We start from the raw sequence: 72,089 nt of genomic DNA, 5'->3' as shown, positions 1-72,089 counted from the left end.
GCCGGGGACTGTTTGATATCAGAATTTTTTTTTCGCTTCAGATTAGACATTATTTATTTTCTTAAATTCTGACTATAATTTCTTGGTGATTTTCAGGTACCTTCTGTTGTGCATGCATAGCATTCGATCTCGGGAATTATTACCACTTGATTTAGAGATCGAACGCACGCTTAGTATGATCCGAAAAGCCAAGAAATCTATCAATCTTGAATTAGAGTCAGAATCTAAATCTGAAGTAGAGATGGAGGACAACCGTACTGTTAGGGATCTAATTAGGCCGCCAGTTGAAGGATATGGATCTAGCGTAGTTCGCCTAGCTGTTGAGGCGAACAATTTTGAGCTGAAACCCTCTACTATTCAGTTAATCCAACTTAAAGCAAGATTTGGGGTTACATCCGTGGAAGACCCCTACGCTCATTTGGAGTGTTTTCTGTCGATCTGCGACACGTTCACATCTGATGTAGTGCGACTGATAGTCGTGTTTTTTTTGCATTTGTTAATGTTATTTTGTTAGTAGTTTGCATGCATTTATTTGTTTTAGTTCATGTTTTATCTTAGTTTGTTGTTTGCATGCATTTAGCTTCATAACATACTCCCGGGTATAATGTGTAGGAGGTATCAAATTTTAAGAAGAAAAGCAAAATTTTGGAAAAGTTTCATGCGCTCGATCCCACGTACTCATAGGATCGAGCGCGACTTCAGAAGATTCAAGGCAACAGGCAAGCTATTTTTCATGTGCTCGATCGTACAAACTCACGCGATCTAGCGCGGCCGAGGAAATTGAAAACAGTGGGATTGAAATTTTCATGCGCTCGATCGGACGTACTCACGCGATCGAGCGCACTAGTCTGTTCGGAAAATATTTTGTAATTTTAGAAACTTTGTTATTTTGGATTCTAGTTTTTATTAGGCTTTTAATTACGTTTTTAGTGGAGATTATCAGACTTGGACACTCTCTAAGGCGGCTAGGTTTTTGCTCTTAAAATTTTCTCTGAAGTTTTCTTCTTTTCTTTTGAATTTTTCTTGAGTTTGTGATGAATCGGTGTAGCTAAACTTTTATTCTTGGTTGAGGGAGACGAAACCTTGATATAATTTATTCATGAGATTTGATTTTCAGTGTTTAATCTTTATTAAGTATCAATAGTTGATCTGTTTTATTTTATGCTTGTGTGCGAGATTTTAGGACTGGCCTTCTTAGAATTTTGTTATACAAACTATAGCTAAATTAGAATTCAAATCCGTAATTGTTTGAATCAACTAATTTGCGAAGCAACTACCTTTGATATTTTCTGCTGTTGAATTTATTAAATCGTAGGGTCAACTTTTGACTAGGATAAATACAACCGCTGGTGTTTGTGTTGTCTAGATTTGTCAGTTTTACTTGTTTGAATGCTACCTTAGATTTAAATCTAGATCGCTGGAATCCGGACTAATTTATTGGTAAGGGTTAATCTAGAATGCTGGTTTCTAATTAACTAAAATTAAGGTGAAACAGGAATTTTATTTTCAATGATGAATATTTGATAGGATTAATTATTTTTAGGGAATCGATGATTGAATGAATGAATATCAAGGGTGTAGTCGACCGATACCAAGTCTCGTCTCTTATTGATTTCTCCAATTTAATTTTCAATCTTGCATGCTAGTGATATTATTAATTTTTAATTGGTTAAATTTTCAGTAGTTAATCCAAAACTCAAAAACCCTTTAGTTTGTTTAGAACACATTAAATTTACCTTTCCTGGTGGGAAGGATCCCTACTCACACTACTACATTTTTTGTGGTTATCTAATTGAGTTGGGTAATTTGGGCGTGATGCGACTAAGCGCTACCAAATTTTGGCGCCGTTGCCGGGGACGGTGTTTAAATTATTGTGTTCTATTTCTTTTTGTTTTGCTTTGTTTAATCTCACTCTCTTCTCTTTTCTTTGTTTCTTGTACTTTCTTGTTCATGCTTTCATGTGATTTTGCTGAAGAAAACTTTCTCTATGACCCGAAGATTGAAAGAACTTTGCACATGCGAAGGAGAGAACTTCGTAGGCAACAACAAGAGGAAGCTTCTCGAGCTGCTTTTCCAGAAGAAGAGATGGCTGCTAATGCGAACCTGAGTCTTAGAAAATTGGGCACTCCTGATCCCATTCAACAACCTTTATGCATTACTTTTCCTACACTAAAAAATAATGCTACTTTTGAGCTTAAGTCTGGATTGATTCACTTATTACCTGCTTTTCATGGTCTTGCTGGTGAGGACCCGAATAAAAACTTAATGGAATTCCACGTGGTTTGCACGAGTATGAAACCCCATGGAGTGACAGAGGAGCAAATTCAGCTGAGAGCCTTTCCTTTCTCTTTGAAGAGTGCTACTAAGGATTGGCTATACTACTTGATCTCTGGTTCTATCACAACTTGGACGGAGATGAAAAGAATCTTTCTGGAAAAGTATTTCCCAGCCTCTGGAGCTGCGAACATCCGGAAGGAAATCTATGGAATCAAGCAATACTCAGGATAATCACTGCATGAATATTGGGAGCGGTTCAAGAAGCTTTGTGCTAGCTGTCCGCAACACCAGATAAGTGAAAATCAGTTAATTCAATTATGCTATGAAGGTTTGTTGTCTCATGACAGGAGTATGCTAGATGCGGCAAGTGGAGGTGTTTTTAAGGATAAAACTCCGGTACAATCAAGGAACTTAATTGAGAATATGTGTAAGGCCCGGGATTAATTAATATTAATCCAAATTTATTTAATTTTAAACCGAGTATATTTAATTTGAGAATATTTAGATTTTTGATTTAAATTCTAATATTTTTAAATTATTTAAGATTGAAATTGAATTAAAATAAGGGCCGAGGACCAAATCGCAAATATTGAAGAATTGAGGGACTAAAGTGCAATTTTGATTGAAAGTTATCTGATTTTAATTCTATTATCAGCATGATACGTGTACATGCCTTAGAAATTTCAGAAGTTTTGAAGCAGAGAGCCGTTCTTCTTCATTTTCCTTTGAAATGTTGAGATTCAATTTGCCGTAACTTTTGAACCGGTTATCCGATTTCGATTCCGTAAATTGTTCTGGAATCCTTACGACGAGGGCTTCGATCTCGTGTAAGTTTTATGATGTATTATTTGGATTTCAAAATCAGTATGGAGCGGATATAATCCATGTTGTTGAAGATTTATGCTTTGAACCAAGCCTTGACAGCAAAAACTCTTCTGCAGAATTTCTGGAATTTGGAGGCCGCTCGATCCGCAGAAGTTGACGGATCGAGCGAGCCCTGTAATTTGCGGACAGAACTTTTGAGTTTTTGGCTCGCTCGATCCGCAGAAGTTGACGGATCGAGCGAGGCCAAATTGTGTTCCATCCGAGAGCTGAGCAATTGTGCTCGCTCGATCGGGTGTTTTTCACCGATCGAGCGAGACACTGATTTTTAAAAAAAATATAAAAAATTTTGCTTTACTTTGCTCTTGGTTTCTTAATTGATGTTTAATGAATGTTAATTGTTCATTAATTGCCCTAAGATGAGATTAGCAACCCGAGGTCCCCACAACAGGTGGTATCAGAGCATAAGTTTCTCGGACTGAGAATAGATGAGCGGGGTAGATCGAGTCTTCTATTCTGATTTATTTATTGCTTTCATAATTGTATGGTATATGATTGAGTGAGTACAGATATTAAATTGTCACATGATGCTGTGATAATTTGCGAAGAATATGCTATACAATGGTTTGAATTACATGTTATCTGGTTATTTGATTGAAGTAATGTGGACTGCAACAGACTTGTTGTAATTGAGATTGAACTGTACACTAATCTGTTTGATTATCAGATATGCCTCCCCGACCAGCACCGAGAGTTAGACAGACGCTGGCTACGAATCAGCCTGAACAGACAAATGCTGCTCAGGTCCCAGTGACAGTGTCTGAACATGGACAGGGTAGTACTTCTACTGATGAGTTTAGTGATGCTAATCAGATGGAGAAACTTCTGAAACGATTCCAGTCATTCCAACCACCGAAGTTGCAAGGAACTGAGAATGCTGTGGAATGTGAAAATTGGCTGGAAGATATTGAGCAGTTATACGAGTCTATTGACTATTCAGATGATCGTCGTGTGAGACTGATTATTCATCAAACTGCATGGCCTTGCCAAGAGTTGGTGGATAGCGACGAAGAAAGCATTGGAAAATCAAGGTACTGTTATTACATGGTCTGTATTTTGAACTGCTTTCTATCAGCGTTTCTTTCCTGTGTCTTATCGTAAGGACAAAGGAGCAGAGTTTGCAAGTCTGCAACAGGGGCAGTTAAATATCGAAGAATATGTTTCCAAATTCACCAGTTTGTTGAATTTTACTCCACATATTGCTGTTAGTGATGAAGCTCAAGCCGATCAATTCATCAATGGCTTGAACCCTGATGTGTTTACACTTGTGAATTTGGGAAGACCGAATACCTTTGCTGATGCTCTGAATCGAGCAAAGGGTGCAGAAGCAGGGATACTAAAACAACGAGGAGCACAGTTTGTGCCACAGCCAGTGAGACAGTCCCAAGAACAGTCACAGATTCCACCGCCACCTCGATTTGAAGCTGGAGGTAGTATTAGTGGAAAGAAAAGTTTCTTCAAGGGCAAGAGAAAACAATTCAAGAGATCTGGTGGTAGTATCTCTTCAAGTTCAGGTAGCTCCCGACAGTCTAGAGCTGGACAGAGGTCTGATGTGTATTGCACCAAGTGTGGTGGTCGCCATACCAATGAACAATGCCGAGGTGTACTTGGAAGCTGCCACATTTGCAACAAGATGGGACATTTTGCACGAGTGTGTCCACAACGAGGATCTGAGGGTGCACAGTGTGCGGGATCATCGAGACCGGTAGGTCAATCTACATCTTTTGTTCACTCTTTTCAACCACAGCCTGCAGCACCGAGTAGAGGAGGAGGAGGAGGTAAGTCAGTGAATCAACCTCCGAGGCAACAAGCACGAGTGTTTGCATTGACAGAAGATCAAGAACAAGCAGCACCAGATGATGTGATTGCAGGTAACTGTTTTCTTTCTGGTTATCCTGCCTATGTCTTATTTGATACTGGTGCATTGCATACATTCATCTCTGAGCAATTTGTTACGTTGTATTCATTGCCTGTTGAGTCATTAACTACTGTAGTGTCTATATCTTCACCGTTGGGAAAAGGTATAGTATCAGTGAAGTCTGTTAGAAACTGTGTACTACAGTACGAAGGTAATGAAGTTGAGCTTGACTGTATCGTTCTTGGTTTATCTGATTTTGATTGCATAATTGGTATCGATATGCTAACCAAGTACAGAGCAACAGTGGACTGTTTTCAGAAGATTGTGAAGTTCAGACCTGATATGACTGATGAATGGAAATTTTATGGTAAGGGTGCTAGATCTAAAATTCTTTTGATATCTGTTATTGTTATGACTGATTTGTTACAGAAGGGAGCAGAGGGATTTTTGATCTATGCAGTTGATATGCTGAAGTCTAGTCCGAAATTGACAGATATACCGGTGGTGAGTGAGTTTGCAGATGTATTCCCTGATGAGATTCCAGGATTGACACCGTACAGAGAAGTAGATTTCGGTATTGAATTAATGCCAGGTACACAACCGATATCGAAAGCACCTTACCGAATGGCACCGATTGAATTAAAAGAATTGAAAGACCAACTCGAAGATTTGTTGGCCAAAGGATATATCAGACCGAGTGTATCCCCATGGGGTGCTCCGGTATTATTTGCTAGAAAGAAGGACGGATCGATGAGGCTATGTATTGACTACCAGCAATTGAACAAAGCAACGGTAAAGAATCGCTATCCTTTACCTCGTATTGATGATTTATTTGATCAATTGCAGGGTTCGTCGGTATATTCGAAGATTGATCTCCGATCCGGATATCATCAGTTGAGAGTTAGAGACGAGGATTCCTAAGACTGCATTTAGAACCAGGTATGGCCATTATGAATTCATAGTCATGCCTTTTGGTCTAACGAATGCACCGACAGTTTTTATGGGATTGATGAATAGAGTATTTCAAAGATATTTAGATGATTTTGTGATTATCTTTATCGATGATATTTTGATATACTCTAAGAATCTGTGTGAACATGCTGATCATCTCCGAACTGTATTGAGAATATTAAGAGAAGAGAAATTGTATGCCAAGTTATCCAAATGTGAGTTTTGGTTGCAGCGAGTTGTTTTTCTTGGTCATGTAATTTCAGGAGATGGCATTTCAGTGGATCCGAGTAAGGTTGAAGCTGTGATTAGTTGGCAGAGACCGACATCTGTGCCAGAAATTCGAAGTTTTATGGGCTTGGCAGGTTATTACCGTCGTTTCATTCGAGATTTTTCATCGATAGCGAAGCCTATTACACAGCTTACACAGAAGAATGCACCATTTATTTGGTCTGAAGCATGTGAAAGAAGTTTCGTTGAACTCAAGAAGAGATTGACGACAGCGCCGATTTTAATAATCCCTATAGGTACTGGTGATTTTGTTGTTTATTGTGATGCTTCTCACCAGGGTTTGGGATGTATTTTAATGCAAAAAGGACAAGTTGTCGCTTATGCTTCTCGACAACTTAAACCACATGAAGTCAGGTATCCGATTCATGATCTTGAATTGGCTGCAATCGTCTTTGCATTGAAAATCTGGAGACATTATTTATATGGCGAGAAATTTGAAATCTTTTCTGATCACAAAAGTCTGAAGTATCTGTTCTCACAATCTGAATTGAATATGAGACAACGACGATGGCTTGATTTGTTGAAGGATTTTGATTGTGAAATCAAATACTATCCGGGAAAATCTAATGCAGCAGCGGATGCCCTAAGTAGAAAGGTATGTGCTTTATCCTTTTCTACGATAGGTGTATCTAATTTGATTGAAGATTGTTGTATTTTGGGGTATGTATTTGAGATATATAAAAGGCCGATGAGAGTGTATGCAATCAGTGCTGAGCCAGAGTTATTGATTCGTATCAAAGAAGCACAGAAAGCTGATCAGAATATACAGAAATCGATTGAAATGATCTGATCAGGACATCAGTCTGAGTACAAGGTTAGTGACGATGATATCTTTTATGTGAATGACCGAATAGTTGTTCCCAATATTGCAGACTTGAGACAGAATATTTTGAAAGAAGCCCATTGCAGTCGCTTCAGTGTTCATCCTGGAGGCAGAAAGATGTATAACGACTTGAAGAATCAATACTGGTGGAAATAAATGAAGTCTGACGTGACTGAATTTGTATCCAAATGTTTGAATTGCCAACAGGTGAAGGCTGAAAGGAAGAAACCAGGTGGCTTATTACAGAGTTTATCGATTCTTGAATGGAAATGGGACCACATTTCCATGGACTTTGTAACGAAGTTGCCATGATCATCTCCAGGATGCGATGCTGTTTGGGTGATCATCGACAGATTGATGAAATCTGCGTGCTTTATTCCTTATCGAATGACTTATCGTCATGATCAAATGGCGGATCTCTATATTCGAGAAGTGGTAAGACTACACGGTGTGCCAAAGTCGATAGTATCTGACCGAGATCCGAGGTTTACTTCACACTTTTGGCATAGCCTACAGGAAGCTCTAGGTACGCGCTTACATTTGAGTACTGCTTATCATCCTCAAACTGACGGTCAATCTGAACGCACTATTCAGACGCTTGAGGATATGCTCAGAGCTGTAGTACTTGATTTTGGCGTTACATGGCAAAATTCTATACCACTCATGGAATGTTTTTATAAAAACAGTTATTAGACGAGTATAGAGATGGCACCATTTGAAGCATTATAAGGGAAGAAGTGTCGATCGCCTTTATATTGGGATGATGTTTCTGAGGTACCTGAGTTAGGGCCAGATATGATCAGACAGATGACTGAGAAAGTGAAATTGATATAGCAGAGAATGAGAACAGCGCAGCATAGAAAGACGAGATATGCAAATGTACGACGACGGCCGTTATCTTTTGATCAGGGAGATAGAGTGTTTCTGAAGATTTCACCGTTCAGGGGCACAGTTCGATTTGGCAAAAAAGGAAAATTATCTCCGAGGTATATTGGGCCGTATGAGATTCTCGAGAAGATAGGCAATCTTTCTTATCGACTCGCTCTTCCTATGTCTTTATCTGGAATACATGACGTCTTTCATGTATCGATGTTGAGGAAGTACATATCTGATGCATCTCATGTGATTCGATCTGATGAAGCTGAGTTGGATGATACTCTTTGCTATTTCGAACGACCTATTCAGATTCTTGATAGGAAGACGAAGCAACTCCGAACGAAGACCATTCCATTGGTGAAGATTCAATGGAGTAGACACGGAGTTGAAGAAGCAACGTGGAAAGTCGAAGAAGATATGAAGCAACGATTTCCTTATCTATTCCACTGATGTGAGTTCTTATTCAGTTTTTGGTTATTCTTTATTCTTATGAGCATGCAGTCTGCATATCTATACTGTTTATGAATTCGAGGACGAACTCATGTCTTAGTGGGGGAGAAATGTAAGGCACGGGATTAATTAATATTAATCCGAATTTATTTAATTTTAAACCGAGTATATTAAATTTGAGAATATTTAGAGTTTCGGTTTAAATTCTAATATTCTTAAATTATTTAGGATTGAAATTGAATTAAAATAAGGGCCGAGGACCAAATCGCAAATATTGAAGAATTGAGGGACTAAAGTGCAATTTTGATTGAAAGTTATCTGATGTTAATTTTATTATCAGCATGATACGTGTACATGCCTTAGAAATTTCAGAAGTTTTGAAGCAGAGAGCCGTTCTTCTTCATTTTCCTTTGAAACGTTGAGATTCAATTTGCCGTAACTTTTGAACCGGTAATCCGATTTTGATTCTGTAAATTGTTCTGGAATCCTTACGATGAGGGCTTCGATCTCGTGTAAGTTTTATGGTGTTTTATATGGGTTTCAGAATCAGTTATTGAGCAGAGATCAGATTTTATGTGTTTGTTATGTTCTTAACATTCTATCGATTTTATATGCGCTACCGGATCGAAGTTGGATGATTGAATGGATTGGTTTTGACTTTTAGCATGTATATCGATGAGTATAGCTGCTGATATGATGTTATGTTACTGAGTTTTATAAGATATATGCTGATATATGAATTTGAGTCACAAGTTTCGAAGTCGGGATTACGTTGGTTACCGATTTTGAATCGCTACGTCGTTTAATCGAGTTTTGGAACTGTTTTGATAGCCAATATTTGAGTTGAATTTGTTGTTGAGATGTTTTGAATGTTATAGTATTTTTCTTATTCAGTTTCAGTTGAGTTTGAAGGCTAAACGACACAAGACGCCGACTTGAACTAACGAAGAAAGAGTTGAGGTTTGAAATGCGATTGATTGATGAATTCTTGATGGTTTTGACTCGTTTCTGAAATGATAGATTGATATGGAGTTTGATATATGTATTTTGATTATATCTTACAGATTTGAAGAGTTCAGAACCTCGATAAACGAAGGTATAATGATGACATCGCGAAGTAGGGACTTTGAAACTCAAGAACGACTAATCTTGAGTTGGCCCGCAAAAACCACATACTTGTTTATGTTTTTGATTTGATTGTGATGTTGTCGATCCATCTCAGGTAGTGGATCTTTATATTAGAGTTGATATGATGCTATATTGAATCGATTCTATGCCAATGTTGCGGTTAACCTTATTTGCGAGTCGTTTACGAACTCGTTAGATGGATATCCATGTCAAGATCGTTTACGAATCTTGATGGCACGAAGTTATATGAATCAATTCTTATTCGAAGCGTTAATTTACTCTATTTGTTGAGTCGAGTTTTAAATAGAGTCGATATGATTTATTTAACGCCTTTTATATGTTGGTTATACTGAGAAGGTTTTCTCACCGGAGTTTATCCGGCTGTTGTCTTGTTTTGTATGTGTGCATGACAACAGATAGGGCAAGAGCAAGTCATCGACGTCATTGACAGCTGGGAGAGAGTTTAGCACGTGAGGACCCGGGTTGTAGATGATATCTTGAACTTTAGAAGCACTAAACTTTAGTTATGTTGGTTTTGGATTACATGTATGACACTTGAGATAATTTGTGTTGTTTATCGATCTTTAGCGACTTGTTTGATGTAATAAATGCATGTATTGATGTTCAAGATTTCAATTATGTATGTATGCATATTTCCAGATTTTATAGCATGTGTAGAGTCCATGTTGTTGAAGATTTATGCTTTGAACCAAGCCTTGACAGCAAAAACTCTTCTGCAGAATTTCTGGAATTTGGAGGCCGCTCGATCCGCAGAAGTTGACGAATCGAGCGAGCCCTGTAATTTGCGGACAGAACTTTTGATTTTTTGGCTCGCTCGATCCGCATAAGTTGACGGATCGAGTGAGGCCAAATTGTGTTCCATCCGAGAGCTGAGCAATTGTGCTCGCTCGATCGGGTGTTTTTCACCGATCGAGCGAGACACTGATTTTTAAAAAAAAAATTAATTTTTTCTTTACTTTGCTCTTGGTTTCTTAATTGATGTTTAATGAATGTTAATTGTTCATTAATTTCCCTAAGATGAGATTAGCAACCCGAGGTCCCCACAATATGGCTGCCAATTCTCAACAATTTGGCACCATCAAGAATGAGCATGTACTGAAAAAGAACAACGAGGTAAATGTCTCTTTCCTTGAACAACAATTAATTGAATTGACGACTCTTGTGTGTCAGATGGCTGTAGGGAATGGACAAACTGCAAAGGCATGTGGGATTTGTGATGCAGTGGGACATGCTACTGATATGTGTCCCACACTTCAAGAACAATCGGTTGAACAAGTCAATGCTACTGGAGGATTTCCTGGACCACCACAACGGAAATATGATCCCTATTCCAACACAGACAATCCTGGTTGGAAGGATAATCCAAATCTGAGATATGGTAACCCTCAAGCAAATCAATCGGGGCCTCAAGAACCACCGCACAATCAAACTTTTAGGCCACCGTATCCTTAACAGCAGAAGCGTCCTCAGATTCCCAATCCGAGTGAGTTTCTTGAAAATATTGTTAAGGAGCTTGCTACTAATACTGTAAATTTCCAACAGGAAACCAGAGCAAGTATTCAAAACTTGAATACCCAGATGGGACAACTTGCCACCGCCATCAATAATTTGGAAGCATATCATTCTAACGCTTTGCCATCACAAAAAATTCCAAACCCAAGAGAGAACGCAAGTGCCCTCACTCTACGGAATGGGAAGGAGTTGAAGATCAAGGAGAAAGAAGTGGATACTTCGGCCAAGGAGAAACCACAAGAAGAGCCGAAATTGACTGACGGAGAAGCATCCAAAGAAGAAGCGCCAAGAGGTAAGTTTCCTCCACTTTCTGAATATAAGCCTGTTGCCCCTTTTCCCTTAGCACTTAAGGAGTCTAGAAAATATGAAGGGATAAAGGATCTTTATGAGACTTTTCATAGTTGTGAGGTGAATATTCCGTTGCTAGATGTTATTAAGCAGGTACCTCGATACGCGAAGTTCTTGAAGGAACTGTGCACAGCAAAGAGGAAATAGACATTGAAGGGCTGTCAAAAAGTGGAGCTTGGTGAGAACGTATCTGCTGTGATCCAACGAAAATTGCCCGCGAAATGCAAGGATCCAGGTATGTTTTCTATCCCATGCACCATAGGGAATGTTAGACTTGAGAAGGCCATGTTAGATCTAGGAACATCAATTAATGTTATGCCATATTCTATCTATGCATCCTTGAAACTTGGTCCATTGAACAAAATGGGAATTGTTATTCAATTAGCTGATAGGTCTAATGCATACCCTAGGGGAATAGTAGACGATGTGTTAGTGCAAGTGAATTACTTAGTATTTTCTGCAGATTTTTATGTGCTTGACATGGAAAATGGTGAACATAATAGTCCTATTTTGTTAGGCAGACCATTCTTGAAAACTTCCATGACTAAAATTGATGTTCACAGTGGCACACTCACTATGGAATTTGATGGCGAGGTTGTGAAATTTAATATTTATGCCATGAAATTTCCTGACAGTGATGATTGCGTATTTTCAATTGATATTGTGGATTACTTGGCCCAAGATTATTGTGAGTATGCAGGAAAAGATGATCTAGAGGTGGCTCTCGTTGCACCCATTCAGCAGGATGATGGAATTGAAGTCAGTGAAGAAGTGAAAGAGATTGAGCGAATTCTGAACAATGCTTCTGAGCTACCTCAGTTAGGTAATGTCTCTTATTTATCTTTACCAATCTCTAATACTCGGCGCATTCCATCTGTTTTGCAGGAACCATAAAGACACTTCCAAAACATCTCAAGTATGTTTTCCTTGGAGAAGGAGAAACATTACTAGTCATCATCTCCAATAGTTTGGAAGACGAACAAGAGGAACAATTAGTCAAGGTACTACACGAGCACAAAACTGCTATCGGATGGACCATAGCAGACATCAAGGGAATTAGCCCTTCTACATGCATGCACAGAATTTTAATGGAGAAAGGTGTGAATCCCTCACGTCAGCCGCAGAGAAAGTTGAACCCACCGATGATGGAGGTGGTGATGGCTGAAATTCTGAAACTACTTGAAGTTGGAGTCATCTACCCGATTTTTGACAGTCAGTGGGTCAGTCCGGTCCAAGTGGTGCCCAATAAAACTGGAATTACTGTGGTGAAGAATAAGGATGACGAGATGGTTCCCACCCATATTCAAAATGGGTGGAGGGTTTGTATAGATTATAGGAAGTTATATGCGGGAACCCGAAAGGATCACTTTCCTTTACCATTTATTGATCAAATGATTGAACGTTTAGCATGTCATCCTTACTATTGTTTTCTTGATGGATATTTTGGTTATTTTCAGATTGATATTGCACTAGAGGATCAGGAAAAGACGACATTCACTTGCCCATTTGGCACCTTTGCATATCGACGCATGCCTTTTGGACTTTGCAATGCACCGGCCACTTTCCAATGGTGTATGGTTAGTATCTTTTCCGACTTCATTGAGCATATCTTAGAAGATTTTATTGATGATTTCACTGTCTATGGTGATTCATTTGAAAAGTGTCTGTCTAATCTTGCTCTTGTCCTCAAGAGGTGTGTCGAAACCAACTTAGTCTTAAATTTTTAAAAATGTCACTTTATGAATGGGCAAGGTGTTGTGTTAGGTCATGTTGTTTCATCTAAGGGAATAAAAGTAGACAAAGCTAAAATTGATATTATTCAGTCTCTCCCTTATCCCACATGTGTGCGGAAAGTGCGTTATTTTCTTGGCCATGCAGGTTTCTACAGGAGATACATTCAGGACTTCGCCAAGATCGCATCCCCCATGTGCAAATTGTTGCAAAAAGATGTCCCGTTTGAGTTTGATGAACCATGCAAAACATCTTTTGACAAACTCAAGGACTCATTGACATCCGCCCCAATAATCCAGCCACCGGATTGGAGCCAACCATTCGAGATCATGTGTGATGCCAGCGACTATGCAGTTGGCGCTGTTTTAGGCCAAAGAGTTGGGAAAGCATTGCATGCTATATACTACGCTTCGCGTATCCTTAACGATGCCCAACGGAACTACTCCACCACTGAAAAAGAGCTTTTAGCTGTAGTTTTTGCATTAGAAAAATTTCGCTCCTATTTACTTGGTGCTAAAGTCATTGTTTATTCTGATCATGCATCTCTTCGTTTTCTGATGGCGAAGAAGGAGGCAAAACCAAGGCTGATAATATGGATACTACTTTTGAGAGAATTCGATGTGGAAATCAAAGACAAAAGAGGGACAGAAAATTGAGTCGCTGACCACTTGAGCCGCCTAGTTCATATCGATGAGGAACTGAGCTTGCGTGAAGAATTTCTTGATGAACAACTGTTTTCAGCAAGCACCGAATTACCCTGGTACGCAAAGTTTTCAATTATTTAGTTACTAAAGGGTTTCCTTCTGAATTTTCTAAGGCACAAAAGGACAAGGTGAGAAGCGATGCAAAGTATTATGTGTGGGATGATCCATACTTGTGGAAACGCTGCGCTGATCAAGTCATACGACGATGTGTACGGGCAAGCGAGGTAATCTCTATTCTCACGTTTTGTTATTCTTATGCATGTGGTTCCCACTTTGGAGCAAAAAGGACCGCAAGAAAGGTGTTGGTCAACCGATTTTTCTGGACATCCTTATTTTGAGACGCTTACATTTTTTTAAGTCGTGCACTCAGTTCCAGAAGACATGTAATATCTCCCGGCGTAATGAGATGCCTCAACAACCCATTTTAGTTTGTGAAATATTTGATGTGTGGGTGTTCGACTTCATGGGACCTTTTCCAAGTTCATATGGATTTATTTATATATTGCTTGATGTGGACTATGTCTCGAAATGGGTGGAAGCAAAGGCCACCCGTACTGACGATTCTAAAGTTGTTGCATATTTCATCAAGCACAACTTTTTCCCTAGGTTTGCGATTCCAAGAGCCATCATCAGTGATAGAGGAACACACTTCTGCAATCGAACTGTGGCTAGTTTACTTAAAAAGTACCATGTGATGCACAGGATCTCTATTGCATACCATCCACAATCCAACGGTCAAGCTGAAGTATCGAACAGAGAGATCAAGTCCATCCTAGAAAAGACCGTGAATCCAACAAGAAAGGACTGGATTTTGTGTTTGGATGATGCCTTGTGGGCGTATAGAACCGCGTTCAAGACGCCGATTGGAATGTCTCCATATCGGCTAATTTTTGAAAAACCATGTCATCTACCTGTGGAATTGGAGCATAAAGCCTATTGGGCTATTAAAAACTTTAACATGCAGATGGATGAGAGCGACGAGCACTGGAAGCTACAGTTGCAAGAATTGGAAGAAATCCGCAATGATGCTTATTCCAGCTCTAAGATTTACAAGGACAAGACAAAGGCCTTCCACGACAAGATGATTTTTAGAAGAGAATTCAAAGTCGGACAAAAAGTTCTGCTCTATCATTCACAACTTCTACTATTTCCAGGTAAGTTGCGTTCACGTTGTAATGGTCCGTTTGTTGTTACTAATGTCTTTCCCCATGGTGCAGTCGAAATTCAAAGTTTGGACACATCCAAAACATTCAAGGTGAATGGTCACCGACTTAAACATTACTATGAAGGAGTCCAAGCAAACATCAGAGGGGATGAGCATGATATCATTCTAGATGCTCCGCCAATTGTCGACTAAATCGGGGCATGCAGTCGAGCTATAGACAGACTGTAAATTTAGCACTGACTGGAAGGCAACCCAGTGTTTCTTTCCCTTTAGCTTTTGCTTGATTTTATTTATTGGTTTATTTTGCTTTTTTTTTTAGAAAATTTTTGAAAAAAAAAAAAAAGATTTTCACTGAAGGCGTGGTGCGCTCGATCCTGCGAACTCGTAGGATCGAGCGCACCATTTTACCCCAACTCTCTGCCCCGAATTTTTTATTGGGCGCGCTCGATCCTGCGTACTCACGCGATCGAGCGAGCGTTTTTCACCCGTTCTCTGCCCCTGATTTTAAGTAGCGCGCTCGATCCTGCGTACTCAAGCGATTGAGCTGTGCGCGTTATTTACTCTCGTTTCTTGTCTTTCCCCCCTCATTATTCCTTTGTTCTCTACTCGGCTCCCTCCATCCCTAAAACCCCCAAAATTTTGTTTCGTTCAAATCTCACCTATTGTTCTTCATATCTTGCAGGCACCATCCTACATCTTGAAACAATCACTCCTTCTCGCATCTCTACTTCTCAATCACCATATTTTTCTAAGGAACACCGGAAATCTGAGTGCACACCACGTGTTCGACAAATTGCCCCTGTCAAGTTTTCTTGAAATTCTTGCGACATTATGGGCCCAAAACGCAATAGAGAGATCGAAGAATCTTCTCGCCAAGGAACAAGGGATGCACCCGCTTCAATCAACCTTGCCGGTCGATTCGTAAACCAAACGGCTCGGGATAGGTATGATCACGCTAAAACCCATCGCTCCTCTATTACTGAGAGGGGTTTTGATATAGAGGCTTACGACAGCGATGTGGCTACCCAAATCTTGAACCTTGGGTGGGGAAAATTTTTTCAACAACCCTCTCCGGACATTGTCCCTATTGTTAGGGAGTTCTACGCTAATGCCGCGGAGCGCACGGATAGTAAGGCCTTCGTTCAAGGAATTTTGGTTTCTTATGCGCCCAAAGATCTGAATAGTCTATTGGAGATTCCCGACATTGATGATAGCCTATACCAGAGCATCGCCCTCAACCTGGATTTGCACGAGGTCCTTCAGCAACTATGCATGGTAGGGGCTGCCTGGCGGGATCCTGCTACATTCAAATGTTTTAAGGAGAAATACCTATTGATGGATCCGACCACTTGGTACATTTTCGTCGCCCACCGTCTGATGCCCATCTCATACACGAGTGAAGTCAATTTTGAGCGTGCCGTGCTACTCTACGCTCTCGATCTTAATCTGTCGGTAAATGCGGGAAGAGTGATTCACGCACAGATGAGGCATTCCATCACTACCAGGACATCGGGTCTTTTCTTCCTGATGATCATCACGCAGCTATGCTTGTGCGCCGGTGTGCAACATCGACCCGATGAGGAATTGTTGCCACCAATGCGCCCCATTGACAGAGCAACTATCGATGTCAAACGCACATATCAGAGAAGCAAATTCATGGTGGACGATCAATTTATGCCGGTCCATGATCCAGTACCGCCTTCGCGGCTCCCCCGCCAAACAACTACTTTCACTATTAGGGAATTGGCCCACCATGCCCAGTATCAAAATGCCTTCAATGCTGCTACGTCCTCCAATTTTCAAGTCCTGGAATATATTTGTCGTGGAGTTTCTAAGAGACTCGGGATCAACCCTACCACGCTTCCACCAGCCGTCCCATTCCCACCACCTTTCGAGTTTCAATTCCTTGATCCTGTTCTTCCCCCCGAGCATGAAGAGGAGGACGATGCCGACCGCTAAACCAGGGGAGTCTTGTTTTATTTTCTTTGCATTTCATTCTGTTTGCATTTTGTTCTTTGGTTTGTTGGTTGTTTGGTTAGTTTAGTTCTTGAGAATTGAGGAGAATTCTTAGTTTAAGTGTGGGGGGTGTATCATGCATTTCATTTGGTGTATCATGCATTTCATTTGTTTTTGTTGCGTTGTTGCATTTAGTTCATGCTCGTGTCATATCATTGTGTTGCATTCGTATTGAATTGAGAAAGATATGGTAGCCTGACCAATGATGAAGAATTCTTTTTGTTGTTTAGTAACTGAATCACATGCCATTCTAACCAAAAATTTTGAACTGATGGAACCAAATAGACGGTTGAACTCTTATACACTCGATGAATCATGCTTGAATCCAAAATTTGAAACATACAAACATGGATAGGATTGAGGCATTGTTGGATTATTTGGTCCGAATTTATTCTTGAATTATCCTTAGATGCCCTGTTGAACTTTCACGTATATATGAGCACATGAGGTACATACTTCTGAATTTGGTGCAAAATCATCATTTACTGTTGATGATTTCTCTTTTCTGCACTGATTAAAATTTGTATGAGTTGACGGTGAATTGAGATATGTCTAGAACAAGATTGGACACCCCTCGTGGCGAAATATGGGTAAACTGTAACTTAGGAATGATATAGGCAATTTTTTCTGGATATCTTTTGAGCTTTTCAAGACAACCACTGAATTATTTATCCCTAGTAACTTGTTTGAGCTTAATTGAAAAACAAGTGGCACGCGTGTAAACGTGTGGTAAACCCCCATTCGGCATTGTTTCAAGGTCCTGCAACTACTACCTATAGCCTAAACACTATTTCCTACCTTTAAGGGAGTAAGTTGAATGTCAAAATTACTTTAATGCTCCTACTTTGTTTTGAGAATATGGAATGGTGTGGTGATAGACATTTGAAAACAAAATATTGTAGTGCATAAGGGAATGAAATTAAAAAATGATGATGAGAAATAAAGTGGTGAAGAGAAAAAGAGAAAAAAAAATTAGTTGGTGAAAAGCAATAAAAAGTTTGAAATATCAATGAAGTGCAAAGAGGTTGAATTCCGAATAAAAAGGAGTGGATTTTAGAAAAGAGCATAATTTACTCCCTCTTTGAATATGTTTCCTTCATTTGTAGCCATAAGCCAAGCCTAACATTATAAGCTGATTAAGACCTATTGACTGAGTCACAGTCGCCCAATATACTAGTGAAGAGGGGTTGCGAGAATTTTGCCTATGGACTGTCGATTGACACTGTTGATAAGTATGAATTTTTGATCGAAACACGCACACACTAGAATTCTTTGTATTTGACCAATTATGAGTGTGTTAATTTGATTATCTATTCATTTTGATCCTGTGAATCCTTGAGAAGTTCTTATGATCTATGAATGTGTGAATTGAATTTGGAAGAGAGTGTTTTGAATTTGAGTTGCGGAGTTTATAAGTTTGTGCGGTGAAATTAGTCCGTGTTTTAAAATTTTCAAAAGAACATTCGTGAGTTAGATTTGGTGGGATGTGAAAATTTTGAAAATTGCTGAGGCCGGTGATCCGTAGTATTTCTTTATTCTTGTTTGTCCTATTTCATTCTGTTTTGCATGACTTGCTCGAGGGCGAGCAAGGATTAAGTGTGGGGGTATTTGATAGTCGTGTTTTGTTTGCATTTTTTAATGTTATTTTGTTAGTAGTTTGCATGCATTTAATTGTTTTAGTTCATGTTTTATCTTAGTTTTGTTGTTTGCATGAATTCAGCTTTATAACATACTCCTGGGTTTAATGTGTAGGAGGTATCAAATTTGAAGAAGAAAAGCAGAATTTTGGCAAAGTTTCATGCGCTCGATCCCACGTACTCATAGGATCGAACGCGACTTCTGAAGATTCAAGGAAGCAGGCAAGCTATTTTTCATGCGCTCGATCCCACGTACTCATAGGATCGAACACGACTTCTGAAGATTCAAGGCAGCAGGCAAGCTATTTTTCATGCGCTCGATCGGACAAACTCACGCGATCGAGCGCGGCCGAGGAAATTGAAAACATTGGGATTGAAATTTTCATGCGCTCGATCGGACATACTCCCGCGATCGAGCGCGCTAGTCTGTTTGAGAAATATTTTGTAATTTTGGAAACTTTGTTATTTTAGACTCTAGTTTTTATTAGGCTTTAATTCCGTTTTTAGAGGAGATTATCAGACTTGGACACTCTCTAAGGTGGCTAGGTTTTTGCTCTTACAATTTTCTCTGAAGTTTTCTTCTTTTGCTTTGAAATTTTCTTGAGTTTGTGATGAATCGTTGTAGCTAAACTTTTATTCTTGGTTGAGGGAGACAAAACCTTGATATAATTTATTCATGAGATTTGATTTTCAGTGTTTAATCTTTATTAAGTATCAATAGTTGATTTGTTTTATTTTATGCTTGTGTGCGAGATTTTAGGACTGGACATCTTAGAATTTTGTTATACAAACTATAGCTAAATTAGAATTCAAATCCGTAATTGTTTGAATCAACTAATTTGCGAAGCAACTACGTTTGATATTTTCTGCTGTTGAATTTATTATATCGTAGGGTCAACTTTTGACTAGGCTAAATACAACCGCTGGTGTTTGTGTTGTCTAGATTTGTCAGTTTTACTTGTTTGAATGCTACCTTAGATTTAAATCTAGATCGCTGAAATTCGGATTAATTTATTGGTAAGGGTTAATCTTGAATGCTGATTTCTAATTAACTAAAATTAAAGTGAAACAGGAATTTAATTTTCAATGATGAATATTTGATAGGATTAATTATTTTTAGGGAATCGATGATTGAATGAATGAATATCAAGGGTGTAGTCGACCGATACCAAGTCTCGTCTCTTATTGATTTCTCCAATTTAATTTTTAATCTTGCATGCTAGTGATATTATTAATTTTTAATTGCTTAAATTTTCAGTAGTTAATCCAAAACTCAAAACCCCTTTAGTTTGTTTAGAACACATTAAATTTACCTGTCCTCATGGGAACGATCCCTACTCACACTACTACATTTTTTGTGGTTATCTAATTGAGTTGGGTAATTTGGGTGTGACGCGACTAAGCGCTATCAGCGACTGCGGTTATTCACATTCTCTCTTCAAGGCGAAACTGTTGAGTGGCTAGATGATTTGCCTACTGGTTCAATCACTACATGGGACCAACTTGTTCTGACTTTTCTGAACAAGTATTTTCCTCTCACGAAGATGGCAAAACTATTTTCTGACATCATCTCATTCAGGCAGAAGGAAGCTGAATCTCTACATGCGGCTTGGACCCGATTCAAAAAGATGTTGAGGATGTGTCCTCAACATAATCTTACTCAGAGCCAGCAGACTCAGACCTTCTACAATGGGACGGATCAATCTGTTCGATCTATATTGGATGCTACTGCTAACAGAAGCCTATTCAGGAAGACACTAGCAGAAACATGGGAAATCATTGGAAATATGGCTGAAAGAAACATTGGTTGGTCAGATGTTAAGAATGAGAAAAAGGCTGGAGTACTAGAAGTCGATGCACTGACAGCACTGAGTGCAAAAATCGATGCTCTTACTCATCAGATGACAGTTATGCATACAACTTCAGCCAATTAAGTGCAAGCTCAACAGCCCGAGGAACAACAAGTATTTGAGGTTGATGCGGCGAATTTTATGGGAAACCAAAGGAGACAGCAATACTTACAATCCTGGCTGGAAGAACCATCCAAACTTCTCATGGAAAGCTGCAGATCCTACAGCCAACACATCAAATCCAGTCGAGAAGAAGCCCTCATTTGAAGAAATCATGATGAAATATGTAGGTGGTACTGAGACCCGTCTACAGAATCAGGAGGCAATGTTGGAGAAGTTAGAAACACAGATGAGTCAGATAGCGACACAGTTGTCAACTAGGCCAGCAGGTTTGTTGCCTAGTAATACTGAGATGAATCCAAAGGATTTCAATGCTATTCTGGCGGTAACTAGATCACAAGTAGAGACTGCAGAAAAGGATACTGAGGATGAGGAAGCAAGTGAGTCACTCAAGGAACAAGGGCTAGAGGAAGCAACCAAGCAGGCAGACTCGACGCCTATGGGCAAGAAAGGTAAGTCTTCTAACTCCATTATTAATGATCATATTGATTTGAGTAAACTCCCCTTCCCCCAAAGAGCAAAGCAACTGCAATTGGATAATCAATTTGCAAAATTTCTTGAGATTTTCAAAAATCTTCATATCAATATTCCATTTGCAGATGCTTTAGCTCAAATGCCCAGTTATGCAAAATTTTTGAAAGAGATTTTGTCTAACAAAAGAAAACTAGTGGATTTTGAAACTGTGAAGTTATCGGATGAATGTTCTGCCATTTTACAAAATAAACTCCCTCCGAAACTTAAGGATCCCGGTAGCTTTTCAATTCCATGCACCATTGGAAATTCATTTTTTAACAAGGCTCTATGTGACTTAGCTGCAAGCATTAGTCTTATGTCTTATTCATGTTTTGAAAAGCTAGGAATTGGTGAGGTTAAGCCAACCACTATCTCCCTGTAATTAGCTGATAGATCTATAAAATATCCAAGGGGGATTGTGGAAGATGTGTTGGTTAAGGTAGACAAGTTTATATTTCCAGTGGACTTCCTTGTGCTTGATATGGAAGAGGATCGTGAGATACCTCTTATTTTGGATAGACCGTTTTTAGCCACTGGAAAAGCGTTGATTGATGTACATAAGGGAGAGTTAATTTTGCATATGAATGATGAGAAAGTGATATTTAATGTTTTTCATGGACTTCGATATCCTGCAGACAATTCTGATTGTTTCAGAATTGATATTACTGATGATTTGGTTGAGTGCTCCTTGTAGGAATAGTTGTCTGTGGAACCTTTAGAAATATGTTTGACGGGAACAACTGATGAGGAGCATGTCAGCAAGGAAGTTCATGAAGTGGCACGCTATCTGGATTGGAGTCTGCCTTTTGACAGACTCATAAATACTAAGATAGAGGAGCTTGACCATACTCCAAAACCACTGAAGCCATCCATCGAAGAGCCCCCCACTCTTGAACTTAAACCACTCCCTACTCACTTGAAATATTTATATTTATTAAAGAATGACAAACTGCCAGTAATCTGTTCATCTTATTTGACAGGTTGTGAGGAGGAAAAACTATTGCGGGTGATTAGAGAACATATAAGAGCCATAGGATGGAGCTTGGCCGATATAAAGGGGATTATTCCAACCATGTGCATGCACAAAATACTGATGGAAGCGGAGCACAATGCATCTACTCAACCACAGAGGAGACTCAACCCGGCTATGCAAGTGGTAGTGAAAAAGAAGGTGATAAAACTCCTGGATGTAGGTATTATCTATCCTATATCTGATAGTGAATGGGTGAGTCCAATTCAAGTAGTGCCTAAAAAGGGAGGGATGAGTGTTATTGAAAACGCAAATAATTAATTGATTCCTACTAGAACTATTACGGGGTGGCGGGTTTGTATTGATTATAGGAAATTGAATGATGTTACCCGTAAGGATCACTTCCCCCTTCCCTTTATTGATCAGATGGTTGAGAGAATTGCAGGGCATGCATTTTATTGTTTTTTTTATGGTTATTCCGGATATATGCAAATTTCTATAGCACCTGAGGACCAACATAAAACCACTTTTACTTGTCCTTATGGTACTTTTGCATATAAACCGATGACGTTTGGTCTGTGTAATGCCCCTGCCACTTTTCAGTGGTATATGATGGCTATTTTTCATGATATGGTTGAAAAGTTTATTGAAGTGTTTATGGATGATTTTTCTGTGGTTGGATCATCGTTTGATGCAAGCTTATTTAATTTGAAAAAAGTGTTGCAAAGATGTGAAGAGAATAATCTTGTGTTGAATTGGGAAAAATGTCAGTTCATGGTGAGAGAGGGCATTGTTTTAGGACATAAGATGTCTGAGGTAGGTATGGAGGTGGACCGGAAAAAATTGGAAGTGATTGAGAAGCTTCCACCTCCCACGAATTTGAAAGGAATTCGGAGTTTTCTTGGGCATGCGGGTTTTTTTATAGGAGATTTATTAAATATTTTTCTTCTATAGCTAAAACCCTCACTAATTTGCTGATAAAAGAGGTGCCTTTTAATTTTCCTGCTAAGTGCTTGCAGGCCTTTTAGATTTTGAAGCAGAAATTAACAACTGCACCAGTGATAGTAGCGTCTGACTGGAATCTGCCGTTTGAGTTGATGTGTGATGCTAGTGACACTACGTTGGGAGTCGTGCTTGGACAAAAAGGGAAAAAGTTCTTCATGTGATTTACTACGCCAGTATAACCTTGTCAGTAGCCCAACTGAATTATGCTACTACTGAAAAAAAAAAACTTCTTGCAGTAGGGTTTACCTTGGATAAATTCAGGTCTTATTTGGTGGGAAGCAAAGTCATCGTTCACACAGATCATTCGACGTTGAAGTATTTGATGAGCAAGAAGGATGCTAAACCCAGGTTAATTCGATGGGTTTTATTGTTGCAAGAATTTGATCTAAAAATTGTTGACAGGAAGGACTCGGAGAATCAAGTTGCGGACCACCTTTCTCGTTTGGAAAATCAAGGAGCTTAAACGCAAGTAATTCATGATGATTTTCCAGACAAATAGCTGTTTGAGGTATCGAATTTACCATGGTATGCAGATATTTTTTACTACCTTTCAAGTAAGTTTCTTCCCTCGCATTTAACTTATCAACAGAAAAAGAAATTTTTCTCTGAGTTGAAATATTTTTTGTGGGAAGATCCTTTTTTGTTTAAGATCTGTGCAGATGGTATTATTCGTAGGTGTATTCCAGCGGAAAAGGTAAGTTCTATACTCTCCCAATGTCACACAGGTCCGACTGGAGGTCACTTCGGCGCGGGTCATACCGCTGCGAAAGTACTTCAGTCGGGATTTTATTGGCCTTCGTTGTTTAAGGATGCATATACCTATGTGATTACGTGTGATGCTTGTCAGAAGGTTGGTGATATTTCTAGGAGACATGAGATGCCCCTAAATAATATTCTTGTTTGTGAGTTTTTTGATGTATGGGGTATTGATTTCATGGGACCGTTTCCTGTGTCTGAAGGGAATAAATATATCTTGGTTACGGTCGATTATGTGTCTAAGTGGGTTGAAGCACTTGCATGCAGGACAAATGACTCTAGGGTGGTTGTGAAATTTTTGAAAAAATTCATATTTGCTAAATATGATACCCCTAGAGCCATAATTAGTGATGGAGGAACCCACTTTTGTAATACTCAGTTTGATACACTTTTGACTAAATATGGGGTCACTCACAAGGTGGCGACACCTTATCATCCCCAAACTAGTGGAAAAGTTGAGATTTCAAACAGAGAGTTGAAGAGAATCTTAGAAAAAAATGTGAATTCAAACAGAAAAGAGTGATCAAATAAATTGGATGATGCATTATGGGTTTATCGTACTGCTTTTAAAACACCTATAAGAACGTCTCCCTTTAGGTTTTTATATGGAAAAGCGTGTCATCTTCCTGTTGAACTTGAGCACAAAGCACTATGGGCTACTAAATTTTTGGATTTTAATGTGCTGGCCACAGGTGAAGAACGTTTATTGCAATTGAATGAGCTTGAGGAGCTTAGGTTGGATGCCTATGAGAATGCCAGGATTTACAAAGAAAAAACCAAGAAATGGCATGATCAACGAATCGTCTCACGTGAGTTCGAGGTAGGCCAAACTGTTTTATTATATAACTCACGTTTGAAGCTCATGCCAGGAAAGCTACGTTCGAGATGGTCAGGACCGTTTACTATCAAGCAAGTGATGCCATATGGTACTGTAGAAATTTATAGTCCTGCAACAGGGGCATTCAAAGTCAACGGGCAGAGGATAAAAGTCTATCGAGGTGGTGTTGTGGATCCAACACAGGCCACTGTCGAATTGCATAACCCGACAAATTAATAAAAGGGAGGAACACTTGAGCTATAGACTATAAATTTAGCGCTGGGTGGGAGGCAACCCAGTATTTATTTTTAAATTTTACTTTGTTTTTTTATTATTTTTTATTTTGGTTTCGTTTTTTTATTTCTTTGTTTTAATGTTTTTTTTTTCTTTCTTTTCTCTTCTTTTGCAGAGCCAGAAAGCCGCTGTTATATTGAACCGCGCACGCGCGAGCCTTCTTTCTTGCACGTGCGTAGTTCAAAAGTCCAGAAGGCCATAGAATTGGCCGCGCGCGAGACCCTTTCTCGCGCGTGCGCAGCATAACTATCCAGAAGCCGAATAATTCCGTCTCTCGCGTGCGCGAGACTCCTCCTCGCGTGCGCGCGAGAGAGTCTGATGGAAAAATAAACGGGATTCCTCTCTTTTTCCCCATTCCCCTCTTCCTTTTCTCTCTTTTCTCCCATAAACCCTAAATCCCCAATTCCCTACTCTCCAAACTCTCACTAAATTCCTGTCTAATTTGCCCATATTTTGCAGATATTTGGAGTTTCTAGCCAATATCCAAGTGGGTGTCCACCAATTTGTGTCACGCCATCGAGAATCCTCCTGTTTTGCCCTCCTCACTGCCATGTCGCCACTCACCTCCGCCGACCACTGCTCACAGCCTCTGATTCTGGCCGACAACCACCATGCCAGTTAAAATATTCTGTTCGTCCGGCCCTGCCGTCGCTAGCTCATCTTCATCCGCCGCACACTCCAATCGATTCGTCTCTCGGGAGGCCCAAGAGAGGTATGAACACGCTAGACTCAATCGTAATCCCATTGCTGAGCATGGATTATCTCTGGATTTTCATGAATTTGTTGCTTTGGGGATTAATAAGCGTAAATGGAATATATTTTGCAAAGTGCCCGAACCCGCCATTGTCCCGGTGGTTAGGGAATTTTATGCTAATGCCCCAGCCCAAGATGATTCTGAATCCTTTGTCCGAGGGAAACTTATTCCATTTGATGCTGAGACGTTGAATAGGTTGTTAGATACACCTGCTGCTGATGATAGTCAGTTTAGGAATTTTAAGGCAAATCCAGATAATAATCTTATTTTGAGAGAGATGTGTTATGAGGGTGCACAGTGGCACGATCCTCTCCAGTTCACTCATTTTCCGGAGCGATTTCTGAAGCTTGAGTCGGCTTTATGGTATGCTTTCATAGCCCGGCAACTTTTGCCAGTGCTACACACAGTTGACATGTAGGCGGACCGGGCTATTCTTGTAGTGACCTTTACCGAGATTACCTACTAAACAGAACTTAGGCATGCAATTAACTTAATAAAATAGTAAATCAGAATTAAACTACGGAAACCATAAACATTATACAATCCCAAGGAAATAAATCTGTAAATACCCAAATATTATACAACCTGATCGAACAATGTATAAACCCAATACAACAGAATAAAAACCTAGACGAAGATCCAACTGGCCAATCACTGACTAGCCCCTCTTGGATCCATACGCCTCGTCCAATCGCAAACCTGCCCCATGGAATAGGGTGTCCAGAAACACAGTGTAGTGACCCTTACCCAGATCACCTATTAAACAGAACTTAGGCATGCAATTAACTTAATAAAACAGATATCAGAATAAAACTGCGGAAACCAATAACATTATACAATCCCAAGTAAAGGAATCTGTAATTATCCAATATTATACAACCAAATCGAATAGCTGTATAAACCCAAAACAACAGTAATAAAGCCTAGACGAAGCTCCAGCTGGCCAACCACTGACTAGCCCCTCCTGGATCCACCCTCCTCGTCCAATCGCAAACCTGCCCCATGGAATAGGGTGTCCAGAAAATACAGAGTACGAGACGTGAGCATAAAACGCTCAGTGCGAGAGTATGAGTATACATGCATGCAAAGTGAACTCCCTATAGACTCGAGGTCAAGGATCAGATAACAGAGACAGACCGGGCCCTGGTATGTAGCACGCTGTGCCGTCGCTTCAGGAGGTGGCTCCCATACCGAGATAACTGTGGATACGCCGGACCCAAATCGATGGAAGTCCATCCACTAACAGGATAGGGTACAACCCTACTAACAGACATCTCGAAGGAGATACAACAAGATGCAAATGAATGCAGCATAATATCATGGCATATAAATCATGCAGTCATACAATACATGCATACTCAGTCAGGATATCTCGAACAGTACTTTCGTACCTCAAATACCAGGTAGGCACTACCAGCTCTAAGTCCAAGCCTAAAGTCCGCCTACACAGCGAAATGATACTACTATCATTACAGTGCTCTAAAAGCCTTAACTAAGCTATTGCATACTCCTAAATATTTATAGGAAGCAAAAGCTATACCTTCGTCCATCGTTAGCCCTTTGATGTCGATGCCTCCAGAACTTGGGCACAACTCCGCTACGACTATCGAACGCCTCTCCGACCTCCGGACCAAGCCTAAGAAGACTAGAACAGCTCGAATATGACTAGAAATAGGGAGGAAATCCGGAATTGGCAAGGAGAAATGAAGTCTCGGCCTTCTATTTATAGACAACGATCGGAGCCTCCGATCCTCGATCGGAACGTCCGAACCAGGATCGGAACGTCCGATCCTGCCATCGGAGCTTCCGAAGATCCTGATCTGCCACGTGTCAAAATATCATTTGTTGACTTCGGATAGGGGTGATCGGAGCCTCCGGTCCTGATCGGAGCTTCCGATCCAGCCACACGTCATGGATGACGTAATATCATCGGTGCCTCCGATCCTCATCGGAGCTTCCGATCCCGATCGGAGCTTCCGATCGTCCCTTCGGAGCTTCCGATCGTCCCTTCGGAGCTTCCGATCCGTCCAATCCCCAATTTATTTAATTAGCATTAATTCTTTAATTACTCAATTAGGGTTCGGGCTACTACAGATCTTAAGTACCGAATGCAAATACAGAAATCAGAAACATTCTTTATTCAAACAAACGTTTACAGAGTTTGCAACTGAATACAACTTAAAGAATGAAATCAAAACAACTCAGGATGGTCTTTACGCATCCTGTCCTCAAGCTCCCAAGTAGCTTCCTCAGTGCCTCGGCGCTGCCACTGAACTAAAACCAAATGAATGACTTTGTTCCGTAAAACCTTATCCTTAAAATCAAGGATGCGAAGAGGTTTCTCAACATAAGTCAAATCCTTGTCTACCTGAACCTCAGACCGCTGCAGAATATGAGATTCATCCGCCACATACCGTCGCAACAGAGATACGTGGAACACGTCGTGAATACTGGATAGATGCGGTGGCAATGCTAGTCGATAAGCCAAATCGCCAGTACTCTCCAAGATCTCAAACGGACCGATAAATCTGGGAGACAACTTGCCCTTAAGGCCAAATCTGAGAATCTTGCGGAAAGGTGACACTCTCAGAAACACTTTCTCCCCGACCTCAAACTGCAAAGGCCTACGCTTAATATTAGCATAACTGGACTGACGATCCTGTGCAGTCTTAATCCGTTTCTTGATCTGATCAACAATATCTATCGCCTGCTGGATAAACTCCGGTCCCTCAGCCTGTCTCTCCCCCACTTCTTCCCAGAAGAGTGGAGTACGACAACGTCGCCCATACAACGCCTCAAAAGGTGCCATCCCAATACTAGTATGGTAGCTGTTGTTGTAAGCGAACTCGATCAACGGCAAATGATCCTGCCAGGCTGAACCAAAATCCATGACGCACGCTCTAAGCATATCCTCTAACGTACGGATAGTGCGCTCTGACTGACCATCAGTCTCTGGATGATAGGCTGTACTCAAACTGAGAGTAGTACCCATCGCACGCTGAACACTCCCCCAGAATCTAGAAGTAAACCTGGGGTCCCGATCGCTGACAATGCTCACAGGCACTCCATGAAGTCGAATGATCTCCTGAATGTACATCCGTGCCATGCGATCCACAGAGTACTCTCGGCTATAGGCAATGAAATGCGCTGACTTGGTGAGTCGGTCCACCACCACCCAGATAGCATCACAGTTCCTCGGGGATACCGGCAAATGGGTCACAAAGTCCATAGTGATAAACTCCCATTTCCATTCAGGAATAGGCAGACTGTGAAGCAATCCTCCAGGTCGTCGGTGCTCTGCCTTGACCTGTTGACACACCAAACATCTGGAAACAAACTGATAGACACTGCGTTTCATTCCCTTCCACCAGAAACGAGTACGTAGATCCTTGTACATCTTGTTGCTCCCAGGATGAATACTCAACTTAGTGCGATGTGCCTGAGATAAAATCTCCTCTCGCAACTCTTCATCCTGTGGAATCACAAGCCTACCAGACAAACACAGAAAGCCATCTGACTGATAATGAAATCCAAATGAGCTACCCTCGTTAGCTAGATGAGCTAAACGCTGGGTCTTCGAATCAGACATCTGAGCATCTCGGATCCGCGAGTACAAGGCTGGCTCAGATAATATCGCAAACATCTGGATACTCTGCATACCTTTCTTATGCTTGAAGGTATAACCTGAAGTACAACAGTCACTAATCGCACTAGACATCGAACAAGTCTGAAGTGCGGATAGTCGCACCTTGCGACTCAAAGCATCAGCGGTGAGATTAGCAGCTCCCGGATGGTACTTAATCTCGCAATCATAGTCCTTAAGCAAATCCATCCAATGTCTCTGCCTCATGTTCAATTCTGCCTGAGTGAACAAATACTTGAGACTCTTATGGTCGGTGAAGATCTCAAATTTCTCGCCATACAGATAATGACGCCAGATCTTCAAAGCGAACACAATGGCTGCTAACTCCAAATCATGGACTGGGTAGTTGTCCTCGTGAAGCTTCAGCTGTCTAGAAGCGTATGCGATCACATGCCCATTCTGAGTCAGGACACAACCTAACCCCTGAAGAGAAGCATCCGTGTAAACTACATACCCTCCAGATCCTGACGGTAATGCTAACACCGGCGCAGAAGTCAATCGCCGTCGAAGCTCACGGAAATTCTCCTCACACTCGGAGGACCACTCGAAATCCACACCCTTGCGGGTAAGCTGCGTCAACGGTCGAGCTAACTGAGAGAAATTCAGAATGAAGCGACGATAATACCCTGCTAGACCCAGAAAACTACGGATCTCAGCAACTGTCGTCGGACGCGACCAATTAAGTACCGCTTCAATCTTGCTTGGATCAACAGAAATCCCCTCCCTGGATATGATATGGCCAAGAAAGACCACTCTATCCATCCAGAACTCACACTTGTTCAGCTTGGCGTACAATTGCTCATCTCGAAGAGTCTGCAGTACCAACCGCAAGTGAGAAACATGCTCTTCCGTATTACGCGAATACACCAAGATGTCGTCAATGAAGACCACGACAAACTTGTCCAAATACTCCCTGAAGACACGGTTCATCAGATCCATGAATATAGCCGGCGCATTGGTCAAACCAAATGGCATCACTAGGAACTCGTAATGCCCATAGCGAGTACGGAATGCAGTCTTGGCTACGTCCTGATCACGGACTCTCAACTGATGATACCCAGATCTCAAGTCAATCTTGGAGTAAACTGACGTGCCCTGCAGCTGATCAAACAAGTCATCAATGCGAGGCAACGGATACTTGTTCTTCACAGTGACTCGATTCAGCTGCCGATAGTCAATGCACAGCCGCATCGAACCATCCTTCTTCTTCACGAAGAGTACAGGAGCTCCCCAAGGAGATACACTAGGACGAATGTACCCCTTGTCCAAAAGATCCTGTAGCTGATTCTTCAACTCACGCATCTCTGATGGAGCCAGACGATACGGTGCTCTAGAAATAGGCAAAGTACCCGGCATCAACTCTATGCCAAACTCGACTTCCCTAGCAGGAGGAAAACCCGGAATCTCATCAGGAAACACATCTGGAAATTCATCCACAACAGGAATGCTCTCTATCCCAATACTCTCAGCGGACAAATCAACTGCATAGATAAGGTAGCCTTCCCCGCCAGACTCCAGAGCTCGACAGGCTCTCAAAGCTGATACCAAAGGCATCGGGGGTCGCGCTCCCTCACCATAGAAAAACCAACTCTCACTCCCTTCCGGATGAAAGCGTACTAATCTCTGATAGCAGTCCACTGAAGCTCGATAGGTAGTCAGCACATCTATTCCCATAATGCAATCAAAGTCGTCCATCGCCAGGACCATGAGATTCACCAACAGAACGTTCCCTTCGAACTCTAAAGGGCAACCCATCACTAGACGCTTAGCCAAAGCAGATTGGCCCGTCGGAGTAGAAACAGACATCACTACGTCTAGTGCAATGCATGGTAACTTATGCCTCTTAACAAAACGTGCAGAAATGAAGGAATGAGATGCACCAGTGTCAATAAGTACAAGAGCAGGTATACCATAAAGCATAAATGTACCTGCGATGACTTTCTCATTCTCCTCCACAGCCTGATCATGTCTCAGGGCAAACACCTGGCCAGAAGCTCGTGGCCTCAAATGAGAACTCCCAGCAGACTGTCCCTGCGACCTCTGCTGAACGGTGGCCTGAGAACCCGATCCTGAACCAGAACCAGAACCGCCTCCCCCAGACAGTGGACAATCCCTCCGGATATGACCAGTCTCTCCACAACAGAAACAAGCTCCAGAAGCTCTACGGCACTTGTCGGATGGATGGTTCTTCCCACAGTGATCACACTTGTCCTTCTTACCGAAACGGACAATACCTCCAGAACCAGAGGAAGAAGAAGATCCAGACTTCTTGAAAGTTTGGGCACGGGGACCCAAAGAACTAGCAGGCCTCGACTGAGAGAAAGACCTGTTCCGCCGGATGCTGTCCTCTGCCTGATGACAACGGCTCACCAAACCCTCGTAGGACATGTCGTCACCAACCGCCACACGATCATGGATCTCAGGGTTAAGACCCTGAAGGAACAGATTATACTTCATCTCTGAGCTATCAGCAATCTCGGGGCAATAGGATAGCAGATCAAAGAACCTCTGCTGATACTCATCGATAGACATGGTTCCCTGTCGCAGACTCAGTAGCTCGCCTGCCTTCGACTGTCGGAGTGCAGGAGGAAAATACCGCTTTTGGAAAGCTGTGCGAAACTCGGCCCAGGTGGCCACTCCTCTCGCCGTAACAAAAGGTGCAGAAGTAAACCTCCACCACCTGCGCGCACGCCCATCCAGAAGATAGCCAAGGGTCTCCACCTTCTGCTCATCGGTGCATTGGAAAGTCTGAAAAGTCGTCTCCATGCGGTCTAACCAGTTCTCCGCATCCTCCGGAGACTCACCTCCAACTAAGGGCTTAGGACCCATAGCTAAGAATCGACGCACAGTGAAACGCTCGTCGTCATGGTGACGATGACGCCGTTCTCGACGAGGCTCCCGGTCGGCATCACCCCAACGCCCACCAATACTGCCATGAGAACTCTGGTCGTCAAGATTTGACATCTACAAAAATACCTCAAGATGAGACTAAATCCCAAGAAATCTTTTGCATGCTCTGATACCATAAATGTAGTGACCCTTACCCAGATCACCTACTAAACAGAACTTAGGCATACAATTAACTTAATAAAACAGATATCAGAATAAAACTGCGGAAACCAATAACATTATACAATCCCAAGTAAAGGAATCTGTAATTATCCAATATTATACAACCAAATCGAATAGCTGTATAAACCCAAAACAACAGTAATAAAGCCTAGACGAAGCTCCAGCTGGCCAACCACTGACTAGCCCCTCCTGGATCCACCCTCCTCGTCCAATCGCAAACCTGCCCCATAGAATAGGGTGTTCAGAAAATACAGAGTACGAGACGTGAGAATAAAACGCTCAGTGCGAGAGTATGAGTATACATGCATGCAAAGTGAACTCCCTATAGACTCGAGGTCAAGGATCAGATAACAGAGACAGACCGGGCCCTGGTATGTAGCACGCTGTGCCGTCGCTTCAGGAGGTGGCTCCCATACCGAGATAACTGTGGATACGCTGGACCCAAATCGATGGAAGTCCATCCACTAACAGGATAGGGTACAACCCTACTAACAGACATCTCGAAGGAGATACAGCAAGATGCAAATGAATGCAGCATAATATCATGGCATATAAATCATGCAGTCATATAATACATGCATACTCAGTCAGGATATCTCGAACAGTACTTTCGTACCTCAAATACCAGGTAGGCACTACCAGCTCTAAGTCCAAGCCTAAAGTCCGCCTACACAGCGAAATGATACTACTATCATTACAGTGCTCTAAAAGCCTTAACTAAGCTATTGCATACTCCTAAATATTTATAGGAAGCAAAAGCTATACCTTCGTACGTCGTTAGCCCTTTGATGTCGATGCCTCCAGAACTTGGGCACAACTCCGCTATGACTATCGAACGCCTCTCCGACCTCCGGACCAAGCCTAAGAAGACTAGAACAGCTCGAATATGACTAGAAATAGGGAGAAAATCCGGAATTGGCAAGGAGAAATGAAGTCTCGGCCTTCTATTTATAGACAACGATCGGAGCCTCCGATCCTCGATCGGAGCGTCCGAACCTGGATCGGAACGTCCGATCCTGCCATCGGAGCTTCCGAAGATCCTGATCTGCCACGTGTCAAAATATCATTTGTTGAATTCGGATAGGGGTGATCGGAGCCTCCGGTCCTGATCGGAGCTTCCGATCCAGCCACACGTCATGGATGACGTAATATCATCGGTGCCTCCGATCCTCATCGGAGCTTCCGATCCCGATCGGAGCTTCCGATCGTCCCTTCGGAGCTTCCGATCCGTCCAATCCCCAATTTATTTAATTAGCATTAATCCTTTAATTACTCAATTAGGGTTCGGGCTACTACACACAGAGTACGAGACGAGAGCATAAAACGCTCAGCACGAGAGTATGAGTATACATGCATGCAAGTGAACTGCCTACAGACTAGAGGTCAAGAATAGATAACAGAGACAGATCGGGCCCTGGTATGTAGCACGTTGTGCCGTCGCTACATGAGGTGGCTCACATACCAAAAACACCAGTGGATACGCGAGACCCAAATCGATGGAATTCCATCCACTAACAGGATAGGGTAAAACCCTAATAACATACATCTCAAAGAGATAGTACAAGATGCAAATGTATGCAGCATATAATCATGGCATATAAATCATGCAGTCACATAATACATGCATACTCAGTCAGGATATCTCGAACAGTACTTTCGTACCTCAAATACTAGGCGCGCCCTACCAGCTCTAGGTCTATGCCTATAATCCACACTACACTGCCAAATGATACTAATATAATTAAAGAGCTCTAAAAGCCTTAACTAAGCTATTGCATACTCCTAAATATTTTTAGGAAGAAAAAGCTATACCTTCGTCCGTCGTTAGCCCTTTGCTGTCGATTGCCTCAAAGCTATGCCACAGCTTTGCTACGATGCCTGGATCGCTATGCCACTTCCGGATTCTCAATGGGACGCCTAGAATTCCCTAGATCTGAGTTAGAAGGCTAAGGAATCGAGAGAGAAAAGGTGAATGGTGTGCTCAAATATGAACCTCGGCACCCCTATTTATAGACAACGAACGTTGCGTCCGATACTCCATCGTTGCATCCGTTCTGCCTGAAGAACGTTGCGTCCGTTCACCATCGTTGCTTCCGATGGTGCCAATGTCACATCAAGTACGTAAGCAGTGACGCATTTCTGATGGCACGAATGTTGCATCCGTTCTTAGAACGTTGCTTCCGTTCTGCCTGACCCTCCGGACCATTTCTGATCATTCTGGGTCTAATCCCGGGCTCCGTTAATCCATTATAAGTCTTCTTAATCATGATTATTGGATTATATCACAGTTAATCACTAAAACTAGGTACGGGCTACCACATTCTCCCCCACTTAAGATATTTCGTCCTCGAAATCAGATCTTAAGTATTGAATGTTAAACAAGATGCAGAAACATTCTTTATTCAAATCAAACGTTTACAGAGTTTACAACTGAATACAACTCAAAAAGGAAATCAAAATAACTTAGGATGTTCTGTACGCATCCTGGTATCGAGTTCCCAAGTGGCTTCTTCAGTGCCTCGGCGCTGCCACTGAACTAAAACCAGAGAAATGACTTTATTTCGCAAGACCTTATCCTTATGATCCAGGATACGAATAGGTTTCTCAACATAGGTCAAATCTTTATCCACCTGAACCTCAGACCGCTGTAGAATATGAGACGGATCTGCCACATACCGTCGCAACAGAGATACGTGGAACACGTTGTGAATACTAGATAGATACGGTGGCAAAGCCAGATGATAAGCCAAATCGCCAATGCTCTCCAAGATCTCAAACGGACCGATAAATCTGTGAGACAACTTTCCCTTAAGGCCAAATCTGAGAATCCTGTGGAAAGGTGACAACATCAGAAACACTTTCTCCCCTACATAAAACTGCAAAGGCCTACGCTTAGTGTTAGCATAGCTGGCCTGACGATCCTATGCAGTCTTAATCCGTTTCTTGATCTGATCAACAACATCTACTGCCTGCTGGATAAACTTCGGTCCCTCAGCCTGTCTCTACCCACTTCTTCCCAGAAGAGTGGAGTACGACAACGTCGCCCGTACAATGCCTCAAAAGGTGTCATCTCAATGCTAGTATGATAGTTGTTGTTGTACGCGAACTCGATTAATGGCAAATGATCTTGCCAGGCTGTACCAAAGTCCATAGTGCAAGCTCGAAGCATATCCTCCAAAGTAAGGATAGTGCATTCTGACTGACCATCTGTCTCCGGATGATAGGCAGTACTCAAACTGAGAGTAGTTCCCATCGCACGCTGAACACTCCCCTAGAACCTAGAAGTGAACCTGAGGTCTCGATCGCTGACAATGCTCACAGGCACTCCATGAAGTCGAACGATCTCCTGAACATACAAACGGGTCATACAATACACAGTGTACTCTCGGCTATAGGCAATAAAATGCGCTGACTTGGTGAGTCGGTCCACCACAACCCAGATAGCATCAAAATTCCTCGAGGACATCGGCAAATGGGTCACAAAATCCATCGTGATAAACTCCCATTTCCACTCCGGAATAGGCAGACTGTGAAGCAAACCTCCAGGTTGTCGGTGCTCAGCCTTGACCTGCTGACACACCAAACATCTTGAAACATACTGATAAACGCTGCGTTTCATCCCTTTCCACCAAAACCGAGTATGTAGATCCTTGTACATCTTGTTGCTCCCCGGATGAATACTCAACTTGGTGCGATGTGCCTGATACAAGATCTCCTTTCGCAACTCTTCATCCTGTGGAATCACAAGTCTACCAGACAAACACAAAAAACCATCTGACTGATAGTGAAATCCAGACGTACTACCCTCGTTGGCTAGACGAGCCAAACGCTGTGTCTTTGAATCCGACATCTGAGCATCTCGAATCCGCGATACAAAGCTGGCTCGGATAATATCGCAAAAATTTGAATACTCTGCATAACTTTCTTGTGCTTAAAGGTATACCCTGAAGAACAACAGTCACTGATCGCACTAGACATCGAACAAGTCTGAAGTGAGTCGCACCTTGCGACTCAAGGCATCAGCAGTGAGATTAGCAGCTCCCGGATGGTACTTAATCTCGCAATCATAGTCCTTAAGCAAGTCCATCCAACGTCTCTGCCTCATGTTCAACTCCGCCTGAGTGAACAAATACTTGAGACTCTTGTGGTCGGTGAAGATCTCAAATTTCTCGTCATACAGATAATGACGCCAATCTTCAAAGCGAACACAATGGCTTCCAACTCCAAATCATGAACTCGATAATTGTCTTCGTGCAGCTTCAACTATCTAGAAGCGTACGCGATCACATGCTCATTCTGAGTCAGGACACAACCCAACCCCTGAATAGAAGCATCTGTGTAAACCACATACCCTCCAGATCCTGACGGTAAAGCCAACACCGGCGCAGAAGTCAACCGTCGTCGAAGCTCACAAAAATTCTCTTCGCACTCGGAGGACCACTCAAAATCCACACCCTTGTGGGTAAGCTGTGTCAATGGTTGAGCTAACTGAGAGAAGTTCAGAATGAAACGACGATAATAACCTGCTAGACCCAGAAAACTACGGATCTCAGCGACCGTCGTTGGACGCGACCAATTAAGCACAACTTAAATCTTGCTCGGATCAACAGAAATTCCCTCCCTGGATATGATATGGCCAAGAAAGACCACTCGATCCATCCAGAACTCACACTTGCTCAGTTTGGCGTACAACTGCTCATCCCGAAGAGTCTGCAGTACCACTCGCAAGTGAGAAACATGCTCTTCCGCATTACGCGAATACACCAAGATATCGTCAATGAAGACCACGAAAAACTTGTCTAAATACTTCCTGAAGACACGGTCCATCAGATCCGTAAATATAGCCGGCGCATTAGTCAATCCAAATGGCATCACTAGAAACTCATAATGCCCATAGCGAGTACGAATTGCAGTCTTGGCTATATCCTGATCTCAGACTCTCAACTGATGATTCCCAGATCTCAAGTCAATCTTGGAGTAAACCGAAGTGCCTTGCAGCTGATCAAACAAGTCATCAATACGAGGCAAAGGATACTTGTTCTTCACAGTAACTCGGTTCAGCAGCCGATAGTCAATGCACAACCGCAAAGACCCATCCTTCTTCTTCACAAAGAGAACAGGAGCTCCCAAAGAGATACACTAGGACGGATGTACCCCTTGTACAAAAGATCATGTAACTGATTCTTCAACTCACGCATCTCTGACGGAGCCAGAAGATACGGTGCTAAAGAAATAGGCGAAGTACCCGGCATCAACTCTATGCCAAACTCGACTTCCCTAGCAGGAGGAAAATCCGGAATCTCATCTGGAAATACCTCTGGGAATTCATCCACAACAGGAATGCTCTCTATTCCAACGCTCTCAGCGGAAAAATCAACTGCATAGATAAGGTAGCCTTCCCCTCCAGACTCTAGAGCTCGACAGGCTCTCAAAGCTGATACCAAAGGCATCGGGGGTCGCGCTCCCTCACCATAGAAAAACCAGCTATCACTCCCTTCTGGATGAAAGCATGTCTATCCCCAGAATACAATCGAAATCATCCATCGCAAGAACCATGAGATTCGCTATCAAAATGTTTCCTTCGAATTCTAAAGGGCAACCCATCACTAGACGCTTAGCCAAAGCAGATTGACCCGTTGGAGTAGAAACGGAAACTACTACGTCTACTGCAATGCATGATAACTTATGCCTCTTAACAAAACGTGTAGAAATGAAGGAATGAGATGCACCAGTGTCAATAAGTACGATAGCAGGTATACCATAGAGTAGAAATGTACCAGCGATGCAGACTCCGATGGTGGGCCTCTACTTTCCTCACATCATCACCGCCCTTTGTCGTCAGGCGGGTGTACCGATCAGTCCAGATAAGGAATGACTGCCACCTTTTAAGACAGTGGATGAGAAGCTCGCCACCTCCAAGCAAGCGAAGCGCAATCTGGAGTTTTATAGCGGCCACCCTCATTTTGGGAGTTCTTTTAGCGTTCATCCGTCGCCAGCACCTCCTCGCCGCACCGCCCAAGACATGGTTGTTGAGAGCTCCGCCTTCAACCATTATGCCATGGACTATTTTCAAGCCACTTCCACTCATCTCCATAATGTGGAAGACATGATGCGCAGCACGGCGACTCAGTTGGGGCTGGATACATCGGGCTTTCGAGCGGCACCTCATTATCCACCTCTATTCCTGTTCCAGTCTGACATGCCAGCTCAGTTTGCTCCAGTCGCACCTCAGGATCCCTCCATCCCAGACAAAGAAGAAGATTAGTCACAAGGGGAGTTCATTTTATTTCGTATTTTGTTTTTTTGCATTTGCTTATGTTTTCTTTTGTCGTTTATGTACTCTGAAGCATTGAGGGCAATGCTTTAGATAAGTATGGGGGGTGTTTGGTTATCGTGTTTTGTGTTCATTCTGTTTGCATTCATTTTGTTTCGTTAGTTGCATCTAGTTCGTATTCATAGCATGTCATTGTGTTGTTTATGTGTTGAGTCAAGAAAGAATTGGATAGCATGGCCAATGATGAGACTTTCTTTGCTTTGTTTTGAAATTGTAGTCCATGACCGTGTGCCTGTCTGACCAATTTTAACTGGTGAAACCAATTAGATGAATGATCTCTGATATACTCTGTGATTTGTGCTAGAATCTGAGTTTGAAAAGTGCAAACATAGAGATGATTGAGGCGTTGTTTGGATTTTGGGGCCTAATTTTCTTTGAATTAATTATATCTAGATGCCATTTTTTAGCCTGCACTTATATGAGTACATGAGGTACATATTCTGAAATTTGTTGATAATCATCGTTCACTGTTGATGATTGTTTGTTTCTGCACTTATTGAATTTGTATGATTTGATTGTGAATTGAAACTTGTCTAGAACTAGTTCAAACACTCTTCGAGGCGCAATACGGGCATAACTGTGATTAGAAATGATTTAGGAAATTTTTCTGTGAATCGTTTGAGTCTTTCAAGCTACCCATTGATACATTCTATCCCTAGTACCTTGTTTGAGCTTTAATGAAATCGAATGGCATGTGTGAAAACGTGTGGTAAACCCCCATTCGGCATATTTTCCAGATCCTGCACTCACTACCTAATAATAGCTTAAACACTAATTCTCACCTTAAAAGGATTAAGTTGAATATGTGAATTGTATATCCTCCTGAATTTGAATTTGAATTTGAAGAGTGGAATGGTGTGAAAAAAAAAAGAGAAAAAAGTAGTGGTGAAAAAGAAAAAAGAAAATTGATAGAATGGATTGAAAAGGAAAATCTGAAAAACAAAGTGAATCAATGGTTTGATGAGGTGATTTGGAATGAAACAAGAAGAAGAAGGTGACTAATAATGGTTAGTCGTCATTTACTCCTTTCTTTGAACTGTTATCCTTCATTTGTAGTCATAAGTCAGACCTAACATTACAAGCTTATTAAGACCTCTTGACCGAGTCACAGTTGCCCAATATACTAGTGGAGAAGAGTTGTGAGAATTTAGCATATGGACTGTTGATAGACACTGTTGATGAATATGAATTTTTAATCAAAACATGCACGCACTATTTTTCTTTGTATTAAACTTATTGTGAGTGTTTGATACCATCTATTTGATCCTAAGTCCTCATGATCTATGAATGTGTGGATTGAACTTAGATGAAGGTACTTTGAAAGATGAGTTGAAGAGATTGTAAGTTTATGCGTGAAACTAGTTTATTTTTAAACTTTCAAGTGTTAGCAGGTTTGATGTGATTGGATTTGAATTTTTAAAAATTATTGCTGAGGCCATTGCTCCATAGTATTTCTTGATTCTTGTTTGTGTGTTTGTTTTGCCTTGTTCGAGGGCGAGCAAGGTTTAAGTATAGGGTGTTGATAAGTGTGTTGAGTAATAATATTTTTGTGTTATTTTTATATTTATTTCGCATGCATTTATTTTATTTTCGTGAGTTTTGTTAGTGTTTTATTTTATGTGCATGTATTATACTTTCCTGGTTGAATTTTGTAGGAAAATGGAGTTTTTAAGAAGCAACTATGCGGACAAGGTGCGCGCACGAGATCCCTTCTCGCGCGTGCGCAGTGTTAAGTTCCAGAAACACAATCGTCAAGGCGCGCGCGGGCGAGATTTCCCCTCGCCTACGCGCAGAAGAAAGTTCCAGAGAATCCCAAAGGGAGGTCGCGCGCGTGCGAGACTCCTCCTCGCGCACGAGGGAGAGGTATATGAGCCACTGTTTGTTTAAGCAGTGCGCGCGAGTTACCATCCATGCACGCGCGCGTGTTCGGGAATGTGTGATGTTCGAGAATTTCTAGGTCAAGGAGGATTCTAATTGGCGCGGACCGTATAAATAGAAGTTTGATGATCTTTTCGAAAACTTTTGGTCTTTTTTATTATGGACGAAGGCTGACGGCGGCTGCTGAACAATTCTCCAGTTTTTTCCCATTTCTCGTATTTTCTAGTTTATGATTTTATACTTGGTTTAATTAATTATGTTTATTAGTGAGTAGTAGTTTTTCTTCGATCAAGGCCACGTGATTGGGCCAGACAATTTATGTAGAAAACTTGATTTGTTTATTTGAGATTTTCAGACTTGATTTGATTTTATTGGTTATCGAATTTATATTTGTCTTGTGAATTTCCTGGCCAGTTATTTTCTTGCATGTTAATTGATTCCAAGTCGACAGAGGAGGTTTCGATTTTGATCACTTCGATATTCAACATAGTGTAAAACTGACTAAAAATAGAATTCGATTTCATTATGCGGTTTGGGTGCAAACTGAATTTTCACAGTTATTCATGCATTCAAATTTGATTAGAATTACGAAAGATTAATCCGTCAAAATTTGAATAGGTTTGATTGTTCTATAAATAGTCCTTTGAACAATTTAGAAAAATTCCCGTGAATTAAGATTAAGTCTGATATCTTATATCGACTGCTTGTTATGAATTGTCTGGTATCTACGTGAGTCCTTGATCGAGTTTTTCCCAAATTTGAATTAAATCCAAATTTTTCTGCTGTGTTTTAGTTAATTTAATTTTATTTGTAATTTTAATTATTAGTTTAAAATATGAATCATTTTTATTCATTAGTCTAGATTAAGTAGAAATAAATATATTTTGGTATTCATATTTATACAGTCCCTGTGGGTTCGACATCTGAAACTTTGTCCACTATATTATAACTTGACCTGGTATGCTTGCCAGTTGATTTTTTATCATACCAATTTAGCCGATCAATCATCATTATCGAATCGATATATTCACGAGTACGATAGATTCTATATTACAAGAGATGGATTGTCGATTTGATTAAAATACAGTAGAATTACTCAGACTCATCTCAGCTTTGGATCCAAGAGATGGATACAAATCATTCAACATCAATGACATTTGGAAACTTGTTGAAAAGTTCTATCCTGATGATTTTACGAGTCAAGAAAAGTTGCACAAGTCAAGAAAAGTTGCACATAAAGTATGAGTTGAAGCTTTTTGAAATTGGCATTCGATGCAACAAATATTTTCAGAATATTTCAACACTTTCAGGGTTGTTCCAATTACTGTCAGAGAGAGGAAAGAAAGAGAAATACCATCTTATAGATCGATAGATTAGTCTTACTGTGACTCTCCAAGTTTCTACTGCAACCACATAACGTGCATTTTCATCTATGAAGATTGTGAAGACACGATTACGAAATAAGATGGAAGATGATTTTTTGGCTAGTTCATTGCTAATTTATATTGAAAAGGAGAATGCTTAAACTTTCAGTACTGACTCAATTATTGATGAATTTGAGGTTACAAAAAAACGTCGAGTACAACTCAAAAAGGATAAACATAATAAATAAGTTAGTAAATATGGAATTCATATCTGTTTTTTATTTTATTATTTTCATTATAAGATTAAAGTAATATTTTTTGTATTGTTTTGTAGGTTTGATTGCTATGGATGATCAGACAATAGATGAAGCATCGAAAATTTTGGCAATTGTACATTGAAGCTTCTATTTTTTTATGTAAATTATTTAATTTTTTGTTTTACGATTTTTTATTATGTTAAGTAATATTTTGTCTTATAATCATCTTTCTCTCGAAATATATGTGTTTGTTCATCTCACTCCCCTATTTGATTTTTCTGGCTCCATGCCTGTACATTATATAATGCAAAGTTGTTTCTTGTAAATTCATTATTAATGCAAAATTGGCAGTTTATGTATCCTATGTATCAGAGGTTAAACTGTATATATTAAATATTATTGCATTTATATGATTATGAATTGTTTGCTTTTCTTTCTAATACATTTAAGATGCAGTTACTAAAATTTATATTTTTAAATATTTTTATTTTATTAGGATGTGATATGGCGACCAATAAATAAAATATTGTGAAAATAAAATTTATTACACATGTAATATATATTATTTAATTTATTCCTTGCAAACACAACGCATTTGCATCCGTGACTACTAGCTAATTAATTTTCTGTTAAGTGTCTTATGCAATACAGCAATTTCAACGGAGGATCGAATGCCATTAGCCCCGTCAAAACTACTCAATTTAGATACTCTTCTGATCATTATATTACTAATATATGTATAATTCATCTCATCTCATCTCACGTTCTTCTCATCATATTATTTATCCTCATCATATTATTTATCCATATATTAACTATTTATTTTACATCAATTAAATCATTAATTATTTATCTCATATCAATCAAATCATTGAATTCAAATTACTATATTACCCCTTATATATTTATAATTTTTATTTTATTTATTATTAAAAAAATAAAATAATCATTTAACATTTTTATATAAAATTTAATAAATCAAATCAAATAAACCATAATCTATCAATCAAATCCAATACTATTTTAATTATCATTTTTTATTTATTTTTTATTATATTATATTACATATCTATATATTACTTATACCATACCTCAAACCAAACGATGAATTTTATCCAAATACTCTCTAACAGTAAAAATAATCGTTACAATTCATAAGCTCCAAAAGCAAAGCTAAACACCCTCTGAATAACTTTTTCAGACATCCGCAAAACTATATACTATGGAAATTTTCGAACCAAAAGACACAGCACACCAAAACCCCCTCAAGTTTGCAGTGATAAAAACGCAGCATAACTACGGATTTCATTTCATGAGGGCAGAATCCCGACTGAACGAATACACTCCGGCCACATCCTTGGATCATTAGATCTATAGTAGTCCAGCATTTGTTAAGGCCGTTTCGAATTCCTTTTCGCTGTTCCAAGGACCCACCTGAATACAAGAATCCTCAGAAAACTCCTTAAGAAACTATCTTCCAAAGATATTAGGAATGCTCGCTGTTGTCTTAGGAATTTACCTCAGTTACCGGGGTCTTGAAGTGCTTCTCAATCTTGGCCATAATCATGTCATCTCTATCGTCCAGAAGCAAGTTGAATGCAGCACCTGGTGATTATCAGAAACAAATTTGCCTTATGATATAAGAACAAAAAATTACGATGGATGAGGCAAAGGAAAAGAATCACATTCCAAGAAACTCTATTTGCGGCAAAAAATTCACTGGTAATCAACAGAAAGGAATTCAACCAAATAAAGAGAAGAAAGGGAAGGGAGAGTACTAAATTTACATTAATCCTTGTTCTCCGTTTTTCTTATTTTTTATTTCGTTTTTGTTAGAAAGTGGAGGCTTTATTCAACATGAAGAGTCGCAGCTATGATTGAATTCATGAGTAAAAACCAAATGAGGCACAAGATAATGAACATAAGTCGAGACCTGACAGATAGAAAATTCCATGAATTTGTCAGCACACCTATAAGGACATATAACCAACTCTGGGTATTAAAAAAAATTTACAACAGATGGAAATGCCGATTGAGGCCCGAGATTGTAACATAGGGGCTGTGACAAAATATACCAAATAGACCCAAATATGTACGACCGCATACATGTAATAGACATGCCAGTGTACAACCATGATACTCTCTACACACAAAGTTAAAATCACCTCGTATAAAACATGGATTCGGCCGATTCATATAAAAGATAAGGCACAATAATATCCCTAGATGCAGAATGGAATCCTACAAGAACTATAGTGAAAAGAAACTGTTGTTTTTATTCAAAATGAATTTCGAAACAATCACACATCAGAAAATTTTCTATTAGAACATCAACAAAAGCACCTTTGCGGCCAAAGCGTCCAGCTCTACCAACCCGATGCAAGTAGACTTCAAAGTCAGGCTCAGAAGGCCTATCATATTTCACAGGAAGATCAAAATTGACAACCAAATTGACCTACAGAGAGAAATGAAGCATAGCTCAGAGCCAAAATTTGAAAACATGACATAAAAGAATAAACATCAAGACAGCAAATAGGTAAGCACCTGCTTCTGATCAAAACCTCGAGCAAGAAGATCGGTTGAAATAAGAACTTGAGTCAATCCTTCCTTGAACTCCTTTATAATTTTGTCCCTGTCTTCTTGTTTCAATGCACCTTGAATCGTAGTAACCTCATAGCCCAGGTTGACCAAGGACTTGTGTAAATTGCTGGCACTATTCCTAGAGCGGACAAAAATAATTGTCTGCCCCACCTTCTCTCCAAGTTCAAGTATTCTATCTTTGACCACCGTGATCTTTGAAAGCTCATCAGGACAATGTACCTTATACTGTCTGACAGAGGCTAAAGACAGTTCTTCCTTTTCCACAAACAATTGGTTATAATCTCGGACAAAGATTTCTGAAACGATCTTTGATACAAAGGCCTTCACAACATCATCAAACGTGGCTGAGAAGAGAAGCACCTGATAATTTGCAGCAATAGCACAACTCAGTTATATGCCATCCACTTAAAAATAAATGCAAATAAAGTAGCCAAGATAGACTTGTTAAAAATCTGCATTAAAGTGCTAATAATTATATATATTTCTTCCTTTACTAGTGGTTTTCTTTCTTGATAGGGAAAGACCTCGATTAAAATTTAAAAGAAATGGTGACGGCATTCACATGACTTTAACATCGAGTACTGGTAGCTATAAATTTTTAAAAAAAAAAAAAATTTCTAAAAGTATACATTTTGAAATAAACAATTCTAGCTGCATCAGTTGAAGAAATTTTGGCTCTTACTAACATGGAGCCCGATTAGATCCAACCTAGTAACATAAATAGTTAGATCAATTTCATTAGATAAATGTCCATTGAATATTATATATATGATCAAAAAATACAAACAAATATGACTTGGGATTGAAAGGGATACGAAGAAAGAATTGGTTTGTTCAAGGAAAGGTATTCCATAATTCACAAGTAACAACATATGATACTGACATCGGAAAGATCACTGCATAGTTGGTGAAAACAACAGTGACACTAAACAAAAAGTATGTAAACTATTCATCCCTTCATAAAACCATTAAAAATGTATTGCATATAGCTCACCTGGCAATTGGCATTACACTTCACAATTGTCTTCATTATCTTCACTGAATCATCTCGAAAACCACTCTACATAAAAGATAAAATTCAGCCAGAGACGTGAATATATACCGTAAAGGTCTAAACATATTATAAGGTTTTTATAAAATCTTTTATTGTCAGAATTACCAAAACTGATATAATACCATGAAGATAATGTGAGATAAAATTACAATTGTATTCTCTTCCGTAAATGCAATATAATATAAGGTTAAAAAGTTTAGAGTGATTAATTTATAAAGATATTTTGGAGAAGTAAAATGTTAAAATAAGACATTTTTTAAGAAAGTAAAGTCATTCCAGCTTTTTTTTTAAAAGCTTATGTAATCTGTCGAACGACTTATTTTCACAGGTTATAAGATTTGGAAAAACTTTGCCAAACAAATTTTAAAGCTTATGAGATTAGTCAAACACCCTCTAAGTACAAAAATATCGTAGTAAAGAAATAGAGATACACACATGCAGGACGAAAACCAGGATTACCTCTCCTAGCATGTGGTCTGCCTCATCAAACACAAGAATCTTCAGTTGGCTCATACCTAGTTTCTTCGCTAACATCCACTTACATATTGTACCAGGTGTACCAATGATAACTTGTGCCATAATAGGTGGTCTCTTTTGAATTGGAATGTAATTAGCTGGATCCGATGGTATTGCTAATTCTGAGGTTATCCCACTGAACTTCCCCATCTTCAGTAGCACTTCCATATTCTATATAATTTATTAATAAACTAATCAAAAAATGGCATTATTGACCAACGACTTACCACATGCGTGAATGCATAAATGTTCGAGAGAAACTTCTACGATGTGGACTTTCTAGCTAATCTATCTCCAAATGCACCACTAATGTCAATTTAAAACTATCATAACTTGTCACATTCTTTATGATTGCAAGGTGTGGAAACTCAACCAGAAAGCCTCAAGACTTATTAGCAACTCAAATGATGCATATTTCAGACAGGAGTAACTATGACTATATCTAATCATATATTCAAATCTCAAGCACTGGGATTAGTTACTAACTCCACAGTTTGTCCATCTCCGTCTGAAATAACCCAAATCCTTATTTGAATAAAGTATAATTTGAGACTCGATTAAAGAGTTGTTAATCAAGCATTGTTGATAATTCGATTAATTGAGGATCAAAATGTAGGGATCCACCGACCAATCTAATTCAAATTATCTTATCCAAGTAATATTACCTGAATGGCCAACTCTCTGGTAGGGCAGATACAAAGAGCCTGGGGAGCCTTTATATGTGGATCAACACGGCTCAACATACCAAGTACAAAACAAGTGGTCTTCCCAGAACCGTTGTGAGCTTGAGCAATTAAATTCTTGTGTGGAGGAGTCAAAATCATTGGCAAACTTATTTCTTGTATCTTGCTAGGCTTCTCAAACTTCATTTCAACATAGAGACCCTTCAGTAACTCAGGTGATAAGTTCAGGTCCTCAAATCTCTTGGCAGAGGTATATGGAGTGCCCCCCGATGGAACCTAATGTTTCAACAGGAGATAACCAAATGTTCTCATAACAACAATACAAATAATTTAGCAATTACTTGAGCGAATTTAGCGCCTACACTAAAGGAACATATCTTACTTTATGAAATATGCGGCATATGAAAAATAATATAAATAACTACATTGAAAATATGCACTTAAATTGATTGACACAGATATTCCAAGTCGTAAGTTAATTTGCTAAAAACTTAACTAAAACACCCCAAGACCATTACAAAACATACAAATTATTCATTCAAACAAAATCGAAACACCAATTACAAATTTATAAATTTATTTACCTTGTTCAATGATTAAAAAACATATACATGAACATAGCAAAACATGACCATACTTCTGATGCCAAATGCAGGCCCAACCGGCCAAGTATCATCTGTAACTCAAAGCTTTTAATCGCTGTCTATACAACATCTTTCAATCCCTCTGCCACTTGCTGCTCCCATCAATCTTCAGACAAATTAAATTAAAACACGAACCCCAAATTTGAAAAGAAGTGAATATAATCCTAACCCAACAGATTTCAAACCCAAATTAGACCCTTAAAGCGCAAATCAGATCCACAAAGTGTCCACGCATACTACAGAGGCACGTGTATCGGATAGTGAAGCTTACGGTTTTAATGGTGGATTCGTCCGGATCCGTGAGTGTTTTGCCAACTAGTTTGGACTCGTCGATAGCCAACGAATCTAAAACAATTTCGGACGAAGGAGGTTGAGCCGTGTCTTGTTCCTCCTCCGCCTCGTCAGCAACATCAGCCCACCGCCTCGTTTCTGGAAACTTCTCGGCGGCGGTAGAACTCTCGGCGGCGCTGGAGGTGGACTCTTTGTCGGCCATCGACGAGCTTGCGAAAGTGTAAAAGGTATAGCAGAGCAGAAGTCAAGTGAAAAACTATTAGAATGATTTATTGCGCGTTAATCTACAGCTAACTAATGAATTGCCGTGTATTAAGGGAGATGACATTATAGCATATAGGTAATAGCCAAATTATATATCCAATGGTTCGTATTTTTATATATAGGCGTAATTAATTATATATTGTTAACGTGACAAATCATGATCATTCAGTTATTATTCATATGTTATATTGAAATCTACCGTTTAGTACATGTCGCCCGCATGCCGCAAGGCACTAACCTGCGGGTGATGTATAACCCGATGATTGGTCAAAATTAGTGGGTTCCACATAGAGCCCATTGATTTTAACCAATCATGAGTCGTCACGTCACCCGCGGGATACTACCCTGCGGGTAGCATTTACTCAACCATCAATTGCATTTCTTTTCAAAAAAACAAAACTAATGAATTGCATTTTACCCCCTAAAAGTTCAGATATTGCTAATTAACTTCTCTATTTTGTTTAATATATTACTTTACCCCTTTCAAGCTGATAATTAATTAGTAATTTCACCACTTAATAAATAAAAAAATAAATTAATAACGATATATCATATACTCCATGGAGAAAATCTCGAGATGAAATTGTTTGCCCTAATTGGTGTTTTATTTTATGCTACACTTTAAAAACACGTGTATGTATGAAATATTGAGAATTTATAGTTCTTTGTTATGCTAAAATTATTTCCCCAATCTCATTATGTTGCTATTTAATTAAAATTGATGTAACGTTCGAAAATTCATTTACGTAAACCCGCATGCATAATTAGGACAATTAATTATTTTAAAATTTAAAAAATGAGTTAAATGACTTTATGTGAAATACGTGAATTTATTTGCATGATTTAAATATTATTTTTATCATTTAACCTGCATTTATGCTATTTATGAGATTTTTAGAATTTATGTTTTTCGATCGCGTAGGCGGGATCGTGGATGAACGAGATATATGAATTTTATTCCAAATATTTTATGAGAATTTTATGAGCCATAAATTATTATTTTCAAAAAATAATAGTTTTAATATATATATATATATATTTAGAAGAGTCCAATTTTCACCAAAATATCATTTTAAGAGTTTTTAGTAGGCTTTTAAAAGCCCATATTATATCATTACGAAAATTTTTCAAAAAATAGCAAAGTTTTAATGGGTTACTTTGTGTTTGAACTTTGGAACCTAGCCCAATAACCAAGCAAACCCATAATCAAAATTTGGCTCTCATTCTTGTTCTCCATTCTCACGTTTTTCCTTCCTAGCTGCCATCAGCAAACTCCGTCACCTTCTCCTCATCACAACACACGATTTTTATGGAGATTTAAGCAAGGTTTCAAGCTCGTTCATCCCAGGAATCGATCTACGCGCCCGACATCGAGTTTTTGGCTTCAAAATTAAAAAGGCACGTTTGAATTCTCTTCTTGGCCACCGTTTAAGTCCTATAATCTGTCATGAGCATGAGACTGCTATTTTTATATACGTTAGAGTTGTTTTTACATGAAACTATTGATTGTATGTATGCAAGCCTCACGTTTTCTCATGTCCTTGCATGTATCCTTTGATTTCTCCCTTCATGTGATCGGCCATGGCTGCTGCTACTGGTTAGAGTCGTACCAGGGTCCTTATAGGTCTAGAGTCCAAGGTGGCTCAGTCGTTAGAGGCTGGGATGATCAAGGGCGATGGGGTTTTTAGATGGGGTTGCTACATATCGGCAAATTTCGGGATTTCCGAAACGTGGTTCGCTAGGACTGTGTAGGGGTCGGTTCAAAGCAAGGCATGGCTCGTTGGAACCGCCCAGATGTGAGCTTCGTCTGAACGGTGGAGATCTGGCCGGCAGCAAGCCATAAAGGCTTGCTGCTGCACGACCGAAGGGAAAGGTTGAAGGGGGGGAAGTCTGTACGTGATGGGTTTGGGAAATTGGGTTTCTTCTATTTTGGGTTATGGGTTTTTAGGCGGGCTGGGCTTGGGTCTTGGGTCCGGATCGGGTCTAAAATAATGCGGGTCAAGATAGTTGGGTCCGGGTTGTGCTTGTTGCGCTCGGATATTTTAAATTTTAAATTAATTATTAGTTATGAATTTTTAATGGACTTAGTCTAAGTAATTAAATTAAATGAATCACTTTGGTTTTATTAATTGGGCTTGGAAAATTATTTAAGTAAGACCAATAAATTTTTTTATGGGTCTAGGGCCATGGAGATTATTGGGCCAGTTTTTGGGATATTGGGCTCATTGGGCCAGTCTAGGTGATTAATAGTGTAAGGTCCGAATCCACTAAACTTGCTCACGATGATTTTAAAATAATTTTAAATGATTTTACGCCTTAAATTGTTTAAGTTATCATTTAATGATTATGTTTATTAATGTTTAACAATTTCGATTAAGTAAATGATTTCTGGTTGAGTTTGATTCTGGACTCGCGGGACGAGGCTAACCTACGAACGAAGTATTAGAACGTATTTTCACGAGTATTTTAAGTATAATATTGATATACTTTGAATAAACAAGTTGGGAGATAGTATTTTTATCAGTCGAGTCAAGGAAGAGTGGTAGACTACATTTTAATTATTCACCACGACGCGAATTAAGTGTTGAAAAGAACACTCTTCTACCACGATCCCCACTTCATTATGAGTTTGTCTCCCAATAATTCCTCTCCTTCACGTCTATCTTATTCTTCTTTCTTTTTCTTTTCATCCTTATTCTCTGATTCTTCCCGGAGCACTACACGGTTCCTTCAAGAAATTTCGAAGTTAAACTCCAATCTTTCTCCTCTTCGTGGTTAGTTCGTCTTCGAAAATCTGGATCATCTTAACCTCAATTCAAGGTAAGTTTTTAAAGCTTTTGAAACCACCATTCAAGGTATAATTATGTTAATATTAAATTATGTATGTTGAAGTATATATGCATGATTTTTTTAGAATTTCAAGAGCATGAAATTATGATGTTATGAAATCGTGAAACGTAAACCGTTCTTGAAGAGTTCTTGAAGTATGGGTTGAGAAATTCTTGATAAATAATGTGTTGATGGATTATTAGGGATTAGAATTGAAAAAGAAATGATTTTGAAATTATGTGTTGAATTTGAAGTTTTGAGTTAGTTTGAGTTAAAGTTTTGAATTATTACATGTGTTGGGTTGTTCCGGATTTGCAACGCTCGTCACAATTTTGAGGATCAAGACTAGTATACTAATCCAAATGAGATGAGACTTACTTTATTTGAAAGCTAGTTTAAATTTCTATATTTTTCATGTTTTGAGTTTTGTCAAAATCATTTTAGAAGATTGGTCAAAAATTCCCCGACATGTGTCAAATGTTTTGAATTTCCGGCAGTGACTCATCTCTGGATAATGAGCATAACTTTTTACTGCAAACTCCCATTGATGTGATGTTTTCAGCATTAGAAATCCAAGATCCAGAGCTACAACTCTCATGTTTACCACGTTTCCAAATTCCGACTATAAAATAGAGTTTAAGAACAAACAAGCAGACCCATCAGCAGAGCATGCGCGTCCGCTCCTAAAGGTGGCGCCCCCGCGCATGGCCTTCTGATTTGAAGTTTTTTTATGTTATTTTAGGGTTCTAAATTCATGGTTATGATTTTTAAAGGCTTATAAAGTATATTTAAGAGTTTGTATGCAAAATGTTTCAAGTTTTAAGGTTAAGAACGGAAAAGAACGACTTACGTAGATCGATTACGTTATGTGATGCATGTACATGTCTAAGTTTCATTCATGAAACCTATGTTCAATATGAAAGTATGATTTTTATCATCTATGACATGCATGAAGTAATTGAGTAAAGTTTTATATTCATGAAATAAAAGTTATGATGGAATTAAAGATGAAACAATGATGCTTCATAATGAATGAAATGATATGATGAATGATGTTTAGATGAAGCATGATATGATATGTTGATGCATGAAAAGATTTTGATGTCTTATGTGTCTTTGTGGTGGCAAACACGGGATTGGTGCTCCGGTTTGGGCTCCGGAGAGGGCCTTTCCAAACATGGCTCATGAGACAGATAAGTACACGGGACTGGTGCTCCGGGATGAGCTCCGGAGAGGGCCTTTCCAAAGAACGAATGTTATGAGGCTTACTGTCATATGCTTGTTGATCAACAAGAAAAGGATGAATGTGCCCATTATGACGGTTGCCACAATTTCGCATAATTCGTCACCAAATGATGAGTTTATGTTATGTTATGTTACGTTTAAATGATATTTGAAATCTCGCGATTTTTAATTCATATACTTGCTGAGTCTTTAGACTCACTATACTTGAATGGTGCAGGTAATGAAGATGACATTTATGCATATGTCGACGAGTTCAATGTCGGGCATGAAGAAGAGCAAGGAGTCGGACCGGCGGGCAATGCATGAGTGCGTTATGTGATGAGTGTGTTGCAGTTATGAGTGTGTTGTGTGATGAGTGTGCTATGTATTGAGTCATTTGAAACTTTATGAGGTATTTTAATGTTGAAAACAAGTTTAATAAATTTTAAGGTTTGGATTTGGTTTGTAAACTATTCTGAAATGTTTTAAGTAAAGTTTGATGTATGCAAACATCTATTGAAATTTTTTTATTCCGCTTAAAATTTAGGTCATGTTAGTCGAGTAATGTTTTCATAGGTTGAGGACGTTACAGTTTGGTATCAGAGAAGTTCGCTCTGGGTTTTCTTGAAACATTCATGCATACTCGCCACGACTCCAATGCTCCGTCTTCATGTCTGTAAGTTATGATGTTTATTCGATTATGTGTATGATAATGCGATGAGATATTGTATGCATGTTATATGTTAAAGTATATTTACGTATTGAATCGTGACTGAGCGGTGTGGATAATATTGGACTTTAGGACTATGGCATCACGTAGGGGAAATAACACCAACGCCAACGTAAATGCCACTAACAACAACCATAGTGATTGCGGGCCAGATAGTGAGAACAATCAAAACAACCAGTTTTTGACGGGATTAACTGCTCTAATTCAAGAGCAAAGCCGTGCTCAGGGAGCTCAAATTCAACAGTTGCTTCAAGCCCAGACAGCTAATGCCGGAAATAACCATCCTGCAGCTAATCAAAACTCTATCTACAAAAGGTTCTTAGAGTTGGGACCACCTGAGTTCAAAGGAGAGACTGATCCTTTGATTGCGGAACAATGGTTCCAAGCTATGGAGACTGCTTTTGAATTCATGCAGATCACGGATGCGGATAGATTGAGATGTGCTACCTATATGTTCCACGATGACGCTCGTGTTTGGTGGAATGGAGCCAAAGCAGCGTTGAACCTAACCACCCTTACATGGAATGGATTCAAGGATGTGTTCTACGGCAAATATTTCACAGTGAGCACCCGAACCAGGTTGGCTAGAGAGTTTTTGGAGATCCGTCAAGGAAACATGTCAATTGCGGAGTATGTAAAGAAGTTTGAAAGGGGAAAATACTTTGTACCGATGATTTCTGGTGATCCTGCTGAAGAGTTGAAACACTTTACAGAAGGGTTGAATGCTTTCATCAGAAAGGATGTTAGACTAAGTGGAGCGAAAAATTACAAAGAAGCGGTAGATCAGGCCATGCTTTCCGAAAAGGACAGAAACGATATTATCAGAGAGTCACAGGCAAAGAGATCTAACTATCAGGGCCGAGACCAACAAGGAAATTCTAGCAGAAAGAGGCCGTACCAAGCCCCTCCCCAACACCGACCGTACCAACAACAACAGCCTCGACCTCAAGGGCAGAAACAGTTGGCTCTACCAGCACCAAAACCGGCAAGTGCACCAACAGCTTGTCAAAAATGTGGAAAACTTCATTCAGGCCAATGTATGATGGGAACTGGTGTATGTTACTTGTGCAAACAACCAAGACATTTTGCGAAGGAATGTCCCCAACAAAGAGGACCGGTCAAAGGCCGAGTGTTTGCCATGACTCATGAGCAAGTGGACACAAACTCAGCCATCGTTACAGGTATGATTAATGTTTCCAGTATTCTTGCTCATATATTAATTGATACTGGAGCTACACATTCATTCATATCTGTTGAATTTGTTAATAAATCGGGTTTGGTACCGGATAAGTCAATTTTGGGGTTTAGTATATCTTTGCCTTCAGGGGAAGAATTGAGTAGTGATTTGATTATCAGAGGCTGCAGTATACAGATTCAAGGTCATGAGTTGTATGCTGATCTTATTATCCTCAAAATGTCGGACTTTGACGTGATATTTTGTATGGATTGGTTGTCTTGTTACGAGGCTACCATAGACTATAAACGAAGGACGGTTTCTTTGAAAAATAAGAATGGAGAACCGTTTCTATTCCATGCCACACCAAAAAATAATTCATCTCTTTTAATTTCAGTGGGTAAGGCATGGCAACTGTTGAGTAAAGGATGTGCAGGTTTTCTTGCAAGTGTTACTTGCAACCAAGAATTTCCTCGACCGAAACTTAAAGACGTCGAGGTAGTGAGAGATTTCTCAGAAGTATTTCCTGATGATATTGCAGGATTACCTCCAGCTAGGGAGGTAGAATTTGGGATTGAATTAATTCCCAAAACTCAACCAGTTTCCAAAGCACCATACAGGTTAGCACCGACTGAAATGAAGGAATTGAAGGAGCAACTACAAGAGCTACTCAATAAAGGCTTCATTAGACCGAGTGTATCGCTTTGGGGTGCACCGGTATTGTTTGTAAAAAAAAAAAGATGGGTCTATGAGACTGTGCATCGATTATAGAGAGCTGAAGCGAGTAACAGTGAAAAACAAATACCCACTGCCTAGGATAGATGATTTGTTTGATCAGTTACAAGGGGCAGTAGTGTTCTCCAAGATTGATTTGAGATCAGGTTACCACCAATTGAAGGTGAAAGATGAAGATATTCATAAAACGGATTTTTGGACTCGTTATGGCCACTACGAGTTCTTAGTCATGCCGTTTGGAGTTACAAATGCACCGGCAGTATTTATGGATCTTATGAACAGAGTGTTCCAGCCTTTCTTAGATTAGTTTGTCATAGTATTCATAGATGACATACTAATTTACTCTCGTAGTTTGGATGAGCATCGTCAGCATCTAACTACATTCTTGCAGATTCTGAAAGAAAAACAATTGTTTGCTAAGTTCAGTAAGTGTGAATTTTGGTTAGAACAGATTGCATTTTTGGGTCACATAGTTTCGGCAAAGGGAATAGAGGTTGATCCAGCAAAGATAGAAGCAATTAAAAATTGGGTTACTCCAAAGAATGCTATAGAGATACGGAGTTTCTTGGGATTAGCGGGTTACTATAGGAGATTCATTCAGGATTTCTCCAAGATAGCTCTGCCACTGACGTCATTAACTCGCAAAAGTGTGAAATTTGAATGGTCTGATCAGAGTGAGAAAAGCTTTCTGGAGTTGAAGGAGAAGTTGATGACAGCACCAGTGCTAGCCATACCGAAAGGCATCGGTCGATTCGTAATTTATACAGATGCTTCCAAGTATGGATTAGGGGCTGTTTTGATGCAAGATGGAAAGGTAATAGCATATGCTTCACGATAGCTAAAGATTCATGAAAAGAAATACCCTACCCATGATCTCAAATTGGCAGCAGTTGTATTCGCACTGAAACTATGGAGACATTACCTTTATGGTGAGAAGTGCCAGATTTTCACCGATCATAAGAGTTTGAAGTACTTTTTCACCCAAAAGGAGTTGAACATGAGGCAGAGAAGATGGCTCGAATTGGTGAAAGATTGTGATTGTGATATTAGAGTTGGAGTACTATTTAAGGCTCGAATTACATTCATTTCTTGCCAATTCCGAATTCTCTCCTTCGCCCTCGTGGTCCTATTTAAGGCTTTGGGTACTCTTATTTTAGAGTTGGAGTAGGATATTTGTTTTAGTATAGTCAGACAGTATCTGACATAATAGCGGAGCAGTGCTCGTGTTGTAGAGCCGTGTTCGAGGCTGTTGATTCGCAGCAGGGGAGTGCCCTAGTTGCGGGATAGTCGCCATCAGTGGGCTGACGATGGACGTAGTTATAGCTATGGTCTCCTTAAATTATTTAGGAGTATGCAATAGCTTAGTTAAGGCTTTTAGCGCTTATTGAATGATGAATGGGTATTTGCATTGTAGACTTGATGATAGGCTTGGAACCTAGAGTGGGACTACTAGGACTGCCTTAGAAAGGTACGTAAGTACTGACTGCGATTGCCAGCGGATATGCATGCTTATATGTTGCATTTATGTGTTTGCATGTTATTATTGTTATGCGGCATGCGCATATCATCTTGTGCCTGTACATCTGTATATCTTTCGAGATGAGCCAGTTAGGGTTGCTCAGCCCTGTTAGGACGTTTGATATCGAGTACCCTTAGGTACTGATACCTCGAGGACTCCGCGGTCCGCGTCTGAGATTCGGGAATGAGTGGTCGCACACAGTGGTTAGCTACCCCGATGTGACGAGCTTATATCCTAGGCGCCAGTTTGAGCAGTTTGTATACAGTTATCCCAGATATGGATACCCGGTCATTTGCATGCATCATATTTGTATGTTTATCCGTGCTTTCGTATTGAGCTTAGAACTCACGTCCAGTATTTTCTGTGTATCTGGATACCCTATTCGATGGGGCAGGTATAGGTTCAGGATTGAGCACTAGGAGTCTGGAGTAGCCAGTGACCTTGAAGACAGCAGGATTAGCTGTAGGTTTTATTTAAGTAATTCGATTGGGTTGTAAAAATCGAGTTTGATTAGCCGGTTGTATTCTGCCGGTCTACTTGTATTTAGTCTTCCGCAGCAATTTGATTTAATGCATGCTCAATTATGCTCTTAACTCTGATTAGGTAGTGGATACGGGTAGGGTCGCTACATTTATGGTATCAGAGCACTGCATGCAAGGGACTTAGGAAATTGATAATAAGACTTCTTGATTATCCTTGTAGGATTGATTGAGGCTAGCGAAAGAAGATTTGGTTCTTCATTGCCAAGTTTGCGGCAGAAGTTTTTATTATAAGGAATGCAACAGTGAACACCAGTAGTAGCATATCGATAGATAGACTGACTGTTGTGGACGGTTTATCATTCGATGCATTGGGATGTTGATCGAAGAACATATGGATTCCAGCCAGGGAATACTGGAAGAGAAGATCGGTTATATCGCGTCAGATACCTCTGAGGGCTTTTGGAATGAATGGTGTTTAGAAATCCATGTGGTTCCAGTCCTTGAAGATTCTCCACTCGTAGTTGGAGAGATTGTCAGATAGACCTTCACCAGAAAATGCCTTGAGTGCCTAAAGCATGACAGGTTTCGAGAGTGAGGTCTTTAACCTCGTGCAGAACATGGTTTTGCCGGTATGCTTGTATCGATGCTTTTGGTAGGCATACGGAAAACTTCATGTTCAAAAGCATGATTTAGATACAAGAAGAACGCTGATGGTAGATCGTGAGCAGAAGGAGTCGACTGACATGCACTGACGCAGAGCATAGCTGGTTAGCTATCACGTGCCATTTCTCCAGAGCTCTTCGCTGGAGGACATGTAGAGAGACTTGGACGAAAGTATGCTTGTATCGATGCGTGTGTCGATTGAAAGCTTCATGCTCAAGGAGTGAAGACAAGTTCGACGATTTTAAATACTGTATTGATGTATTTGTAAACAGTATTTCAGTTGTAATGAATCATCAGAATTTGGTTGTATCAGTTCAAGTTATTGGATGTACATTTTGTTGTATTTTGAATACTGTATGTATTACATGGGATTGTAATAAAGGAAATTGTACATAACTTGAAGTAATGATACATGTTTTACTTATTCAAAGATTCGTGTTTGATTACAAGTAATTTTACTAAGTTTGGCTTGGAATTAGTTGACTAAACAACTAGGATAGCTCATGGATTTTGAGTAAGTCAACGGTAACGGATTGACATGGGGTTAGTCTAGGTGTCTTCCTAGGGCTGACCTAATTAGTCGTTTGACTGAGTTAGTGCCATTGATGAGGTAATTCATCTGGGAGCATGAAAATATCGATCTTGTTTGGAATTTTGAGTTTTTGTTCTAAGTTGTTTCCTTAGGACAGTAGTCTGATTGACCTGCATAGGTTGAGACTTCGTGATGATGGGATTTCATCGGGATACCAAGTCGGGTATATGCCGAGAGTTGTGGACTAGGACCATGACTAGACATGATGGAGCGCGACCCTATGCCAGTGTTACTCTGGGAGTCTTTCGTACTTCAGAGAATGCCTGGAAGCCTTCGTGCTTCAGGATTTGGCGGTGGGAAGGCTACTTAGTCTAGAGTTTTGGTAACAGTCACGACGGGGTATGACATTGGATTGGATGCCTGGTTAGGTGTCAGCGGTTTAGATATCGTCTGACTGTCGTCAGAGATATTGGTTTGCAGTTTTGTCACAAGGACCAGTCTTGGAGGGATTTTCCTTGACGAGTACGTACTCTGAACAGATAGTTTTAGTCTATTGGATACTGCTAGACTAGTGGATCTAGTCGGGGTTTGGATGCTCTTGTGATAGGGGCTATTCAGGAGTTTTGGTTTGTGAAATTCCTGAAACATTTGACTCGGAGATGAGTAGTTTTCAGCATTAATGGTTTCCTTCAGTGATAGATTATATCCGATGCTAAGGATTGTACATGACTATTTGAGGCGTGAGGATAGCGTGATTTATGCTAGTGTACACCTGGTGGTGATTTCAGGTGGGACACCGCGGCAAGTAACCTCAGTCTCGATTTGTTGCAGTCTTAGCAAAAGATATAGTTATCAGGAGCAAGTTTAGCGACAGTTGGTAGTGAGTCAGTATCGATGCGAGATTGGTACTGGTGACTACTAATAGCTATTGTCTGACTTTGTCAGAGATAGGTGAGTTGAATCAGCTGTGATTCTTTTGATTCTAAGTATTTGGGATATGCGGACGTATGGCCGTGAGATCATGATTATTGATCGAGCCATGTGAGATTTCAAATGACCAAGACCTGGCGGATGGTTGCCATAATTTGGTTGATACTGACAATTTGTGTGATAGTCACAACTTATCGACGAGGTCGATTGGTTGAGCAGATCAGTAATTAAGATATCATGAATCGAGAGATACTTTGGACGATACTATAAGCCGTCGTGCTTATGAGTTTGGATCCTTTAAGTAAATGTCTCGAAACAGTAAGAGAATTATTTGCATTCAGGATTCTCGGGTGGTTGAGATTTTTGGAGTGCAGTCGTTTGGACTTTCAAGTTCGATAGATCACGGGAGGTGATTGCATGTTTTGACTTTGGTAAGTCATGGCTAGTTTGATAACTCGGGTAAAGTTATCAGTGGTAAGAGAAGACATAATTGATCTGAACATTGCTTGGTATTAGCAATGGTTGACCCAGTTTTGGAAATAGAATTGTTCCATGCTATTGGATTACAGTTTTGGGAACTCTTAGCCGAATACTTTTTTAGGCATTTCCAGCAGTTTTCTCGGAGGATTTTCGTTAAATTGTGATTCGACGAGTGTTGCGTAATTCAATGAGCATTAGTAGGCCGATATCAGTTGTTTGTTCGTGGGATGATACGACAGCTGAGACTGTGTTCGGAGTCTAGTGAGATTGTTGTCGGTGATTTCCCAGTACGTTCTGATGTGCTATGCCATTGAGGTGTTGGGATCGACCGAGATCTATCGGGTAAATTCGTTGGTGTACCGCATGTGTCATGGATTGCGCGAAGGGTTGAGGTGAACTAGTTTTGTTCATCTTGGTAGCAAGTCAAGTGTGACTTGGGATTGTTATCTATGGTTGGATAACCAGTGTTGCGAATTCAATTGATATCTCGAGTGACGAGATAGTGGTGATCTTTAATCTAGACTACTAATGTTGTAGATGTTGCGGTCCCATCTATGTGTTCAGCATTATAGCGGTGACATTCTTTGAGAATATTAGTCAGCATCGAAGAAAATAAATACGGAATGTAAGTCTGTCGATGCTAGGAACTTTCGGGATTGATTGTTATCTGTGGCAGGACGTCAAGTGGGAATTGATTGGTTAACACTTGCGGTTACCTCTGGGATTTGATGTCAGTGTTAGACCAGTGGAGATACAGGTTGGTTGTATCTGGCCTTCTCGTTAGTACGAACTGATTCTAGCAAGAGGGATAGTCGGTATCAAGTGGTATACTTGACGAGGAACTATCACTGCTAAGGTTCGTAGGAACAGTGGGTATTCGAAGAAAAGTCGAGAGCACTCTATTGATCGTAAGGCTCGGTTATACATCCAAAAGATCGTTCTACTTCATGGATGCCGAGCACTGCTTTCAGTTTAAATACTGCTTTCAGTTTAAATACTGAATATCATCCAGAGACAGATGTTCAGATGTAGAGCACTATCCACACCTTGGAGGACATGTTTTGGGCGTGTACTATGGATTTTTGGTTCAGTTTAGCCAGATTAGTTGTCATTGATTAAGTTCGCATACGACAATAGGTACCATCATAGCATTGGGAGGACACCTGTTGAGGCATTGTACGGGCGACTTGTCATACTCCATTCTTCTAGAAAGAAGTGGGGGAGACAGTATTTCTGAGAATGTCACTTTTTCATAAGATTCTCAGATTTAGTCTTAAAGGCAAGTTGTCTCCCAGGTTTATCGGTCCGTTTGAGATCTTGGAGAACATTGGCGATTTCGCTTATAGACTAGCTTTGCCACCTCATCTTTCCAGTATTCACGACGTGTTCCACGTATCACTGTTGCGACGGCATGTGGCGGATGAGTCTCATATTCTGCAGCGGTCTGAGGTTCAAGTGAGCAAGGATTTGACCTATGCTGAGAAACCTATTAGTATCCTGGATCATAAGAATAAGGTTTTACGGAACAAAGTCATTCCTTTGGTTTTAGTTCAGTGGCAGCGCCGAGGCACTGAGGAAGCTACTTGGGAGCTTGAAGAAAGGATGCGTGAAGACCATCCTGAGTTGTTTTGATTTCAGTTTTGAGTTGTATTCGGTTGTAACGTTTGATTTGAATAAGGAATGTTTCTGTACCTTGTATTGCATTCGGTACTTAAGATCTATTTTCGAGGACGAAATATCTTAAGTGGGGGAGAATGTAGTACCCCGTAACCGAAATTGGTAATTAAAAGATTAATTATGTTAATTAAACTAATTTGGTATCTGAAGGATCGGAAGCTCCGAAGGTGAGATCGAAAGCTCCGATGCAGGATCGGAAGCTCCGATCGATATTACGTCATGCATGACGTATGGCAGGATCGGAAACTCTGATCGGGATCGGAAGCTCTGATCGCCCTATCCGAAGTCAACCAGTGAGATTTTGACATGTGGCAGATAAGGATGTTCGGAAGCTCTGATGGCAGGATCGGACGTTCTGATCAAGGATCGGAAGTTCCGATCGAGGATCGGAGGTTCCGATCGATGCCTATAAATATAAGGTTCGAGGCATTCATTTCTTGCCAATTCCGAATTCTCTCCTTCGCCCTCGTGGTCCTATTTAAGGCTTTGGGTACTCTTATTTTAGAGTTGGAGTAGGATATTTGTTTTAGTATAGTTAGATAGTGTCTGACATAATAGCGGAGCAGTGCTTGTGTTGTAGAGCCGTGTTCGAGGCTGTGGATTCGCAGCAGGGGAGTGCCCTAGTTGCGGGATAGTCGCCATCAGTGGGCTGACGACGGACGCAGGTATAGCTATGGTCTCCTTAAATTATTTATGAGTATGCAATAGCTTAGTTAAGGCTTTTAGCGCTTATTGAATGATGCATGGGTATTTGCATTGTAGACTTGATGATAGGCTTGGAACCTAGAGTGGGACTATTAGGACTGCCTTAGAAAGGTACATAAGTACTGACTGTGATTGCCAGCGGATATGCATGCTTATATGTTGCATTTATGTGTTTGCATGTTATTATTGTTATGTGGCATGTGCATATCATCTTGTGCCTGTACATCTGTATATCTTTCAAGATGAGCCAGTTAGGGTTGCTCAGCCCTGTTAGGATGTTTGATATCGAGTACCCTTAGGTACTGATACCTCGAGGACTTCGTGGTCTGCGTCCGGGATTCGAGAATGAGTGGTCGCACACAGTGGTTAGCTACCTCGATGTGACGAGCTTATATCCCAGGCGCCAGTTTGAGCAGTTTGTATACAGTTATCCCAAATATGGATACCCGGTCATTTGCATGCATCATATTTGTATGTTTATCCGTGCTTTCGTATTGAGCTTAGAGCTCACGTCTAGTATTTTCTGTGTATCTGGATACCCTATTCGATGGGGCAGGTATAGGTGCAAGATTGAGCACCAGGAGCCTGGAGTAGCCAGTGACCTTGAAGACAGCAGGATTAGCTGTAGGTTTTATTTAAGTAATTCGATTGGGTTGTAAAAATCGAGTTTGATTAGCCGGTTGTATTCTGCTGGTCTACTTGTATTTAGTCTTCCGCAGCAATTTGATTTAATGCATGCTCAATTATGCTCTTAACTCTGATTAGGTAGTGGATCCGGGTAGGGTCGCTACATTACAGATGCTATACTGGTGGCCAGGTATGAAGAAAGACATCGTTAAGTTTGTTAACGAATGTTTTACATGTCAACAGGTGAAAGTTGAACATCAAAGGCCAGTAGGACTTTTGAAACCATTACCCTTTCCTACAATGAAATGGGAAGATGTCACTATGGACTTCGTTGCTGGATTGCCAATTGCACCACGGAGAATGAATTCAATATGGGTAATAGTTGACAGATTGACAAAGTTAGCTCATTTCCTACCCATCAAAAACAACTTCTTGATGAATCAATATGCAGAGTTATATATTCGAGAAATAGTCAGATTGCATGGAGTTCCAGCAAGGATAGTCTCTGACAGAGATCCCAGGTTTACTTCGAACTTTTGGAAGAGTTTACATCATGGTTTGGGAATGAAATTGGCCTTCAGTACTGCTTTTCATCCACAAACAGATGGACAATCTGAACGAGTAATTCAAATACTGGAGGATTTACTCAGGACTTGCATGATTGACTTCGGAGGAAATTAGGAATCGAAGTTACCTTTAGTGGAGTTCACCTACAACAATAGTTATCAAGATACTATTGGAATGGCTCCTTATGTGGCTTTGTATGGAAGAAAGTGTAGGACTCCTCTACATTGGGATGAGATTGGAGAGAGAGCTATGTTGGGACTAAAAATAATGCAACAGACAGTTGATTTGATAGCAAAAATTAGAGACAGGATGTTGACAGCACAGAGCCATCAGAAAAGCTATGCCGATCGGAGACGTAGGGAATTGGAGTTCCAGGTAGGTGATCACGTGTTCTTGAAGGTGTCACCTTGGAAAGGGGTCTTGAGATTTGGGAAGAAATGGAAGCTGAACCCGAGATATATAGGGCCTTTTGAGATCCTAGACAAGATTGGAACAAGAGCTTACCGAATAGCATTGCCTCCAAGTCTGGAAGGAGTACATAATGTCTTCCATGTCTCGATGTTGAGAAAGTATATCTCAAATCCTTCGCACGTCATTCTCCATGAACCAGTTCAATGGACGCCCGACTTGTCTTATGAGGAGGTACCTATTCAAATATTGGATAGGTAAGTCCGGAAGTTGAGGAACAAAGAAATCAAGATGGTAAAAATTTTGTGGCAAAATCAATTGGTAGAAGAAGCTACTTGGGAAACCAAACAGGATATGCGTAGTCGATACCCAAAACTTTTTGGTAAGTCGAATTTCGAGGACGAAATTTTTTTAAGGAGGGTAGAGTTGTAAGGTCCGATTCCACTAAACTTGCTCACGATGATTTTAAAATAATTTTTAAATGATTTTATGCTTTAAATTGTTTATGTTATCATTTAATGATTATGATTTCATGATTATGTTTATTTATGTTTAACAATTTCGATTAAGTAAATTATTTCAGGTTGAGTTTGATTCTGGACTCGCGGGACGAGGCTAACCTATGAACGAAGTGTTAGAACTTATTTTCACGAGTATTTTAAGTATAATACTGATATACTTTGAATAAACAAGTTGGGAGATAGTATTTTTATCAGTCGAGTCAAGGAAGAGTGGTAGACTACATTTTAATTATTCACGACGACGCGAATTAAGTGTTGAAAGGAACACTCTTCTACCACGATCCCCACTTCATTATGAGTTTGTCTCCCAATAATTCCTCTCCTTCATGTCTATCTTATTCTTTTTTCTTTTTCTTTTCATCCTTATTCTCTGATTCTTCCCGGAGCACAACACGGTTCCTTCAATAAATTTCGAAGTTAAACTCCAATCTTGCTCCTCTTCATGGTTAGTTCGTCTCCGAAAATCCGGATCATCTTAACCTCAAATCAAGGCAAGTTTTTAAAGCTTTTGAAACCACCATTCAAGGTATAATTATGTTAATATGAAATTATGTATGTTGAAGTATATATGCATGATTTTTTATAATTTCAAGAGCATGAAATTATGATGTTATGAAATCGTGAAACGTAAACCGTTCTCGACGAGTTCTTGAAGTATGGGTTGAGAAATTCTTGATAAATAATGTGTTGATGGATTATTAGGGATTAGAATTGAAAAAGAAAAGATTTTGAAATTATGTGTTGAATTAGAAGTTTTGAGTTAGTTTGAGTTAAAGTTTTGAATTATTACATGTGTTGGGTTGTTCCGGATTAGCAATGCTCGTCACAATTTTGAGGATTAATACTAGTGTACTAATCCAAATGAGATGAGGCTTAATTTATTTGAAAGCTAGTTTAAATGTCTATATCTTTCATTTTTGAGTTTTGTCAAAATCATTTTGAAAGATTGGTCAAAAATGCCCCGACGTGTGTCAAATGTTTTGAATTTTTGGCAGTGACACATCTCTGGAGAATGAGCATAACTTTTTACTGAAAACTCCAATTGAAGTGATGTGTTCGGCATTAGCAAGCCAAGAACAAGAGCTACAACTCTCATGTTTACCACTTTTTCCAAATTACGACTGTAAAATAGAGTTTAAGAACAAACAAGCAGACCCATTAGCAGAGCATGCGCGCCCGGGCCTAAAGGTGGTGCCCCCGCGCATGGCCTTCTGATTTGAAGTTTTTTTTATGTTATTTTAGGTTCCTAAATTCATGATTATGATCTTTAAAGTATTATAAAGTATATTTAAGAGTTTGTATGCAAAATGTTTCAAGTTTTAAGGTCAAGAACGGAAAAGAACGACTTACGTAGATCGATTACGTTATGTGATGCATGTACATGTCTAAGTTTCATTCATGAAACCTATGTTCAATATGAAAGTATGATTTTTATCATCTATGACATGCATGAAGTAATTGAGTAAAGTTTTATGTTCATGAAATGAAAGTTATGATGGAATTTACGATGAAACAATGATGCCTCATAATGAATGAAATGATATGATGAATGATGTTAAGATGAAGCATGATATGATATGTTGATGCATGAAAAGATAAGTGCACGGGACTGGTGCTCCGGGTTGAGCTCCGGAGAGGGCCTTTCCAAAGAACGAATGTTATGAGGCTTAGTGCCCTATGCTTGTTGATCAACAAGAAGAGGATGAATGTGCCCATTATGACGGTTGCCACAATTTCGCATAATTCGTCACCAAATGATGAGTTTATGTTATGTTATGTTACGTTTAAATGATATTTGAAATCTCACGATTTTTACTTCATATACTTGCTGAGTCTTTAGACTCGCTATACTTGAATGGTGCAGGTAATGAAGATGACATTTATGCATATGTCGACAAGTTCAATGTCGGGCATGAAGAAGAGCAAGGAGTCGGACTGGCGGGCGATGCATGAGTGCGTTATGTGATGAGTGTGTTGCAGTTATGAGTGTGTTGTGTGATGATTTTGCTATGTATTGAGTCATTTGCAACTTTATGAGGTATTTTAATGTTGAAAACAAGTTTTATAAATTTTAAGGTTTGGATTTGGTTTTTAAACTATTCTGAAATGTTTTAAGTAAAGTTTGATGTATGCATACATCTATTAAAATTTTTTTATTCTGCTTAAAATTTAGGTCATGTTAGTCGAGTAACGTTTTCATAGGTTGAGGACGTTACAAATGGGCTTGAGCTTTGTTATTAGGTCAGACATGTCTTATTGAGCTTAAATAAATTATTGGGGCTAAATTTGAGTTAATGGACTTAAGTTGAGTTATTGGGCCAGTCTAGAAGTTTTTGGTGCTAAGTCTAAGGAGTCAGCAGCTTGAACCAATCCATGAAAAATATGCATGTTCCATAAATATATATTTAATTATTGCATGAATATATTAAGTACGAAAAAAATTATATTATTTTTATATTTATATTAATAATTAGTTAAATATATATTTACGGGAAATATTTTATGAAAAATAATATTATGAATGATTTTTATGATGTGCATGATAATGTATGTATATGTATGATGTTGGGCATGAAAATATTTTAAGAAAGTTAAAGTGAGTGTGTGACAATTACGGGATTGGGGATGGGATACCTAGGCCCGGAGCCCTTTCCATAGAGTACGGGACTGAGAGTCGGGATTCTGGGGCCCGATTGCCTTTCCATATGTTATGTTGATTTGCCTACGGATCCGGGGTCAGCCTGGTGAAGGGGCCAAGAGGTGGAGAACCCACCGCCACGTACGTTGGTTCTTTGATTGATCAATCACTTACACGGTCACACGTCATAGATATAACCTTCAGAGTTTTTAAATGATGATATGTCCTAAGTATGATGTATGATGAACATGTTATAATATGATTATGCATAAATGTTTAAGTTCAGCCATGATTTATGATTTTTTTATGGACATGCATGTATATACGTAGTATTATGTATGTTGCATGTAGTGACCCTTATCTGGATCACCTACTAAACAAAACTTAGGCATGCAATTAACTTAATTAAATGGATATCAGAATAAAACTGCGAAAATCATAAACAATATACAATCCCAAGGCAAGAAATCTGTAAATACCCAAATATTATACAACCAAATCGAATTGCTGTATCAACCCAAAACAACAGAAATAAAACCTAGACGAAGCTCCAGCTGGCCAACCACTACCTAGCCCCTCTTGGATCCACCAGCCTCGTCCAATCGCAAACCTGTCCCATGGAATAGGGTGTCCAGAAACACAGAGTACGAGACGTGAGCATAAAACGCTCAGTACGAGAGTATGAGTATACATGCATGCAAAGTAAACTCCCTATAAACTCGAGGTCAAGGATCAGATAATAAAGACAGACCGAGCCCTGGTATGTAGCACGCTGTGCCGTCGCTTCAGGAGGTGGCTCCCATACCATAATACCAGTGGATGTGCCGGACCCAAATCGATGGAAGTCCAATCACTAACAGGATAGGAAAAAACCCTACTAACAGACATCTCGAAGGAGATAGCTCAGTATGCAAATGAATGCAGTATAAATCAATGACATATAAACCATGCAGTCACATAATATATGCATACTCAGTCAGGATATCTCGAACAGTACTTTCGTACCTCAAATACTAGGCAAGTGCTATCAGCCCTAGGTCCACGCCTATAATCCGCGCTACACTGCCAAATGATACTACTATCATTAGATCGCTCTAAAAGCCTTAACTAAGCTAAAGCATACTCCTAAATATTTTTAGGAAGCAAAAGCTATACCTTCGTCCGTCGTTAGCCCTTTGCTGTCGAGTGCCTCAAAACTAGGCCACAGCTCCGCTACGACGCCTGGATCGCTATGCCACTTCCGGATTCCCCACGGGACGCCTAGAATTCCCTAGATCTGAGCTGGAAGGCCTAGGAATTGAGAGAGAAGAGGTGATTGGTGCGTCTAAATCTGAATCTCGGCCCTCCTATTTATAGACGGAGTTTGGATCGTCCGAACTGGACTTTGGGTCGTCCGAACTGGGCTTCGGGTCGTCCGAACCCAATATTACATCATTGCTTACGTCAGCATGATGACATCATCCATGACGACTGTCGGCAGCACGTTCGGAGCGTCCGAACCACTCTTCGGATCGTCCGAACCCTGACTTCGGACCGTCCGAACCTTGACTTCGGAGCCTCCGAACTCGATGACCCTCAAACCATTTTCAAGTGTTCTGAATCCAATTCCGGACTCCGCTAACCCATTAAGAGTTCCCTTAATCATGTTTACTATTAATTAGTAAGATTAATGAATTGATTAACACTTAATCACAAATTTTGGGTACGGGCTACTACATTATCTCCCACTTAAGATGTTTCGTCCTCAAAAACAGATCTTAAGTACTGAATGTAAAACAGAAATCAGAAACATTCTTTATTCAAATCAAACGTTTACAGAGTTAGCAACTGAATACAACTTAAGAATGAAATCAAAACAACTCAGGATGGTCTTCACGCATCCTGTCCACAAGCTCCCAAGTAGATTCCTCAGTGCCTCGGTGCTGCCACTAAACTAAAACCAGAGGAATGACTTTGTTCCGCAAAACCTTATCCTTATAATCCAGGATACGAATAGGTTTCTCAACATAAGTCAAATCATTGCTCACCCGAACCTCAGACTACTGCAGAATATGAGATTCATCCGCCACATACCGTCGCAACAGAGATACGTGGAACACGTCGTGAATACTAGATAGATGCTGTGGCAAAGCTAGTCGATAAGCCAAATCGCCGATTGTAAGGCCCGGGATTATTTAATTTTAATCCAAGAATATTTAATTTGGGAATATTTAGAGTTTAGAATTAAATTCTAATATTCTTAAATTGAAAAGGATTGAAATTGAATTAAATCGCTTTTTCGGGGACTGAATTGCAAATAGCAGAACGTTTAGGGACTAAACTACAAATAGGCTTATATTTATCTATTTCTTCACTTATTCATAGCATTTGCATGTGAAAACCATCAGAATACAAAGGAAAGAACAGAGGAAACGTTCCAACCCTCAAGAACTCCATTTTCGTTCCGTAAAAGCTTCGATAACTTGAGTTTCGGTTGTCAGAAATTCGAAAGAAATATATATCTGCGATCACAGCTCCGAGACCTTAGATTTGGTACAAGTTTCATTTAATTTTCTCAAATTTTATTTTTATGTGAAAGATGGAAAATTATGATTTTACGATATATGCGTATATCAGCTGTACCGATCGTGTATTCGCAGACGGTTCGGAAAAAGACTATCGTTCGGATTTTATATGATTTTAGCAAGCTAAATTCGAACCCTACCTTATCTAAATATGATGTTTTTGATGGGATTGAGTTGATATAATGAGTTGTTGGGATTGATATCTTGTTTTGGATATTGTTTGGATTGCCGGTTTGTAGCCGTTACGCCGTCGATTCGCAAAATGTCAAGACTTTGATATTCTTGATTCAAAGAAGCATGGTTTGAGTTGCATCTGATCTTGTTAGCTCTTTGACATGTTATTTCTCAACTTTCAATTGAAGATTTACCACTTGCAAAATTCTCTTATAATAACAGCTATCAGACTAGAATTGAGATGGCTCCTTTTGAAGCATTGTACGGAAAGAAATGCAGATCACCATTGTATTGGGATGATATCTCAGACGTACCAGATGTTGGGCCAGATATGATCCGAGAAATGACAGAGAAAGTGAAGCTTATACAAAAACGAATGAAAACATCTCAAGACAGACAAGCAAAATATGCAAATATCAAACGACGACCTCTATCTTTTGATCAGAGAGACAGAGTTTTCTTGACGATTTCCCCGTTTAGAGGTACAGTCAGATTTGGCAAGAGAGGAAAGTTATCTCCGCGTTTTATTGGTCCATACGAGATCATCGAGAAGATAGGCGATCTTGCTTATCGACTCGCTCTTCCTCCATCTTTGTTTGGTATTCATGACGTATTCCATGTCTCTATGCTTCGAAAGTATCAGCCTGATCCTTCCCATATTCTCCAACCTGATGAAGCTGAACTTGACGAAACTCTTAGTTATTTTGAGCAACCTATTCAGATTCTTGATTGCAAAGATAAACAGCTCAGAAACAAGACGATTCAGCTAGTCAAAGTTCAGTGGAGTCGACATGACACTGAAGAAGCTACTTGGGAGACTGAGTCAGATTTGAGACAGAGATTTCCAGAGTTGTTTCATTGATGTGAGTTCTTATTCTGCTTTATGCTATTTATTCTCTTATGTGTATACAGATTGTCTATACAGCTTGCTTATGATTTCGAGGACGAACTCATGTCTTAGTGGGGGAAAAATGTAAGGCCCGGGATTATTTAATTTTAATCCGAGAATATTTAATTTGGGAATATTTAGAGTTTAGAATTAAATTCTAATATTCTTAAATTGAAAAGGATTGAAATTGAATTAAATCACTTTTCCGGGGACTGAATTGCAAATAGCAGAAAGTTTAGAGACTAAACTGCAAATAGGTTTATATTTATCTATTTCTTCACTTATTCCTAGCATTTTCACGTGAAAACCATTAGAATACAAAGGAAAGAACAGAGGAAACGTTCCAACCCTCAAGAACTTCATTTTCGTTCCGTAAAAGCTTCGATAACTTGCGTTCCGGTTGTCAGAAATTCGAAAGAAATATATATCTGCGATCACAGCTCCGAGACCTTCGATTTGGTACAAGTTTCATTCACTTTTCTCAGATTTTATTTTTATGTGAAAGATGGAAAATTATGATTTTACGATATATGCGTATATCAACTGTACCGATCGTGTATTCGCAGACGGTTCGGAAAAAGACTATCGTTCGGATTTATATGATTTTAGCAAGCTAAATTCGAACCCTACCTTATCTGAATATGATGTTTTTGATGGGATTGAGTTGATATAATGAGTTGTTGGGATTGATATCTTGTTTTGGATATTGTTTGGATTGCCGGTTTGTAGCCGTTACGCCGTCGATTCGCAAAATGTCAATACTTTGATATTCTTGATTCAAAGAAGCATGGTTTGAGTTGCATCTGATCTTGTTAGCTCTTTGACATGTTATTTCTCAGCTTTCAATTGAAGATTTACCACTTGCAAAATTCTCTTATAATAACAGCTATCAGACTAACATTGAGATGGCTCCTTTTGAAGCATTGTACGGAAAGAAATGCAGATCACCATTGTATTGGGATGATATCTCAGACGTACCAAATGTTGGGCCAGATATGATCCGAGAAATGACAGAGAAAGTGAAGCTTATACAGAAACGAATGAAAACAGCTCAAGACAGACAAGAAAAATATGCAAATATCAAACGACGACCTCTATCTTTTGATCAGAGAGACAGAGTTTTCTTGAAGATTTCCCCGTTTAGAGGTACAGTCAGATTTGGCAAGAGAGAAAAGTTATCTCCGCGCTTTATTGGTCCATACGAGATCATCGAGAAGATAGGCGATCTTGCTTATCGACTCGCTCTTCCTCCATCTTTGTCTGGTATTCATGACGTATTCCATGTCTCTATGCTTCGAAAGTATCAGCCTGATCCTTCCCATATTCTCAAACCTGATGAAGCTGAACTTGACGAAACTCTTAGTTATTTTGAGCAACCTATTCAGATTCTTGATTGCAAAGATAAACAGCTCAGAAACAAGACGATTCAACTAGTCAAAGTTCAGTGGAGTTGACATGGCACTAAAAAAGCGACTTGGGAGACTGAGTCAGATATGAGACAGAGATTTCCAGAGTTGTTTCATTGATGTGAGTGCTTATTCTGCTTTATGCTATTTATTCTCTTATGTGTATACAGATTGTCTATACAGCTTGCTTATGATTTCGAGGACGAACTCATGTCTTAGTGGGGGAGAAATGTAAGGCCCGGGATTATTTAATTTTAATCCGAGAATA

General features: G+C 39.8%; 2 protein-coding genes across 2 annotated transcripts; one reads left to right on the top strand and one right to left on the bottom strand.

Annotated features, from left to right (window-relative positions):
* Positions 1–43,386: 43,386 nt before the first annotated feature.
* On the bottom strand, positions 43,387–48,361 carry LOC140887439 (DEAD-box ATP-dependent RNA helicase 38-like). Its single transcript, XM_073294684.1, has 8 exons — positions 48,064–48,361; positions 47,131–47,424; positions 46,409–46,636; positions 45,890–45,955; positions 44,839–45,255; positions 44,638–44,749; positions 43,814–43,899; positions 43,387–43,728 (listed from the first exon to the last, which is right to left on the bottom strand). Exons 1-8 carry the CDS (start codon positions 48,283–48,285, stop codon positions 43,666–43,668), a joined length of 1,488 nt encoding a protein of 495 aa, XP_073150785.1. The 5' UTR covers positions 48,286–48,361; the 3' UTR covers positions 43,387–43,665.
* Positions 48,362–53,206: 4,845 nt separating this feature from the next.
* On the top strand, positions 53,207–63,335 carry LOC140889393 (uncharacterized). The gene is made up of 4 exons (XM_073297106.1): positions 53,207–54,311; positions 54,456–54,865; positions 55,491–55,853; positions 62,898–63,335. Exons 1-4 carry the CDS (start codon positions 53,207–53,209, stop codon positions 63,333–63,335), a joined length of 2,316 nt encoding a protein of 771 aa, XP_073153207.1.
* The last annotated feature ends 8,754 nt before the right edge of the window (positions 63,336–72,089 follow it).

This window comes from Henckelia pumila, chromosome 3, assembly GCF_033568475.1.
Source record: "Henckelia pumila isolate YLH828 chromosome 3, ASM3356847v2, whole genome shotgun sequence".
NCBI classification, from domain to species: domain Eukaryota; kingdom Viridiplantae; phylum Streptophyta; class Magnoliopsida; order Lamiales; family Gesneriaceae; genus Henckelia; species Henckelia pumila.
This window is presented reverse-complemented; position numbering and strand designations above follow the sequence as displayed.

Bases quoted from the DNA above. Each gene is read 5' to 3' on its own strand.
- LOC140887439 (XM_073294684.1), bottom strand. From the start codon at position 48,285: ATGGCCGACAAAGAGTCCACCTCCAGCGCCGCCGAGAGTTCTACCGCC. The intron at 45,956-46,408 runs GTAATCCTGGTT...TCTTTTATGTAG, and splicing joins CAGACCACATGCTAGGAGAG to AGTGGTTTTCGAGATGATTC. The intron at 43,900-44,637 runs GTGCTTTTGTTG...GATAATCACCAG, and splicing joins TGGACGCTTTGGCCGCAAAG to GTGCTGCATTCAACTTGCTT.
- LOC140889393 (XM_073297106.1), top strand. From the start codon at position 53,207: ATGGCATCACGTAGGGGAAATAACACCAACGCCAACGTAAATGCCACT. The intron at 54,312-54,455 runs GTATGATTAATG...CTTTGCCTTCAG, and splicing joins AAACTCAGCCATCGTTACAG to GGGAAGAATTGAGTAGTGAT. The intron at 54,866-55,490 runs GTAGAATTTGGG...TGGTTAGAACAG, and splicing joins GATTACCTCCAGCTAGGGAG to ATTGCATTTTTGGGTCACAT.